Raw genomic sequence first — 72,089 nt, forward strand, 5'->3', positions numbered from 1 at the left:
CAACTGCATAGGCGCAGGAGTATCCAACTCATTTCATTTACATTTAAGTCATTTAGCAGACGCTCTTATCCAGAGCGACTTACAAATTGGTGCATTCACCTTAAGATATCCAGTGGAACAACCACTTTACAATAGTGCATCTAAATCTTTTGGGGGGGGGGGGGGGGGGGGTTAGAAGGATTACTTTATCCTATCCCAGGTATTCCTTAAAGAGGTGGAGTTTCAGGTGTCTCCGGAAGGTGGTGATTGACTCCGCTGTCCTGGCGTCGTGAGGGAGCTTGTTCCACCATTGGGGTGCCAGAGCAGTGAACAGTTTTGACTGGGCTGAGCGGGAACTGTGCTTCCTCAGAGGTAGGGAGGCGAGCAGGCCAGAGGTGGATGAACGCAGTGCCCTTGTTTGGGTGTAGGGCCTGATCAGAGCCTGAAGGTACGGAGGTGCCGTTCCCCTCACAGCTCCGTAGGCAAGCACCATGGACTTGTAGCGGATGCGAGCTTCAACTGGAAGCCAGTGGAGAGAGCGGAGGAGCGGGGTGGCGTGAGAGAACTTGGGAAGGTTGAACACCAGACGGGCTGCGGCGTTCTGGATGAGTTGTAGGGGTTTAATGGCACAGGCAGGGAGCCCAGCCAACAGCGAGTTGCAGTAATCCAGACGGGAGATGACAAGTGCCTGGACTAGGACCTGCGCCGCTTCCTGTGTGAGGCAGGGTCGTACTCTGCGAATGTTGTAGAGCATGAACCTACAGGATCGGGTCACCGCCTTGATGTTAGTGGAGAACGACAGGGTGTTGTCCAGGGTCACGCCAAGGTTCTTAGCACTCTGGGAGGAGGACACAAGGGAGTTGTCAACCGTGATGGTGAGATCATGGAACGGGCAGTCCTTCCCCGGGAGGAGGAGCAGCTCCGTCTTGCCGAGGTTCAGCTTGAGGTGGTGAGCCGTCATCCACACTGATATGTCTGCCAGACATGCAGAGATGCGATTCGCCACCTGGTTACCAGAAGGGGGAAAGGAGAAGATTAATTGTGTGTCGTCTGCGTAGCAATGATAGGAGAGACCATGTGAGAATATGACCGAGCCAAGTGACTTGGTGTATAGTGAGAATAGGAGAGGGCCTAGAACAGAGCCCTGGGGGACACCAGTGGTGAGAGCATGTGGTGCAGAGACAGATTCTCGCCACGCCACCTGGTAGGAGCGACCTGTCAGGTAGGACGCAATCCAAGCGTGGGCCGTGCCGGAGATGCCCAGCTCGGAGAGGGTGGAGAGGAGGATCTGATGGTTCACGGTATCAAAGGCAGCAGATAGGTCTAGAAGGATGAGAGCAGAGGAGAGAGAGCCTCCGTGACACAGAGAAGAGCAGTCTCAGTTGAATGCCCAGTTTTGAAACCTGACTGATTAGGATCAAGAAGGTCATTCTGAGAGAGATAGCAGGAGAGCTGGCCAAGGACGGCACGTTCAAGAGTTTTGGAGAGAAAAGAAAGAAGGGATACTGGTCTGTAGTTGTTGATATCGGAGGGATCGAGTGTAGTTTTTTTCAGAAGGGGTGCAACTCTCGCTCTCTTGAAGACGGAAGGGACGTAGCCAGCGGTCAAGGATGAGTTGATGAGCGAGGTGAGGTAGGGGAGAAGGTCTCCGGAAATGGTCTGGAGAAGAGAGGAGGGGATAGGGTCAAGTGGGCAGGTTGTTGGGTGGCCGGCCGTCACGAGACGCGAGATTTCATCTGGAGAGAGAGGGGAGAAAGAGGTCAAAGCACAGGGTAGGGCAGTGTGAGCAGGACCAGCGGTGTCGTTTGGCTTAGCAAACGAGGATCGGATGTCATCAGCCTTCTTTTCAAAATGGTTGACGAAGTCATCCGCAGAGAGAGAGGAGGGGGGGAGGGGGAGGAGGATTCAGGAGGGAGGAGAAGGTAGCAAAGAGCTTCCTAGGGTTAGAGGCAGATGCTTGGAATTTAGAGTGGTAGAAAGTGGCTTTAGCAGCAGAGACAGAAGAGGAAAATGTAGAGAGGAGGGCGTGAAAGGATGCCAGGTCCGCAGGGAGGCGAGTTTTCCTCCATTTCCGCTCGGCTGCCCGGAGCCCTGTTCTGCGTCGTAGACTCTTGAGAGAGCTCGGGTGACTTCGACTCCTCTCGTAAAAGCTGCCTTCAGAAACTTCCGGATTCCATAGGAGGTGAAAGCGGCATATCGGGTGCACGAGTGTGCCCAAGACCAAACCTCCTCTCACTCTTGCGTTCCCTTAGGTGTCCATCGATTTTAATGGTTAAGGAGATAAGAGTCGAGGTCCACCGGCAGTTCCCGAGCAGCTAGCTCATCCTTTACCTCCTCACATAATCCGTGCAGAAAAGTATCGAAAAGAGACTCCGGATTCCAGGCACTCTCGGCAGCCAACGTGCGAAAGTCCACCGCATAGTCTGTCACACTACGGAGTTTTGACATAAGTCAAGCAGTTTGCTGGCCGCCTTTCTCCCAGATACCTGAGACTCAAAAACTTTTCTCACCTCTGCCATGAAGTCCTCCAAATGACCGCAAATGGTAGATTGTTGTTCCCAAACTGTCGTAGCCCAGGAGAGCGCCCTTCCCGACATTAGCGTAATTATATACGCTATCTTCGATCGGTCTGAAGAAAATGAAGATGGCTGTAGCTGAAAAATAAGCGAGCACTGAGAAAGAAAACCCCGGCAGGTGCCAGGATTCCCCGAATATCTCTCTGGAGGAGGTAAGCGGGGTTCACGGGGAGTCGGGATAGGCTGTACAAACTCACCACAGATGGGGAAAAAATTACTGGTTGATTTGAGGTTTTTCAGAGATGGCAGACAGTCTCTGAGCTAACTCCCTGATTTGATCCATAATAGCCTTCAACCCATGGTCGTGGCATTCCGTCAAGGAATTGAGCCCTTCCAAAAGGCCCTGTAGCAACTCCTGATGTCTCCCAATGGTGGCTCCCTGCAGGGAGACAGCTTGGTGGAGCTGGTCCAAGTCTGCTGGGTCTGTCATGGCCAGTTCGTATTCTCAAGGCACAAGGCGAGACCCAAATGCAGACACAGGAGGCAGATGGTTGGAGTCTTACAATGTTTATAATCCAAAGGGGTAGGCAAGAGAATGGTCGTGGACAGGCAAAAAGGTCAAAACCAGATCAGAGTCCAGGAGGTACAGAGTGGCAGACAGGCTCGTAGTCAAGGCAGGCAGAATGGTCAGGCAGGTGGGTACAAAGTCCAGAAACAGGCAAGGGTCAAAACCGGGAGGATTAGAAAAAGGAGAATGCAAAAAGCAGGAGAAGGGGAAAAACGTTGGTTGACTTGGAAACATACAAGATGAACTGGCACAGAGAGATACCCCCTGTGATACTGTCACGCTCTGATCTGTTTCACCTGTCCTTGTGATTGTCTCCACCCCCCAGGTGTCTCTTATTTACCCCAGTGTATTTATCCCTGTGTTTCCTGTGGCAGATCCTGAGTAGAAAGCCGTACCCTCTGCCCAATGTGGTAGCGGGGTGCTGGGGTCCGGCGATGGGCCGCTTGTCGAAGAAACCATCCAGATGGGATAGGACAGTCTGCAGTGTGATGGTGATTGTGTCGTCTGTGGACCTGTTGGGGAGGTATGCAAACTGAAGTGGGTCTAGGGTGGCTGGTAAGGAGGAGGTGATATGATCCTTGACTAGTCTCTGAAAGCACTTCATGATAACAGAAGTGAGTGCTACGGGGGGATAGTCATTTAGTTAGTTATCTTTGCCTTCTTGGGTACAGGAACAATGTTAGCCATCTTGAAGCATGTGGGGACAACAGACTGGGATAGGGAGCGATTGAATATGTCTGTAAACACACCAGCCATCTGGTCTGCACATGCTTTGAGGACACGGCAGAGATGCCGTCTGGGCCAGCAGCCCTGCGAGGGTTAACTGTCCCACACTATGTTTGGAATATTTATTTCTTGAACAGAATAGAATCGGTCGACTTTTGTACTATGGGGGATAGTAGATTGACATAGGCTTGTGCTTTTGCTGTTCGTTAGGCCCACTCATCTTGTTGGCTGACGAAAAGTAAATGTGGACAGTTCTTCCAATATCTTCAATATGCACCTCAGCATTGGATAGGGACGATTGCAATTGCGTCCCTGATGTGTCTGTCTTCACTTGTAGCCTGTGTGAAAGACCCAATCACCTGGTGTAGAGCCATGTGAGTGAGATTGCACAGCACTCAGAGAGAAGGGCAACAACGACCCCTGGCCGCAAAAGGCATGGATTGTTTTAGGGTGCATTACGGCCACAAAGGGGATGCCGGCGTGAAATTCAAGGCATTACATTTTGAATGAGAGACTAATGAAGTGTGTACAGCCTGCGCAAAAAACAAAGCAGAGTTCATGCCTTCAAGCGACTTTTTTCAAATCATCGTTAGTTGCATCATGCAGCCTTAGAATGTACTACAAATCAAAACATATAGCCCAATGTTTGTAGAACAACTAAAGTAACTCTAAATTAAGTGTATAGGAGTACATATTTCTTTGTTAACTGCTCAACACAGAATAGCTGCATGTGCACACTCCCTCAAATCGTTTGGAGAAAATATTTATATTTTATTCGTCTTTGTTCAATTGTATTCTTCATATTATAAAATAATTCCACAGAATTCTAAGCAAATCTTGTCTGCTAAAGGAACTAGTGTAGCCCACAGCCATTTAGCATAGCCACATCAGAACCTAACATAAGGACAACTCAGAGTATGCTGTTCTGTTCTTCTGAAATAGACTACATTTTCTTCATATCATGTTTCTTTAGACCTGTTTAAAATAAATAATGGATTTATTGTTATGGTGTAGGCTACATTACATGGATAGCCTACAAGCCACTGTGTGGATGCCAGGAGAAGCTAAATGTGTTTATGTTAATTACCGGTCAATTACTGTGAGACCGACAGTTATTTGCCTGACAATCACCGGCTGACAAAATTTCGTGACCGCTACAGCCCTAGTCATGGGTCAACCTCAAAGGTCAGAGGTTATGGGTCAGAGGGGTTCTAGGTGAAGTAGTTCATGTCCTGGAGCCGAAGGCAGGGTTGTACTTGGAGCCCTTGGAGTAGCCCAGGTCCTTCATCAGCATGGGGTGTTCCAGAGGTGCAGGGGAACAGATGGCAGTTCCTCAGACTGGGCTTCACGTTACCATATGCCTTGTAGAGCTCTACTAACTTGGGAGCCCTGGCCAGGTACACTACACACTAAGCCAGGATAACCTGAGGGAGCGAGAGAAGGAGCGAGGGAAGAAAAGAATGGAGTAGAGAGGGGAGTAGAGAGAGAATTAACTTTATTAGTGTTGTGATATGGCACAATATTAAAAGGTATACCTGATACCAGGGTAGGAAAATAAAGAGTTCCTCAGGTAAAATCTAACCTCTCTCTTTATTGTATCCACAACATAATTAAGAGTTGATATCTAACAGAGGCAGATGTAAGGACAACTCTTGGTTTCCCTTGGTGACATGTTCTGACTGCTCTCGCACCTCACACTCTGGCATCCTGATGAAGTGGCAGGCCTGGGAGAGCTACAGCCTGAGGAAGGGCAGAGCGATCTGCCATACCTGAACTAAAGGGACAAGACGTCCAGTCAGAACATTCCATAACCTGGTCTAGACCTCTTTGAGTAGTATAGTTGAATCCTGACAGGCACAGAACAACTGTCTGTATGAGCTGGAGACACACACATAAAAACTTAGACGAGGTGCAGACCAAAGGAAAATAAGAAAGTAGGTTACTCTGACTCAGCACAGAATACAGCTGCCACAGGCCAAAGTAAGTGTTCCCTGGGATGCTCCCTGGGATGATGGTAAAGGATAACTACGGTAGTTCTTGACCAACTTGGCTTGTGTCGGCGAAAGTGAGACGTTCTCCATTTCCCCTTGCCTTTTTAAAAGCACATCCTCATCTTATACTTTTACATTAATGTGGTTGCTACCATGATTACGGATAATCCTGAATGATGAGTGAATAATGATGAGTGAGAAAGTTACAGACGCACAAATATCATACCCCCAAGACATGCTAACTTCTCACCATTACATTACATTACATTACATTAACATTAGCATTTTTTCAAAGTATTATATTTATGCCTCTGTAACTTTCTCACTCATCATTATTCACGATTCATTCAGTACTATCCGTAATCATGGCAGCATCCACATGAATGTAGAAGTGTTTAGAAACATATTCTATTCTTAATAAAAGTGACTCCAAAATGACACAATACATTATTTACCATTTATTTCTATTGGGCACAAAATAATCTGAAACAACCAAAACAAACAGCAAATGCATCCAACAAATTTGTAGTCACAAGCTTGATGTAGTCATTGCGTGCTACGAATGAAAATGGGACCAAATACTTAACTTTTGACTACTTTAATACACATGTAAGTTAATTTGTCCCAATACTTTTGGTCTCGTAAAATGGTGGGAATATGTACAAAAAGTGCAGTAATTTCTACATGGTTCACCCAATATGGATAAAAATACCCTCAAATTAAAGCTAACAGTCTGCACTTTAACAACATCGTCATTGTATCATTTCAAATCCAAAGTGCTGGAGTACAGAGCCAAAACGAAAACAAAAAATGTCCCTGTCCCAATACTTTTGGAGCTCATTGTATATACACTTACGTCAAGGGGTCTTACAATTCAAAATCAAATAGCAAAATGATTCTATGGAGATTTCATTCTATATCTTTGGACAGATCATTGTCAATGTGGCATGTCATCACCATTTGTTTGTGACACTAAACCCCCTAGGCCAATTCCCGACGGCATCACACCCATATCCATTTCATTAGTCAAGCTGAGGGGAAATTTCATCACCCCTGGTAAAGCCCTATAGAGAAGCAGGGTACAGTAAATCTCTGCCCTGCCCCTGACTGACCAACAGCTGAATCTCATGAAAGGGCCAGTGGAAGGGATGTTAATGTCTTTTAGTCTTATGTTTCTCCCTGGCCTAGTGGACCTTGGTTCAAATAGTATTAATTTTCTTTGAAAGCAGCGCATTATTTGAGTTTTCCTGGTGCAATGGAGCCGATGGAATAGTTCTACAAATACAAACTCTCCAGACAGTCAAAGTATCTGAAAGAAAACAATTACTGTTTGAACCCAGGTTTGTTCCCTATGTGATCTATGTGAGGGGTGTGTGTGTTGCACAAGCTGTCCTTAATGTTTTCCATCATCCCCCTTCAATCCACACCCATACTTCATCCATCTGAAATACAGAGATAGCCTGTACTCATTGTGACATGAGGCCTAAATTGTCCAGAGCTTCACTGGCGGCTTTCCAAGGCAAAGAGCGATAAACAGAGGTTACTGGCTAACTGTAGAGGGCTTAGAAACAAATGCAGGTTGGTGTTTATTGGGATGAATCTTGTCCTGGAGGCAGAGCGATTTCTAGTAGATCTGCCAGCGGCAAAGTCAAAATTTGAGTAATATCGGGAAAAATTTCTGAAAACAAAAATTCACTTTTTAGTCTTAATTTAAGGTTAGGGTTAGGCATAAGGTTAGCATTGCGGTTAAGGTTTAAAATCAGATTGTATGACTTTGTTGCTATGTCAGCTAATGACTACCCTGCAGAGCTGCCTTCAGTACATGAGTCATCCCAATAAATGCCAAACTGTGAAACAAATCCAGACAAAAGCTTGGTTGACCAAAGTCGCTTGTTTTTAGTTTCATATTTAAAAAAATATTTTAATTAAAATATCCTTCACACTAACAACACTTAATGAAGCAGTGTCCGATTGTGTTCACATAAGAGAATAGTGATCTACGTAGGTCTACAAGCAATGACATGAATGAATTTCAGCCATGTTTTGGTCATGACAAAACATGAAATACACTACATTTACCATTAAGGCTATAGCTGGTAAAAACATCCATCCTGCATTGTCTTGAAAGTTTTGAGATAAAAGTCATGCTGCTGCAGAGCTGGGTCTAGGTTATATATGTGTTCCTGTTGCAAAGCTAAGATATTTAAATACTTTCTGGGGCGCCTTCCGAGGAAAGTCTAGCTCTTTTAACTCCATAGGCTAACTTAAGATCTGGATTATTTTGAGGACCTCAGTCAGTACCTCAGCACCCCAGCCTAGTGAACCCACCGTTGTGGTGACCTTCTAGCCTAGACTTTGATCTGTTTTTCCTGCCTTATCAAAATGTTATGGTGTGACAATGACCATATAAGTTGGCAAGACAACACAAAACAGGTCTGGAACCAGGCTAGCAGGTTTGGGGTCTATTTCAATTCCAGTTTCAATTCCAGTTAGTTCAGAAAGTACCATTCTTCCACTAGAAATTCCATAATTTGGTGTTTTGCTGATTCTGGTGGAAAACGCTGTCTCAGTTGCCGCTCCAGAATCTCCCATAAGTGTTCAATTGGGTTGAGATCTGGTGACTGAGACACACGTACACACAGACACACACACACGCACACACACCCTTTAAACCCCCTATGTGCCTTTGAGACCTCTCTTTCAAAGCCACTGAGATCTCTTCTTATAGCCATGGGCGACAAAATGATAGGCAATTAGGCATTGTTATACTGTATATGAGCCTAAGCATGATGGGATGTTAATTGCTTAATTAACTCAGGAACCACACCTGTGTGGAAGCACCTGCTTTCAAAATACTTTGTATCTCTCATTTACTCAAGTGTTTCCTTTATTTTGTCAGTTACCTGTACTTCCTGAATTCACTGGAATTTCAATGGAATTGACCCCTGCCCTGCAGGCAAGTGAGGGTCTATCCCCTGCTTCCAGTCGGCCCCATGCCGTGACAAAATCCCATTATGAGACGGCCGTCCTCTAATCTGGACCAACGCTGTCTCATTTGTCACTCAGGGTGTCCCTCTCTCCCCTCTGTCCAAGATGGATGACTCCAACGCCTTCCCAACCCTCCATATCCAAGCCCAAATCATGAGGCATTAGTGTGTTGACACAGCTATTTTGGATAGGGCTTTGTCCTCCTGGAGGCATTTTGTAATATCCGCCATGGAGGATGATGGATGTCAGGGGCTCTGATAATAAACTCCCATGCCAGCTGGAAAACACTTGTCATGGTGCATGGCAGACAGGGACATCCCTCTGTCTCTGGTGGTGGGTTGGCAGCAGCAGCAGTCATCAGGATTCCCTCCAAAACTCAATGATCCTTTCTTGTTGTATGGCTTGTTTGTAGTGTTGGATTGACTTACTAGTGAAATCATGACAGGGTGTTATGCACTGAGAAATAAAATACTAGGAATATTGAGAACAGACACTGGGAATGGTCATCCGACCGCATATCCATCCTCAACTGAGGTTGACAGAAAAAGTAAAGCTGAGAACCAGAGCTTAAAAGGATCAAGTCCCCTCACGTTCTCTTTTCAGACACTAATGCATATAATATAAGTGTAATGGCAGGTACCATATACTATAGTCTAGGACCACTAGCGATAGGGGGAAAAATCAATACAGTTACATATCACAATATTATTTTGGCTGATATTGTATCAATACTTTGACTCCAAGTATCAATTTGTAAAAAATTATTTTATATAGGGTACCAGTCAAAGGTTTGGACACAGCTATTCATTCAAGGGTTTTTCTTTATTTTCGCAATTTTCTACATTGTAGAATAATAGTGAAGACATCAAAATTATGAAATAACACATATGGAATCATGTAGTAACCAAAAAAGTGTTAAACAAATCAAAATATATGTTATATTTGAGATTATTCAAAGTCGCCACCCTTTGCCTTGATGACATCTTTGCACATTGCAAAATGTTTTCAGCACTTTTATTCCGTGACTGATCAAAACAAATTTTCTCTTACGCTCTCGTCTCTCTGCAGCAGACATATAGTGAGCAATATGTTTGGAACATCAAATCGCAATAAAATCGCAGTATCGAAACGCAGTACATACTGTATAGAATTGTGAGAATCGCAATACATATCACATCGGCACCTAAGTATCATAATAATTTTGTCTTGTGAGATCCCTTGCCCTAATGACCACGCCAACGAATCGACTCATTTCCTAAGTGTCTGACTAAGATATTCTGGTTATTCATTGATTCCAGGAAGATGACAGTGACAACAATCAGCCCCTGCTTCTAAAGCACCAATGAAGGGCAGTTGGCACCATAGCGCCTAACAGGCTGACACCACTTTGACATCACTGATACAGTCACTGTGTGAGGACTTTAACCTAATTAGCGCCAGCCGCTTGGCCTGATTCAGCTAATGCAGGGCATATTGAAAGAGTATACTGTACGTGCTAGAACGCACTGTGTTCCTTGGCTGGATCGGACTGCATCTCTTAGAATCAGAGCGAAGGGAAAGTTACTTCTATGGACACAACAGCACATTCACCATACCACCAGAGACCGTTGAAACACAACTATACTATTCACAGGTTTATTCTGCTATCCATTCCCATCGGCTGAGAGACAGACCGCTTGGGTCATTCTTTCTGGGCAGCTGCTGTGAAGCCAACCAGACAGGATGTCGCCACGTCATTTGACAACATCATGACAGCATCATTTGTCATCTAAATGTCTGTGTCATTCCAGTGAGGAGCAGTGCAGTGCAGTACAGTACAACCTAAAATGTCCATGTCCGCTGACTGCAGATGAATCAATGGAATATAATGTATTCTAATGTATTCTAATGTTATGCTTGAACCATTGAGGAGCATCAAGATCATCAGTGTGCTGGAATTTCAATTTAGTGTACAGTTGTTTTCCATGCACCCGGATAGTACAATAGCTATGCGACTAGTTCTACTTTTTTTCTATTGAATCATTGGACTCACCTGCTTTGCGTAGACATAGAGGATGTGGGACCTCTGAAGGCCCTCCTTCACATGCTCCTCCTAAGGCATGATGTCCCGAGGAGGGGCGCTGCCGGGTGCTGATTGGCCAGGACGGGCCGCACCCACCCGGGGCTGGACGGCTAACTGGAGCCTGTTGAGCCCCGCCCGGGCGTCGCTGTCACACAGGAGGGCTATGGTGTCCAGAGCTGCCTTCTCAATATAGACCCTTGGTTTACAAAACATGAAAACAGTAACACATTCAATTATAGTCCCCAAATCCAGAACAAATTCAAGAAAGCGTACAGTATTATATATAGCCATTATTGCATGGAACTCCCTTTCATCTCATATTGCTCAAATGAACAGCAGGCCTGGTTTAAAAAAACAGATAAAGCAACATCACAGCACAACGCCTCTCCCCTATTTGACCTAGATACAGTACCTTTACAGGGGCACTTAAGGATTTTGGCAATGAGGCCCTTTATCTACATCTCCATAGTCAGATGAACTCGTGGAACTGCTAGCATGCTAGGAGATACTTACTGTATTGACTTCCAGTCATTACTCTAATGGTAGTTACTATTGGCTCGTGAAACTACCTCTAATTTCCTTCATACTGGACACAGAGACATAGACATGTTATGCACATGTTCATCTGACTCTGGGGAAGTAGATAAAGAGAAAATGAGTTGGCAAAATCCCAAAGTATCCCTTTAAAGGCAAATTAGTCAACTATCCACATTTCAAAGCCATTTTAGGTATTCTATGTCATCCAAAGGTATTCTCCGCAATCTCAAATAAACCCGTCTCTAACACAAGTACACAACAGAGATTTGTTCCACTTGGCCACTTAAGGTGACAAATACAATTTCAACCCCCTTACCAACAACAACTTTATGGAGTCAGCAGGAGTCAGATTTCCACTTGACATCGATACAGGGGAGCATCTTTAATAGGCCTGGGTGATAATGTCATTGTAAAAGCTGGAGAGAAGTTAGCCTTGAACTGATTGTTCTTCTTGCCTGTGCGTCAGGTGAGATGACAGACATACAGGACAGTGTTGAGTCGACGGTGACACCATGAGAATCAGCTCCAAGTGAGTCAGGACATGTCAACTTCTCTTGTCACCAATACCGACCCCTTTAATACTGACCCTCATGAACTCAGACGTAACCCACCATGCCAGGGACTTGCCATTTGAAAAACGCATCATTTTTGAAGAGAATGTCAGAGTATTTATTCACTTACCTCCAGGAATAAGAGCTCAGATAGCAACATCTATCCGTCTCTTTTGGCATCTATCAGAGTCTACTTGTGCAATCATCTTTCATGTTGATGTATGCAGTTCTTCTATTTAATTTATTATAATTTAAGGTATCAGTTTTCTGATTCTGATTTATGTGCCTAAATAAAACAATCCAGCTACACTGAGTGTACAAAGCATTAGGGACACCTGCGCTTTCCATGACCAGGTATACTGACCAGTTAAATCCAAGCTATGATCCCTTATTGATGTCACTTGTTAAATCCACTTCAATCCGTGTAGATTAACGGGAGGAGACAGGTTAAAGAAGGATTTTTAAGCCTGGAGACAATTGAGACATGGATGTTGTATGTGTGCCACTCAGAGGGTGATTGGGCAAGACAAAAGATTCAAGTGCCTTTGAATGGGGTATGGTAATAGGTGCCAGGTGCACTGATTTGAGTGTGTGTGGGTTTTTAACACTCAACGGTTTCCCATGTCTATCAAGAATGATCCACCACCTAAAAGACAACCGGCCAACTTGACACAACTGTGGGAAGCATTGGAGTCAACATTGGCAAGCATCCCTGTGGAACACCTTGTAGAGTCCACACCCTGACGAATTGAGGCTGTTCTGAGGGAAAAGGGGGTGCAACTCAATATCAGGAAGCCATTCCTAATGTTTTGTACACTCATTGTATATGAGGTTAGATAAATAATCTATACTGTTAACATTCAGTCCACTTGACATCTGAACTGCATTCCATTGCTCTGTGACCCTAACAGCTCATTACATGTCTTACCATCCTTTTAATTATATTAATGGCTTTTAGAAAAGGAGGGCCGATCAAATGAAAAGGGGTCAGGAGGGTAATAAGGGAAGGGAACGTACTGTACAAAAGGAACATGTACAAAGGGAACTCGTCTGGCTGTCCCAAATGATAGAGCCTTTTTAATTTGATAGGGATGAGAAATGGCAGCTAGGGCTGACACCACTTTTTGCTGATGCGGTGTGGAAAATGTCCCTTAGAACCTATCATTGTGAGATAAATTTGACAGAGCCTTATATCAGCCCTCCTAGAAAAATAATACATCTAAACAGGGTAAGATGTAACAATGAGATGCAACAACCAAAGAGCATTTCACTCCATGGCTTCTCACCCTTACTGCACCAGCACCACCATCTTTAAACACTAACATAACAACTAGCTCAATCCCCTCCACCACTCACTAACACCCATTTTGACCATGAATCTCCCTGCCATATATCTAGCAGACTGTTAAAACTGAGCCCTCATCCGCTGACAGCAGTTGACAGCTGTCTCACTTAAACAGGCTACGCTACACACACACACACACACACACACACACACACACACACACACACACACACACACACACACACACACACACACACACACACACACACACACACACACACACACACACACACACTCCTCCATCACTGTCAACAGAGAGAGAGAGAGAGAGAGAGAGAGAGAGAGAGAGAGAGAAAGAGAACACAACTGCCAGGGCTGTCTGCCCATAGACAGCCCATAAATGACCTAAAGGAAAACATTTTAAGGTGGGTACAGAGGAGAGAGAGGTCCTCACCCTCGACCAATCAGGTTTCAGGAATCTGAGACTTCTAGATGACGTGTCCCTGTGGAATCCGGCGCGCTCCGTGATAACAAGGGACGCATTCCCGGAGGAGACGGCATTATCTACTTACTCTGATCCGAGCTCGGCCGAGTCTAACTCGTCTTGATCCATGAGATCGCTGAGATCTTCTCCAGTACGCTGATCCCCAGCGCCTCCACAGACAGCTTGTCCAGAACCAGGACCCTGCACCTGCTCAGCAGAGCTGTGTTCACCTGGAACAAAGGGTTCTCCGTGGTCGCCCCCATCAGAGTCCCTGTCCCACACTCCATATGAGGGAGGAAGGTATCCTACATACAGACAGAAAACAAGAGACGGAGAGATTAAAAAAAAAAAAAAGAGAGAGACATGGGAGGAAAAGAAGTGCTGAGCATCCAAAAAGTGACTCAATATGAAGGGTAGGTCATAGTGCTTTAAATTACCTGCAAATGAAATACCATTGGCACTATCCCTCATTGTACATTGGTTTGTAATGTAGCTGTGTAAAAGCATTATAGGGTACATGGTTAAAGGACAAAGTTATCTCATGCATGCTATGATGTCTATGTTTTGCGTCTTAGCACCTCTTTAGCCTAGCAGGGTGTAGAGGGTCGGCCCTGCTCTAACTATCCGTTAATTGTTATCAGGATTTACACAGACAGGAATAAAGCGTAGTTCTGTGCCACAATGAAGAGCTATCATATTATCATATTATACTACACAAAATGTAGATATGAACAATAAATATCCTTATTATCAGTTGTTATCAGAGGGATACTGTGTTATTACTACTGTAGTTTGTTCAACTTTGTATGAATGTTGGATCAAATATGTTTTAGTCGATATGTACTGGTCAGTGGTAAAGATGTTGTTCTTTGTCCCAGATAACGTAACACTTAGTACAACACAAACCGTGATCCAAAAGAGCGAGTATTATTATTACAATGGTGTGTGGGCACTGTCACACAATGGTGTTGAGCTGTGAAAGGAGATAATGGCCATTAACGTTCACCATCAGTCTAAGGAGTTGTCTTGGTTAGTTGGGTGATATAATACCAGATTCCCATTCTAATAGTAGAATTATGAGAAAAATCTCTCTCTCAAATGGCATCATTGGATCAGATTGAGATTCTACACTCAAAACGAATGTATCTTTTCTGAGGTAGATGCAAAGTGTGTATGGGTGGGTATTGTTTCTGAGGGAACTCACCACGTGTTCTCTTTTACATTTATTATTGCAGGTATCATTTTTTTAAATCACACTTCATATTTCTTGAGTTCACTTGCAACATATGAGCCGCTTGTGTCTTCAGTTTAGGGGTGTCACATTTTTTTAGCATGATTATGGGATTTGTTGTTTATAGCTCTGCAGAGAGTGGGATTCTGGGCTAGATGCAATGTGGAACAGGTGAAGTAAATCAACTCTTATTTTTCCCATTATCCAAATGTATATCAACATCTCTTGTCAGGAGCAACATATTCTGTTGCAACTACATGCATTTCTGACTGTCTATATTTGATCTCTCTTCAGCTCAGACAAGAGGCCCAGCAGCCATGAGAGACAGGCACCAGAGGTCCCCCTGCAGAGGACAGAGAATGCCCACCATGGTTGGGTGTCTCCCCCAGCCAAGGTGGCCAAGCTGAAGGTGGGCCGCCAGTGCACTGACAGCCAGAACAACATAGCCAAGCTGGCGTTCTTCTACTACCCGGAGAGAGTGGAGACCATGCGCTGCTTCTGGGAGCTGAAGCACATCCAGCTGGAGGGAGGTTTTGAGGAGGTAGGCATAATATATATGGCAGATTTCATGTGTCCTTTTACTTTGCCACTCCCATGAAGTTACTGGTTGACTGGCACCATCTAGTGTTAAAGTCCCTTCCCTGCAGCATACTGCAATCTCCAGTCCAGAGATTTGTTAACCCCTCCTCGGGGGGAACCTTGGCCGTTTCACAATTCTGTTGTTGCCCTGAACTAGCTAACTTGTTTCACTTAATCAACAGCTTGATAACTGGTTGACAAATTGAATCAGGTGTGCCAGCTCTTGAATAGTTGAAATACATGGATGGGCTGGGGGTCCTCAAGGAGTCTACTGAGCTCTAGTCTACTGAGTTCCCCAAGAGTGGGCTGTAACTCGAACCCCCAGAACCATAAATCTATGGAATTAAAGAACAGAACCAAGATGTAGTCAGTGTTTCAGCCACAGGGTGGCATCTCTCTCAACTTTGAGAAAGAAGACATTATATTGACTCGACACCCTGCTCTGCTGCACTCTAATTTGGACTTGATAAGAAACCGTTATGCAGCGCCCCCCAGAGTAGGCCTTGTCAAAAATGTGGGGCTGTAGGAGGGAAAGTTGCTTACAAACTTTTAAAGAAAATAGGTGGCTACAATTTACACTTATTTTGTTATTTAATGAAATGTTTTTATTTTTTTTAAGGACCGTTTTTTCCAAGTACCGGGGTAACTGCGATTAAGCCTGGCTCGCCGTTCCAATTCATTCCAAATATTTTGGGGAAGACCCTTCCACACCGATCTCAACAAACCAATTATCCACCTCGCTTTGTGCACGGGGCCAATGTCATGCTGAAATAGGAAAGGGCCTTCTCCAAACTGTTGCCATAAAGTTGTAAGCACAGAATCATCTAGAATGTCATTGTATGCTATAGCATTAAGATTTCCCATCACTGGAACTAAGGGGCCTAGGCCGAACCATGAAAAACAGCCTCAGACCATCATTCCTCCTCCACACAGTTGGCACTATGAAGCTCCCGACTAGCAGTTCTTGTGCTGACGTTGCTTCCAGAGGTAGTTTGGGACACGGTAGTGTTGCAACCAAGGGACAGATGATTTTACCTACGTGCTTCAGCACTCGGCAGTCCCGTTCTGTGAGCTTGTGAGGCCTACCACTTTGCAGCTGAGCCATTGTTGCTCCTAGACGTTTCCACTTACAGTTGACCGGGGCAGCTCTAGCACTGCAGAACTTTGACGAACTGACTTGTTGAAAAGGTGGCATCCTGTGACGGTGCCACGTTGAAAGTCACTGAGCTCTTCAGTAAGGTCATTCTACTGCCAATGTTTGTCTATGGAGATTGCATTGCTGTGTGCTCGATTTTATACACCTGTCAGCAACAGGTGTGGCTGAAATAGCAGAATCCACTAATTTGAAGGCATGTCCACATACTTTTGTATATATGGTGTATATATTTTATATATAAAACATTTATAGATATAACTTAATTAGATTATATATAAAACGGTTTCAAAATATTAGACCAGCTTACCATAGAAACGTTTTGTTAAAGTGGTTTCTGTAATAATTACAGGGGGCTTGTTACCCCACGTCACCCTGTTCTGCATTCTATAAGTAGTCAAAGACCAGTGGTATGGTTCACAAGTCTACAGTACCAAAGTATTTTAGAGCAATACCTCTTTTTCATCAGAGACAGCCAACACTTAAGTTTGTACAGTTGTGTAGGGTAAGCTGCTATTCACCAGACCAGTGAACTCATTACTCTGCTTGGCAGAGCCTGTGGCGTTGCCAAGGGAATCCAGGGTCCTTTTCAGACATGCCACACATTTGCCACTGTTTTTTTGGTATCTCTGCTACCATGCTGCCTCCCAGAGTGTCAAGCTGGCATCGTTAGCCAGATTTTATTTTATTTATTTAGCCAGATGATGTGTTGCCAGCCACCAGGGACAGTATGTCCTTTCACAGCCAAAATGTTTCATTGTTGAGCAGTTCTGCTCTGCTGAAACATAACATTATAAAGAGGACCTTGAGGAACATTTTAAGTTCTGCTGACATACCGGTAGACACCACAGGAGAGAAATAATGCCTAATACATTAATTCTGCATTTAAATGCAGTGAATTTTGTGACGATATGCAATTTAGTGTACATTACAAATGCTCAGCCATTGATGTGTATTGAAAGATAATCTAATCTAATGATGTGGAAATACATGAATACAGTTCAGCTAAAGAGATTCCCTTGGTAATCGTCAATTGAAGTATAAAGGCCATGGTCCAATCAAAACAGTAGGGAGTAAGACACCACATTTGTGGCACGAATCCAATAGTACTGGCTATTTACACTCCGTTCCAAGTCTCCAACCTTCAGGCACCCCTATTGTCACAAATACCCTTTCTTGTACGTCATGTTCCCCCTCAGCTCTTGGTAGTTTTAAGAGTTACTATGACGTTTGGTGACATGTTGTTTTTATCCATGAATCATTAGGGCTGGGAATTGTCAGGGACCTAACGATACTTAGGTGCCGATACGATATGTATTGCGATTCCCACGATTCTGTATGTATTGCGATTCAATACTGTGATTTTATTGCGATTTAATGTTGTAAACATATTGCTCACCAAATGTCTGCTGCAGAGGGACAAGAGAGAGCCATGAGCCTATTTAAAAAGAAGATGGAGAACAAGCGGTGAAGGAAAAATACTAGAGGTTTGGTGCAGGTACAGCCAACTAGCGCAAAAATAATATTGCAATATTGTCAAAATGATACGATATATTGTCAAAAATAATATCCAATCACGATTAATCATTCCCTTGTGCTATTATCATCATCTCTACTATGACAACCAGTGATTTTACCCTTGCAAACCAAGGCGCTAAGTACGTATTCTGACGTACTTAGCACGGACCTCTCAGTAGGTCTGTCTCTTAGACACCCTTTGCTGGCACCTGTCACTCTTTTGTCTACAGGACAAACCCACCTGTCCTTTGAACCCCATGGAGCTGATGGGCTGAGGAGTGGGGGTTGACGGAGTTGACAAAGTTTGAGCGGTGGAGCAGAGGTAATTGTGCAGTAATGTTTGGGCGTTCCTAACCCTGGAAATTGGCACACTCTCTCTGCTAATCAGCATTCTGCTATCTGTCTTAACCTTCCTCTCTGAAGCCTCTGAATCCTCTCTCTGAGGTTCGAGAGGACCCTGTTTGATACTGAGATTAAAGACAGAGCAGAGAGTGGATAAAGCCATAGGTAACTTTTTCAAGGGCAGGGACAATTGGCTAGTGAGCAGTATGTGTCTGATGGCTTCGTAACTATGGCGCAGACTCTGAGGTTTACTCTGCTACAGGAGGAAGCCAACAGAATCCATTCCCCGCCAACATGCAGGTAGAAAATAAGTATTTTTGATGTCTTGTAAATAAGAGAAGTGTGGAGTCTGCTTAATGCCAATGAGTGTTGTGAAAATTCTACTTATTGCTATCTCCCAAAGCACGGGACAGCATGCAGCACCTGGTTCATGTGACCTTGGACTTTAGCAAGAAAGGCATGGCTTTGAAACGTAGCTTTTTTTGTTCAGTTTGTTCATTCAAGATGGCATGCTGTTACTGTAGCTTTAAAACAGTATAAACCCTACAATTCTGGCACAGTTGTGATGTTCCATTGGATACAAGTTTGAAGTAGAACATAGCCCACCGATACTTGTCAGCACCATGGTCAGATATGAGAAGGCCTTAGGCATTGGACCCTTTTCACTTAAAATGACCACGTGCTGTTTCACCAGTTTGTTTCCACTGAAGGACTTGCCAGCAATTATGTGATAGTTGTAGATTTTCACTTTCAACACGAACTTAAACTTGTTTTTTTAATGTCACTACAGGAATGTCCATCAGAGCTGTTGCCAGAGAATTGAATGTTCGCTTCTCTACCATAAGCCACCTCCAATGTCGTTTTAGAGAATTTGGTAGTACATCCATCCAGCCTCACAATCGTAACCACGCCAGCCCAGGACCTCCACATCTGGCTTCTTCACCTTTGAGATTGTCTGAGGGGGTGCTGAGGCATATTTCTGTCTGCAATAAAGCCCTTTTGTATGGAAAAAGTCATTCTGATTGGCTGGGCCTGGCTCCCCAGTGGGTCATGTATACAGATCATGTACAGGGCATTCGGAAAGTATTCAGGCCCCTTCACTTTTTCCACATTTTGTTACGTTACAGCCTTATTCTAAAATTGCTAAAAAAATAATAATGTGCATCAATCTACACACAATGCCCCATAATGACAAATCCCGAAACATTTTTTTTGTATTTTTTGCTAATTTATAATTAAAAAACACTGAAATATTAAATTTACATAAGTCTTCAGACCTTTACTCAGTACTTTGTTGAAGCACCTTTGGCAGCGATTACAGCCTCGAGTATTCTTAGGTATGACGCTACAAGCTTGGCACACCTGTATTTGGGGAGTTTCTTCCATTCTTCTCTGCAGAGCCTCTCAAACTCTGTCAGGTTGGATGGGGAGTGTCGCTTGCACAGCTATTTTCAGGTCTCTCCAGAGATGTTCTATCGGGTTCAAGTTCGGGCTCTGGCTGGGCCACTCAAAGACATTGAGATTTGTCCCGAAGCCACTCCTGCGTTGTCTTGGCTGTGTGCTTAGGGTCATTGTCCTGTTGGAAGGTGAACCTTCGCCCCAGTCTGAGGTCCTGAGCGCTCTGGAACAGGTTTTCATCAAGGATCTCTCTGTACTCTGTTCATCTTTCCCTCAATCCAGGCCAGGCTCCCAGTCCCTGCCGCTGAAAAACATTTCTCACAGCATAATGCTGCCACCACCATGCTTCACCGTAGGGATGGTATTGGCCAGTTTATAAGCGGTGCCTGGTTTCCTCCAGACATGACGCTTGGCATTCAGGCCAAAGAGTTCAATCTTGGTTTCATCAGACCATAGAATCTTGTTTTTCATGGTCTGAGAGTACTTTAGGTTCCTTTTGGAAAACTCCAAGCGGGCTGTCATGTGCCTTTTACTGAGGACTGGCTTTCCATCTGGCCACTCTACCATAATGGTCTGATTGGTGGAGTGCTGTAGAGATAGTTGTCCTTCTGGAAGGTTCTCCCTTCTCCACAGAGAAACTCTGGAGCTCTGTCAGAGTGACCATCGGGTTCTTGGTCACCTCCCTGACCAAGGCCCTTCTTCCCCAATTGCTCAGTTTGGCCGGGAGGCTAGCTATACGAAGAGTCTTGCTGGTTCCAAACTTCTTCCATTTAAGAATGATGGAGGCCGCTGTGTTCTTGGGGACCTTCAATGCTGCAGACATTTTTTGGTACCCTTCCCCAGATCTGTGTCTCGACACAATCATGTCTTGGAGCTCTACAGACAATTCCTGCGACCTCATGGCTTGGTTTTTGCTCTGACATGCACTGTGGGACCTTATATAGACAGGTGTGTGCCTTTCCAAATCATGTCCAATCAATTTAATTTATCACAGGTGGAATCCCCCAAAAAGTAACACAATGTGGCAAAAGTGAAGTGGTCTGACAACTTTCTGAATGCACTGAACAAAAATATAAACTCAACATGCAACAATTTCAACGATTTTACTGAGTTACAGTTCAAATAAGGAAATCAGTCAATTTAAATAAATTCAATAGGCCCTAATCTATGTATTTCACATGACTGGCTATGCCCTTGCCCAATCATGTGAAATCCATAGATTAGGGCCTATTGAATTTATTTAAATTGACTGATTTCCTTATATGAACTGTATCTCAGTAAAATCATTGAAGTCTACATTTTTGTTCAGTATACAGGATCTGTGGTGTCCCCGCTATGTAACAGTGCAACTGAACTAAATATGCCCCTCAACTGGCCTCATTTGTACACTGTAGGTGGGGAATATATGGTGTGATGTCTTTAACGTTATGGACATAACCATTAAGGTAAATGGGTGATTTGGAAGAGCAAAAGACCATGCGAAAGAGAGAAGACTACAGTTATTTCTGTCTCTCCCTCTTTCTTTCTGTCTCTCTCTGAGAGGCATCTAGAGCAGTACAAATCAGTGAGAAACAGTACAGTTTAATAGCGTCTGTTAGAACCTGGCATCACGTTTTGATATGACAGATATTTACTATGGGGTGGCTAGACAAGCCAACTGAGGCTGGCATGTTTTTGAACAGTAGAGTCATTATTGACGTCAATTGAAATTGCAGGACACTGTGTGACAGTACAGAGATGCCTGCTGAAATTGTTCTCTTATACCCACCAGGTACCCATATTTGTACAGCCACCCCTTCTGTTGATTGATGTAATGAGACATCTCCATTTTGTCACAATAGTAAACACAAGGTCACAAATCAGCAGTGGGTTTGGACCACTCGGGTGATGGGTCAGGTAGAGGGGGACTTGGAGACATAAGCAGTTCGTTACTCATTAGCTCTTTATAAGTTTCCTCAGTGTGTTTCCTCAAAAAATAAGTGGTTTCAGTTCTTCTCCCTTTAGAGTATGTTAGTTTGAGGAGGAAAAGGCATGTTGGTCACCATGTGGACATGTAGTCAGAGTGGCGCCTGTCGAATGGGGGTTGCATGCAGTGGCGTGTCCAGATCACTTTGAATGGGGTGGCCAAGGTGGGGCACAGACCCAGTTTAAGGGGGCCATAACATTTTGAACCTCAATATAATTATGATAGTTTAATGCATTAAATGCTTCAGCTTAGGTTTGGTACAGTTCCCTGTTCAAATAAATCATAATTCAATTCCAAAAGTCTTGTTACAGTGTTTGCGTTCAAGGTCAGGATTTGACTGTATATAAGCGTATTAGCATACAGAAGTAAATTCAATTGAGAATGCCATCCAGAGTGCAAATTACACAATAACATTCGGTAGGGTCTTAATTTTTTTAGTGGGACCTCCTATGTATGCACACGCTTGTCATACTCTTTTTGGCCAGACAGCATTAGATACATGGGCTTCACCTACTAAGACAGAGAGGTGCTGTTTCGCTTGCTTGGATGCTTTCTCTGGTGAGATTGATGAGTCTTGCTGTTGGTGCACGTCTTGTTCAAAATTCTCAATATATCGAGAGACGACCTATCAGATCTCAGAATTTCTGGGGTAGGGGCACTGGGGTGGCCAATCAGATTTCAGAGGGTGTTGTGGCCACCCCCTGGACATGGCCCTGGTAGCGTGGGTAGCCTGTGAAGCCTTGGAGATCACCCAGTTTGATTCAGTTGGGGAGAAAGGACGCTGTGCTCCGAGGGGAACTACGGGTAGAGCGTGTGGCTTATTATAGCATCAGGTGTTGTGATACAGTGCAGACAAAGGGTACTGCACTGTCCATCAATAGATAAGGAATTTTATGGCAGCAGGGAACTGGTTTCCTTTTGAATCCCCCTATCATAATCACAGTACTCTGCTGCCAGACAGTTGCCATCCAGCCACCAAGAATAACTCCCCAGGGAATGTAATTGTATTTAGTTTCACAGTAGACATCCTTGTCTCCTCTTCACGTACAGTACCGTTTTCATTGTCCTGAAATGGCCAGGGTAGACAATATATTTTATTGTAATCAACCCAAGTCAATATCAATTTTCCCTGATGTTGTCCTGATCACATCTCTGATACCACAGGTAACCATCACAGCTCTACTGGCTGTATTATCTCCTGGAACATGATGTGCTTTAGCTAAATGTCACATTCAATTCAATTACTGAGCTCAACACATGGAATGGGGATTACAGTATGTGTGGTAGTGTTGAAGAGTAATGTGAGTCGATGATCCCAGCAGTGAATGATTTTGAAGCTGCCTCACTGTATAATATTGAGGATGTTGGCTAATACAGAAATCATGGCTTCCATAGTCTGAGGCAAGCATTAACGTGTGGAAAAGAACACCCTTTTCACAAGTTGGATAGTTTTCATTGCAAAGATGGGGATATCTTGATAAAACAGAGGTATGGGATCTGTACAGTACTATACACTGTAGACAGGCCTTTGGCACACTTTGAGCAGCGCACTGAACAAATAGCTCAGTGGGTTATTAGGTTCAATGAACTGCTGACTACGGTTGAGTCATTGTTAATCTTGGCTTTGGTTTAGATGTTGAGCAATGATGTGTTCCATCAGTAAAGTTCCAAAGACAAGATGATCTATCACCTTCTCCGGTTCCCCTCTCTGTCGTGGCATCTGGTACGATCTGCAGCACTATTAATACATGTGGCTTAGCTTTCCATGTGTAACTCAGGACATCCAGTCGACTTGCTAGTTACACGAGATTGCAACACAGTACATGTACAGTACGCAACACTATGGCGTCCTCCATGGAAGATGCCCTTACATTTCAGACTAATTGGCCATTAGGTAAGTGTTATAATACACAGTAAGGATGTGTTATACTGAAAAAAAATACAAACACAACATGCAGCAATTTCAACGATTTTATTAAGTTACAGTTCGTATAAGGAAATCAGTCAATTGAAATAAATACATTAGGCCCTAATCTATGGATTTCACATGACTGGGCAGGGGTGCAGCCACGGGTGGGCCTGGGAGGGCATAGGCCCAGCCACTTGGGAGCCAGGTCCACCTACTAGGGAGCCAGGCCAAATCAATCAGAATTTGTTTTTTCCCACAAAAGGGCTTTATTACAGACATAAATACTCCACAGTTTCATCAGCTGTCTGGGTGGCTGGTCTCACAACGATCCGGCAGGTGAAGAAGCCGGATGTGGAGGTCCTGGGCTGGCATGGTTACACATGGTCTGCGGTTGTGAGGCCAGTTGGATTACTGCAAAAATTCTCTAAAATGACATTGGAGGCAGCTCGGGGTCCCGAGTGACGCAGCGGTATAAGGCACTTCATCTCAGTGCTATTGGCATTGCTACAGACACCCTGGTTTGAATCCAGGCTGTATCACAACCGACCGTGATTAGGAGTCCCATAGGGTGGCGCACAATTGGCCCAGCGTTGTCCGGGTTTGGCTGGTGTAGGCCGTCATTGTAAATAAGAATTTGTTCTTAACTGACTTACTTAGTTAAATAAAGGTAAAAACAAACATTAAAATATTGTCTGTCAACAGTTCTGGTGGACATTCCTGCAGTCAGCATGCCAATTGCTCGCTGCCTCAACTTGAGACATCTGTGTCATTGTGTTGTGTGACAAAACTGCACATTTTATGAGTGGCCTATTATTGTCCCCAGCACAAGGTGCGCCTGTGTAATGATCATGCCGTTTGATCAGCTTGTTGATATACCACACCTGTCAGGTGGATGAATTGTGTTGGCGAAGGAGAAATGCTCACTAGCAGGGGTATAAACATATTTGTGCACAGAATTCGAGAGTAATAAGCTTTTTATGGAAAATTTCAGGGATCTTTTATTCCAGCTCATGAAACATGGGACCAACACTTTACATGTTGCGTTTATATTTTTGTTCAGTATTGATACAATTTAATGGACATTTACCGCACTGGTAAAGTCTCACTGTCATTGTATGACTTTTTTGGGGGGATCATGCCACTGAACAGTATTTCATTCAGTAGTGAGGATTGCTCTTTTTGATACATCAGCTGATCATACAAACAATTAAACAAACTTACGAAAAATAAATAAAGAAACTTTGATCTATCAATATCTTGACCATCCTCAACTTCTAGTCCATCACATGTGAGGACTGTCCTGACTAATCAGAACCATTTTGATGGCCTCGGGACCATAAAGTAATGGTCCTCCCTTGAGCTTGACTTAGAGCGGGACCTGTCAAGTGTTGAGAAATACAGAATGTGATCAAGCACAGTAAACTAATGTATTGAAGGTACCTTCCTTATAAAATCCCAAATAAAAAGCAAGACAGCAAGATAAATCAATAAATTAAAGTGAATCTTCATTTTAGCCTGCTACTTCTCTGGAATGTACTTGAGGAAATGGTACCTACATAATAATTATCTAATGAATAACGCAAACTCTTATTACCCAATCAGAAAACCTTTTCATTAACTAATATGCGGAAGCATACTAGTGCACACACATTTCTTTAATTACATTTATTTTAACTGTAAATTCAGTTCAACTTAGTACTCATCTTGTCTCACAAACACTGGCCTAGTGTTCCATCCCACAAAGTTCAGTAAAGAAAACCAGTGAATATGGGGGTGATGGGGGGGCTTCTAAGCTGTTAACAGGTGTTAAGTTTCTCAGCTGCCACTTTAGTTTTTACCCCTTACTTTCCAAGAGACCGCCAGGACTGGTAAAGAGTTGGCAGGCTAGGTGGTGTGACAGGGGGACAGGGCTAGGGGACAGTAGAGGGATAGGTGTCCAACCTCAGGCCCCCCCCCCCAGCAGGCAGCACACGACCCTGGAGCATCCCAGAACAGCGTGTTCTGGGTGAGAGAGGCAGAGGTCCATTTATAACAGCGTAGTTTGTCTCCTTGACAAACAAACGCCACTCTAAAACCACACAGTATACTCCCCCGGCAGAGACTGTTTAACCTGTTCAGAATAAGACACGGTTAAAGTTAACGCAGACATTAGCATTATAAAGATGTGTGTGTGAGTATGCATGCAAGTGTGCTGTCACTCTTGCAATAGTAGTGTCATGGCAAATGTGCTACAGTACTTGCTAATACTCACTAATAAGGGGTGTAATGTGATTTAGCAACAGCAGGTGAAAGTCATTTCCTTTCTGCATTTCAAAATAGCCTATCTTTTGAGGAACTTGGGATGTAAACAAGTAAAAGATTGTTGAGGTGAATGACAGGGTCTTATTATTCTGTGATTAGGTGTTCCAAACCTGCAGGGTCAGTCAGGACACACACACGTTCAAACATGCACGCATGTGCGCACACGCTTGCGCGCACACACATGCATGCACACACACACTTACGCACACTTACGCACACGTGCACACACACAGTCTTGTACAGTTAACCTTGTGGGGACACACAATTCAGTCCCATTAAAAATCCTATTTTCCCCAGCCTTAACCCTAACCTTAACCCTAATCCTAACCATAGCTCCTAACCCTAACACTAACCCTTGCTCCTAATCCTTAACATAATTCTAACCCTAATTCTAACCTGAACCCTAAATCCCCTAGAAATAGCATTTGACCTCGTGGGGACAAACAAAATTTCCTCAGTTGGTAAAATTGTTGTTTGTTTACTATTCTTGTGGGGACTTCTCATCCCCACAAGAATAGTTAAACACATCCACACACATCCACACATCCACACACACACACACACACACACACACACACACACACACACACACACACACACACACACACACACACACACACACACACACACACACACACACACACAAAATAACATTTTGATTGTGCTATTCCTTTGCTGCCTGCAACCCTCCGGTGTGTGTGTATGTGTGTGTGGCTGAAGTTGTAAAAGCTCCACACACACATACTGTAGCTCCTCTACTTGGCAGATATTGAGAGGGTGGGTAGGGAGGGACTTGAGTTTGGGCTCTCTGACAGCCACTGCTCCAGTTTCACTTTAAAGTGTTGGTGATATAAACTCGACCTCTGGTTTATGTAATCAGCCCCACTACTGAAGCATGTTTATTCCTCCCGGTCTCATCCACAGTTTAATCGTCTTACAGTTCCCCCTAGCCGGCCCACACCAATGTAGTGTAATATGAACCACTATTATATGCATTGGCTTTCGAGGTAGATGTGAACATTTTACCCCATATCTGTGGAAGCTTTCACAGTTGTGCTCAGAGTTTTGTGGTCTGCTACTTAGAGCTGCAGTTAATAGCATGCTCCAAGGCCTGTATTGGAGGACAGAAATATTCAGGTAAATAGATATCTGCTGAAGTATTCTTTAGAGTACTATATTTGCATGCGTAAGGTAACCCTCTGCACCTCTGAAAGTGACACAAGCTAAGCCTACGTTGTCGAATGACCTACGTTGTCTAAATTGCCATTCTGTCACCTGTTGGTACCCAAGGACAGGTCCCCCCCCCCCCCCGTTCCCTCTCCCAGTTTGTAGTCTGTGGGCCCCTGTCTTTGTCAACGACATGTTTCACAGAGGCCTGGGAGGGCAGGTTAATCTGTCTCCTTATCTTATCTGCTAATCTGTCTCCTTAGCCGTATCATCCTTGAATCTATGACGGAATTGGACGGGGGAGTTGGCACACACATCAATGACACCATGTGTTCTCTTAGTTCAGTTCAAGTTGTATGGTTAAATAACTATATTATCATCTATCAATCTGTGAATTACAATATAATAAGTATAGCGATAGATTCCATTTTTTTATATAAACCTATGCATGATGATAATTTATGACAGTTGTGTATGCCAACATGCATATTCTGTATGCAGTAGAGTACAACATTTATCCAATATGTTTTTGTCTCCAAAGTGGCTGTGGAAAACCCTAGATCTCACTGTGAATTACCCCATTCCCTTGTTCAGGGGCAATAAGCAGTGTTTGTATTGATGATGCATATGTCTCTTATTACACTTTCCATTGATGCAAAGCACATAGAGTACGAGTCAAAAGTTTGGACACACTTACTCATTCAAGAGTTTTTCTTTATTTTCACTATTTTCGACATTGTATAATAATAGTGAAGACATCAAAACTATGAAATAACACATATGGAATCATGTAGTAACCAAAAAAGTGTTAAACAAATCCAAACTTATTTTGTATTTGAGATTCTTCAAAGCCATCCTTTGCCTTGATGACAGCTTTGCACACTCTTGGCATTCTCTCAACCAGCTTCATGAGGAATTTGTTTTGAAGGAGTCTTGAAGGAGTTCCCACATATGCTAAGAACTTGTTGGCTGCTTTTCCTTCACTTTGCGGTTCATCCCAAACTCATCCCAAACCATCTCAATTGGGTTGAGGTTGAGTGATTGTGGAGGCCAGACCATCTGATGCAGCACTCCATCACTCTCCTTCTTCATCAAATAGCCCTTACACAGCCTGGAGGTGTGTTTTGGGTTATTGTCCTGTTGATAAATAAATGGCAGTCCCACTAAGCGCAAACCAGACAGTTAAGTGCACCTTGAATTCTAAATTAATCATCGACAGTGTCACCAGCAAAGCACCCCCACACCATCACACCTCCTCCTCCATGCTTCACGGTGGGAACCACATATGCTGAGATCATCCGTTCACCTACTCTGTGTCTCACAAAGACAGCAGTTGGAACCAAAGATCTCAAATTTGGACTCATCAGACCAAAGGACAGATTTCCACTGGTCTAATGTCCATTGCTTGTATTTCTTGGCCCAACCAAGTCTCTTCTTCTTATTGGTGTCCTTTAGTAGTGGTTTCTTTGCAGAAATTCGACCATAAAGGCCTGATTCACGCAGTCTTCTCTGAACAGTTGATGTTGAGATGTGTCTGTTACTTGAACTCTGTGAAGCATTTATTTGGTCTGCAATTTCTGAGGCCGGTAACTCTAATGAACTTATCCTCTGCTGCAGAGTTAACTCTGGGTCTTTCTGTGGTGGACCTCATGAGAGCCAGTTTCATCATAGCGCTTAATGGTTATTGCAACTGCACTTGAAGAAACTTTCAAAGTTCTTAAAATAGTCCAGATTGACTGACCTTCATGTCTTAAAGTAATGATGGACTCTCGTTTCTCTTTGCTTATTTGAGCTGTTGTTGCCATAATATGGACTTGGTCTTTTACCAAATAGGGCTATCTTCTGTATATTACCCCTACCTTGTCACAACACACCTGATTGGCTGAAACACATTATTAAGAAGGAAAGAAATTTCACAAATTAACTTTTAACAAGGCACACCTGTTAATTGAAATTCATTCCAGGTGACTACCTCATGAAGCTGGTTGAGAAAATGCCAAGAGTGTGCAAAGCTGTCATCGAGGCAAAGGGTGGCTACATTGAAGAATCTGAAATATAACATATATTTTGATTTGTTTAACACTTTTTTGGTTACTACATGATTCCATTTGTATTATTTCATAGTTTTGATGTCTTTACTAGAAAATAGTAAAAATAAAGAAAAACCTTTGAATGAGTAGGTGTACAAGGTTTTGACTGGTACTGTATGTCCCAGATGGACCACTGCATCAAGCATATGTTGATAGGCTTATTGGGTACACTGTTGAGGGGTCCAATTACCAGGCCCTAAGTAAAACAAATTGTAACTGACTTAACTGTCTATGAGTAGGCTAAGACCTGACTGGATGTTCTTGTGAGAGAGAGACACAGTATTAATCATGGCTGTCACCCCCTCTCCAATTTCAGCACAGAGGCTAAAGATCTTAAGTGCTTTCTCAGCCAGGGGACTACAGGCTACAACCTGAACCTGCCTTGATTTTCTCTTGCTCCCTTACTGGGTGGGTGCTCGTTACAGCTGTTTTGCAGCCAGCGAAGAGATTTCCATAGCAACGTACATGACTGTCTTAAATACTGAAAATCAGGGCTCACATGCAAGTATTTTCCAGATGTTATTGCAACCATTATTTTTTAGGCTCTCATAAACACTTCTAAGATGTGAATTGCTCCACCTGTCATTAATAAGGATCTTTTTAAAATGTTAATTTTTTTTGCAAACACAGCTGTTCTTTGTGAAGTGGATCTTTTGACAATTGTTTGATATTTTGAGTTGACCTAAAAATGTCCCCTACCGGTTATAAATAAAACTCGTCAGTGTCCCCCCTCCTTTCCCCTCCCCATCTGTGACACCTGTTCAGCCTAATCATTGTGAAACCACCAAGTCAGACTGAAAAGTCTACTAATTTACATGCAAATAAATTAAAAGAAACCCAAAGCGTTTAGCATCATCCCAGACAACTTTCCACTTTGCCTCAGAGAGAGGGACTGTGTACACTGGCCATTTTGAAACTTGGTAGGCGGGCCAGCGACGGGTGACGGACCCCTGCCAGTCACAGCCACCCACAGCCCTCCGCCCCCATTGCTGGTCCCCTGCTGACGTTGGCTGTTCTGTTTACATTTAGGGAGATCAGCTTATTCCATTCTTAATACCACCTCCCGTAGGGAGAAGTGCAGAGGTGTCAAACTGTGGGTGAGCGACATGGGGGCATAGGGACAATCTCACAGATTCCAGTGACCGTTACTAGCTGTATCTTTCTGTTTTACTCTTCATGGATTTGAATTTTGTTCACTTGTTTATTTTTCATCGAGAAATTGGCATTTCATTCCCATTTCCGTCATTAGATCAGCTTGTCTGTACACTTGAAGATGAGCACAGAGGGATAAGGCTGGCTACATTTTCCAAAAAAGTTTCCCCGTCTGTCTCACGGACATTGGTCATCAACCTTTCTGTGACCCTTTTTCTGTTTCGATTGGGCATCCTAACATTATTCTATCATGAGTTCCAAGATAGTGAACTATAACTCAACCTCAAGAAAGCCAAGCACGATGGATAACGTAACCGATTGCAATGGTGCCAGCTTGGACCTCATTCAGAATCGCATTGAGTCTCTGAACAGTAAGATGGACAAACTCATCAACATCCAGGAGAAGGTCCTCAAACGGCTGGATGGAATGTGCCAGGACATTGACAGTATAGAGAGGGACATGGAAACACTGAAGGTGGATAAGGAAGAGATCCATATCCCTGCCAGAGCCCGAACTCTACCACCGGCCCTGGCTCAAACCCAGGTCACGGGCATGGGGGGCGAAGTGAGAGAGATGTGTCAGGAGATGAGCTCCTTCATGACAGTGCTGGACCAGCGCTCGGAGAAGCAGGCTGAGAAGCTGGACGGAATGGAAAAGCTGGTCCTCAGCATCCATCAGGTCATCAGATTCATTGGGGAGACGATGAAGAGCCCCCGGGTTATGGAGATGATGTTTATGGGTCCGGCAGCACGCAAGGCCTCCAAGTCAAAAGACCTCAAGATGGCTATTAAGAGGCAATCGTCCGGAGAAAAGAGCAAGAGCTCAGTTACTAAGAAGACCAACAAGGTGAGACTGGGAGTTCTAACTGCGCTAACCAAAGAGGTGTGTTTTTGCAGGTCTATGTAGACTATATAAAGGTTGCTTTATTAAGGTACTTTATGCACTCAACGGAGCCCTGGATACGTTAATGTGAACTGCATTCATATTTCTATAATGGATTGATGATGTGGATGTGACGGCAACTTAGGTTAGATGAATTGCTGGGTTCACTGTTCCCTCATGACCTGCAAGTTACATGTCCTTAAAAAGATTTGCACAGTTGTATATAGGTTCGGAGATAGACATGGCGTTCCATGTTGTCATGTTTGGTTTATGATTTGATTTAGTTTTATGACTTGCCACTGCAGAGGAAAATGATCAGAGCAGCAAAGCTGACTAGTCAAGTGTTCTGTTTCCTAAGGAAGGATTGTGGCTTTGCTCATGCTACTTTTCCTCATGAAGTTCTGGAAGATGTGTCAAACCAATATGACTTATATAGCGATCTCCACTGGTTTTATAGTGCCATGCATACTAGGCCATACTGTATGGAAGGCGCCAAAGCCTATACACAGTGGTAAAATTGATGGGGAACTTTCCACCACTAGGCTTGTTACAGTGACCGTATTACCACCACACCGGCGGTCACGAGTTGTGATGGCAGTTTAATTCCATGTGACCATTTAGTCATGGTAATTAGGCTTCTCCAAGCTCTGATTCAGGGCAACCCCCCCATGTACATTATTTACCTCCCGCCATAGTAACAGTGTCAAACAGCCATTGATCTAAATGTCTGTACTTTACACTGTATGATACATTTCACAGAGGTTGGCTCTTCTTCAGATTTGAGTGGCTCAAAATAGGAAGAAGAGGATGGACCTGTATAGGGGAGAGTGTTTTTAATAGTGGAGTGGTTCTATATGGTTCTATTCTGTGTTTTTTGAAACTGCACTATCGGTTAGGGGCTCGTAAGTAAGCATTTCTCTGTAAGGTCTACACCTGTTGTATTCTGCGCATGTGACTAATACAATTTGATTTCATTTGAGTTGCTATATGCTGTAGGTGCTGTTTTCAGATTCATATTATTGCTTGGGGATGGAGTGCTGGACCGGTAGAATGTATTTGCCTTTTTACAAGAAGCAGGCATGTGGCTTAAATAGGGTTCAAACTGGTTAAGGAATCATTGGCAACAGGTAGTGACAGGGGTGAGAGATAGCCTAGTGGTTAGAGCATTGAGAGTTCGCTGGTTCAAATACCTGAGATGACAAGGTGAAAATATGTTGATTTACCCTTGAACAAAGCACTTAACCCTCATTTGCTCCATTGATGCTGTACTACTATGGCTGAACCTAGCTGGTGTATGTGACAATAAATATATTTGTTAATCTTAGGGAAGTTAGTATAAGCATTTGGTTGACTAGATTTGGTACTGGACTGAATAGATAACAGAAAGAGAGGAATTTGAATCATACTGTCTACAGCACTGGGTTACACAATGTGTGGCACCCAATTCCTCTGGGCTTCAGGGGCAGTCACTTCCTTCCAACTTCAACAAGCACTTGAAGTTGTTGATACAATGTGAACAGCAGTAACACGCGGAGGGTGGTCTTAGGCACAGACACTGAAAGTCAATGGGTAGAGTGTTTGGCATTAAAGCCTTACGCGGGAGTTATAGGTACCCCATCACTCTCCATCACTGGCATTAGGGTGGAAGCCAGGCAGGTATCTGTTTTCATGCCCAGGGTCTATTAACTGCAGGATCCATTTTATTTTAAAAAACAAATTCAAGAATAGACCAACTTATTTAGATGGTGAATGAGATATAGTGTAGTGTAAGAGTTTTCACATTTCATGGTGTAGAGTAGTGTAAAGTAGATGAACTAGGAAATAAGGGAAGGGGTACTGTAAATAGGTACTGGTATCGGATCATTTTAATGTAGTCAGACCCTTATTTGGTTAGATAAGGGTCATTCCATTTCAACACAGTTCTAGCACAAAACAGACAAATGTGATACAGACATGACGTTTTCAGCTTGATTTGAGGTTAGAATTCAAACAGCAACTGTAAGGTCATATAAGTCCTAACCTAACGTAGCAGGTGTAAAGAAACGTCTGAGCGGGGTCCCTACATCTGGTTTTCAGAGGACAAGGAAGCTAGGTTGAATATACTGTATCCCTGAAAACCAGATGTTTACGGTTTATAACTCCATACGTTAGGGCAGCATCCAAACTTCTGTGATTAGCTATTGGCTACTGTATGACGCAGATCGCCAGGAATTCTCATTGTCATCAGAGCTTTCGTCAGGTTCTACCTTCAGCCTCTGGCCAGCTCCCATCAACTCCAAGGTATGAGATGTCTGTCCACCAGAGACATCTGTCACTTTAGCCCCCCCCCCCCTCCCGGCACACACACACACACACACACACACACACACACACACACACACACACACACACACACACACACACACACACACACACACACACACACACACACACACACACACACACACACACACACTGTACCCAACCCCCCTATCCTTAGATTTGTCCTTCAGGAAGAAACACTGCTGTCACTGTGGAAACCCTATCCTCAAAATATCTTATCTGCCTTACTACTGAGCAGTGCTTACCTCACAACCAACAACTAAGAGGCCCCCAAGGGTCATGCCTTGAGACATTTTTTAAGACGTTGACCTGCTCATAAAAGGACTGGAGCGTTTTCTGTGGTACTAGTGAGCCCCGCCTTACCGAAGTCTGTTTGAGAAGACTTGTTTGGTTGGTTGCGAGAAATGTTTCCGCTCAGGGTCGGCATTGCATGCTATTACTCACTATGACAGGTGATATGCTATAAATTCACAGCCTAGTACATATGTAACACCCTATCCATTCATCTGCTGTGGGCAATCAACAGAATGCTTTGACTGAAACAAAGTATGTCTTTATATTAATGCATATTAATGCAGGATCAGGGTGCTACCCTGAATAAAACAACTGATAAGGCTAGGTTATATGTTTGACGGTCACTTTAATGTAATTCTTCCTTACTCATTCATGTATTGTTTCCATTTTTCTTGTTCAGTTGTAACTTACCCCCTCACCACCCCTCACCTTTCCTCCTTACCCTTCCTAACTGTGTCTTTATCCATCTCATGTTGCATGGCATTCACCATGTCCAACTAACATTGCCATGCTGTCTGTCTTCTTAACAGAAAACGACTTCTACTAAAGCCACTAAAGGTACTCAAGGGATGATAAACCCTGCATGTGAACGCAAACCCAGCACCCCGGAGACCACTCACAGTCACAAGAAAACAAAGCTCCACGGACCAAAGAATTTCCTTGCAAACAGCAAACCCACCAGAAACTTTGTATGTGTTAAATTGCTCAAAGAAAACCTGTTTTCATGACGTTTCTGAGCAGTAAATATTGTAATTGCATTCTGGTAGTGGTTTAAGGGAAATATACATACCTGACCTCCTTTTAAAGAATGTTGACATGCAGACCAAATGCAGAGCGTGATGATCTTATATCACGTTCTTCCCTTCCTTTAGCCAAAAGATCACAAGAAGAAGGATGGGAAGGAGAAGTCGGGTCTGAGCCCGAAGGGTCTGAAAGCACAGAAAAAGAAGAAGCCCCCAGACACAGCAGGTGCTCACATCACAGCACATTCAAATGTGTCAAAAATACATCACAGCCATACACCACTCACACACACAGTGACCTTTATTAGTCAAAACAACCTCAATCACACACAGCAGCACTCACAACATGTAACATGTGAGATGAAAACAACACCTGTTCTGAAAGCTTCGAGAGCGGGAGAGGAAAAATCGATACTTTCTTTTTAGCCAAAGGAAAAGGGAACTGGCTAGTCACAACACTCTTCCTGTCAGACGTAAACAACAGTATTGTACTAACAAGTATATCATTACACTGAAACATCAAAGAGCTCAAAAGTTCAGACTGAAACATCAGACAACCACTTGCCGTCCTCTTAGGAGGGTACTAGGATTGTGTTAACATTCTGAGGGATTGTGCAATTGTCTGATTAAAGTTACTAAAGTGACGTTCATGCAGGTGGTTGAATTCATTTTAACTGTATCCCTTATGATGTTCTGTTTGTTCTTCTGCAGATACCATCTCCCTTAGGAAGCAGGTGTTGCTACTAGAGGAGGTTCAGAAGCTCAACAGGGAGAATGCAGAGAGATCATCATCATCATCATCAGGTCACCAGCAGCAGCAGCACCTCACCCCTGATGGCTTCCTAGACCTGGAGGCTGGAGCTGGAGGGACCTCAGAGGATTCCCTCAGCCCAAACCTGCTGGACTTTATCCTCGAGGGCCCCAAGGCCCCTGTGACTGAAGATGAGTCATTGTCTGAGGAGGAGGCTGCAGGAGATGGACTAAAAGTGGAAGAGAGGAAGGAGGAGGAGGTTGTAAAAAAGGAGGAGAAGGAAGACCACCTTAATGAATCGAAGGAAGAGGAGAAAGAAGAGGAGCTGTTGAAAACCACAGAGAAGCCTGAGGAGTATAGAAGACTAGAAGAAAAAGAGGGGGAGAAGGAGAAAGAGGGGGACACTACACTCTCTAAAGGCCCATCAGAAGCTGTTGATATGTCAGTAAAGGATATCCCTTCTCTCCCAACCTCCCCTGAAGCTCCAGGAGACACTAACTCCATTCCCGAGAGGTACAGTATCTCCTCTACCCTCACTCTCTTCCTATTTCTTTCATTCTATGTATTTCTATCTTTCTCTCTCTTTGTCCCCCTTTCACACTATCTTACTCTACCTTTCTCTCACCCTAATTCAATAGTGCTTTACGTGCTGATCCCTCTCTTCCACGTATACACACATGCGAAACAACATTCTAAAACATTTCTAAAACATGTCTGTCTGTTCCAGCTGTGAAGACCACAACAAAAGTGCTTCCTCTCTGTCTCTGGAGGCAGCAAAACAGGACCAGATGGAGGAGGGCAGCACCAGCAGTAAGCGTTGGGTGATGGAGGAAGACCTGGGAGTAGAGGACCACAAGAAGAGTCGGGTAGAGGAAGGAGAGGAGGAGGAGAGGGAGGGGGAGAGGAAGGAGGAGGATGAAGCAGAGAGACCAGAGGATAAGGATGAGGGATGGGGCGTCTTCAAGGCAGACGGGGTGGATATCCGTGTGGAGCTGAAGAAGAGGCTGGGGAAAGATCAGGCCACAGAAGTCAAGCAGTCTACAGGGGAAATGTTCTTCATTGGTGAGGACCAGCATCTTTATGGGGTACCGTGGCTTTAAGTCTGGCGGAAAGGTGGTAAGTGGGTGGAATCTTAATTTGAAATGTGCACACAATTCCATAAATCACACATTGATCTCAGTGGAAGACTGGAATTACGCAAACAAATCTTAGGATTCGGGCCTAATATGAAACCCAATAGATGGCTGATATGGTGGCAATTATCTCTTTCTGTAGAAAACATTCATAACCTTATTGGATTTGGATAGAAAAGCATGCTCTCTAGGAGTAGCAAAGTACGAGAGTACTGAAGTTTGCATAACCAACCTTGTATCTTCTGTCATGTTTACCACAGCGTGTGAGTAAGCACAGGGTGATAACTTGATTATGACAATCATGAGGTACCATTACAAGAGCACATGTTAACTGATTAACAATACAGCTTATATTTCCCCTCCATGCTACTGTTTGCCAGGGCTCACTTGATATCAATCTCAATGTGACTTCCCTGGTTAAATGAAGGATAAATAAATAAGAATATATTTTTATGTATTTCATACCTCCCTTAAGACAAAAGTCCTCCTCCACCAGCTCCATTCAACCACCGGATAGTGTCGGCCAAACCCAACCAGATCAACAACTTCTACACCATCAACAGAGTTGAGGTTCTAGGAGGGTAAGTGTTCCAATCCTGTTGCGATACATGAGGACTTGAACCAGGAGGTAAAAATGACTTTTCAACTGTTCATCTTCAAATTCAAGAATAATTGTATCCATGTGAAATAACACATGGGCTGCAGGTAGCCTAAGGTTTAGAGAGGTGAGCCAGCAACCGGAGGGTTACTAGTATCAAATCCTAGATGCCATTGTGTCCGTGAGCATTGTACTTAACCCCCCACAACAACAGCTCCCCGGGCGCCTAGTGTGGTAGCTGCTCAAACCTCTCCAAAAACCTATATGTATGTTCTGTATTTCTTTCAGACGGGTTGGGTTAAAAGCAGAAGTACATTTAATTAGTACCTTGTGTGCAATTGACAAATACAGTGATCTTATCTCTTATTTATTCCTGCAATGTTTCAACTAGTAATGTAAAATAGTGCCTGCTTAGGCTTATTGCTCCTCAGGGAGCACAGGCTATCAACGACTACTCTCCATCGCACTCTGTCCTGCATCATACTGAGTTATTACAAATTAGTCAATTCTCCAGTGGGTCTTTTGGCACTGAACCCACGGGAAAAAACACATCTAACCTAGATCAAAGACCGAGAGAGAGGAAGAGAGAGGTCCTCAACAAGTTGAGTTGTGTAACTCTCCTCTCTTCTCCTCTCCCCTGGTTCGTAACTTCAAAGTTATTATTACTCGAAGCCTTCAGGGTATGTGAAACCATACCTCCTCAGCCAGCTGGCAGCTAATCGCCAATCCCTAATCCAAATCCTCAAAGAGAGGCCTCTTACTCTCATTTATTGAAATAAAGGAGAAATCAATACAAAATACAATACCTTCACAAAATGATAATACTTTCCCGTATTGGAAGATATCTGATTTTGTAATTGAGGACATACTGATAAAATAGTTCTGATAGTTCAAGTTCTGACCGTGAGATCCCACTCAATTCAGGGGATGTATTATCTTGATGTGTAACATTCTAGGATTTGTGACTTACAGGTGATAGTTTTGGCAAGTCTTTCTGACCCCTGTCGAGGGAGTATGGTTGCGTTGAAACGTTCCCATTATAAATCATAAAACGACACAGACAGGTGTAACTCAGAAACTTTGAACTGAAGACACCTTACTTATCTTTGCTCTCTCTTAGGGGTCGTTTTGGCCAGGTGCACAAATGCATGGAAAACTCCTCAGGTCTCACCCTAGCTTCCAAAATCATCAAAGCCCGGAGTCAGAAAGAAAAGGTACAAAGTCAACTTTTTTTTACATGATTTCCATGCATGTGAAAACCTCTACACATCCTTGTAGCTTCCTTGAAAACTGCTTTTTGAATGCGGACCTACTTTGTTTTCTATTCAAAATGTGGAAGTAGACATCGGAACATAATGCTCTAAGGCCATTTCAGTCTACGTGGATGGGGGATATATTTCTTCAGATGTTCTTAATTTGACCCAGAAAAGAGAAGCCGTACATTGCCTGCTAGCTGTGAGTGAACATCTGACACTTCTTATTGTGTGGTTGGTGTGTGTTTGGCATGCAGGAGGTGGTCAAGAATGAGATCACGGTCATGAACCAGTTGGACCATGCCAACCTGATCCAGCTCTACGCCGCCTACGAGTCCAGGAATGATATCATCCTGGTGCTGGAATAGTACGTTCCCTCCACAGAATGAAATGGAACATTATCAGCATTATATTGAATCTCTATGGTTTACTACCTTGCTGTATGTTCCTTCTCATAATGTTTTCTCAACCCACATCTTTAAAGGACCAGTGCAGTCAAAAATGTGAATTGTCTGTGTTTTATATACATTTCTACACTATGAGGTTTGAATAATACCGTGAAATTGTGAAAATGATAATGTCCTTTTAGTGTAAGAGCTGTTTGAAAAGGCCGCCTGAAATTTCAGCCTGTTTTTGTGGGATGGAGTTTTGGACTGCCTGGTGACATCACCAGGTGGTAAATTTGATTGATAGATATTATTTGACAGTTGGTCAGTTGGTTATTTGACAATTTCCGTTAACATCCACCATTTTGTCTCTACCTGATAAATAGGATCTAACCTAGTCAATGGCCCTGCTGTTAAAACCAAAAGCATGATACTATGATCAACCTTGTCAAATGCCATCTGCAGATCCAGCATTACCGTTCCACAGAAATGTCCTGATAAAGTCAGTTGAAAACAATAGGCTTGTCAGTGGAGTGGGACTTTCATAAACCAGACTTTAATTTGTATAAAATATTATTATTGATAGTATATTCATCTGTTAATAAATTACTTTTCCCAGCACTTTAGACACCACACTCAAAATAGATACAGGTCTATAGTTCCCATGTGTGTTTTGCTGCCCTTCTTGTGGATAGGATCACTCTATTACGTTTCCTGTGCGTGGAAACTCTTCCCTGCTCAATAGAGATGTTGATTAAATGGGTGACAAAGTGGGCAATAAATTCAGCACCATATCTTAAAAACCTGTCAGGGATATTGTCGAGGCCTGTAGCTTTAGAGCAGTTTAGTTCAAACAGTCTCTTGACAACTCAAGCCTGAGACACTGCTGTAAAGGAAAATGCATCAGCTCGTACAATCATTTTGGAGTAACGGCCTGGGTCCTGACCCTCCCCATACACTCCAGTACAACCAGATATCCTCTAAATGAAATCTGAGGCAACTGTTGTGAAAAAGTTATTGAGATTTTTTGCTGACACTTCCTTGTCCACCGTAATTTGTCCTTTGACCTCAAGACCCAAGCTTTTGCAATTTGTTTCTGTTTATCACTATATGCCAACTGTTTTAGGGAATGCCACAACTTCCTAGGATTATTCCTTTTCTCACAAATGTTGCATTTAAAATATGATTTTTTGGCATCTTCAATCATCTGACTATCTTTGTTCCTTAGGGTTCTGTGTCTAGGGAAAGCATCATCCTCTTTGCTTCTGTCATATTCTCAAAATGTGGTATTCCTTGATTTAATGGCCTCAATGATTTCTTGATTCCTCCAGGGTTCAGTTCTTTGTTGAATTCTTACAGTTTTCCATGGAGCCACTTTATCCACAATGCTTAAGAAACAGTTGAAACAGTCCCATGCTTTATCCATTCTAGACATATAAGTACCGGGTCCCAATTGACTTTACTCAAGTGATCAATAAATGCATCTTTGTTAAAATGTTTCAGAGATCTAACAATTATTGTATTGTGAAAGTTAAACAGTTAGTTTTCATTTTTTTCCTCACCACTCCGAGAAAGTCGTAGCAAAATTCTTGCTTGAGAAATTGCTCTTTGCCAAGAAGCAATTTTTTTATTTTTTATTACAACAATCACAGTAAGTTTACCCAGTTTGATAGTGACCCTGTAATGTACATTCATTGTACCCTTAGTTATAGGTACATCATTGTACCCTTCAGTGTTGGCTCGCTCGCCAATAAACAGCTCTTTTTGATTGCATCTTTTTGGTGAATGTCGGGAACCGAATTGAATCTGTGAAAGAGACGTTTATTTGGTTCCCTGATTTGCGTACTGCGACTACTGCTTTTTGAGCTCAAACAACGAATATCTGCAGATAATTTACAAGATAATTATCTGTAGATAGTGAATCTTCACTGCAGAAACCAAAAATAGTGGGGAGAGTCCGTCATTCTGGTCCACACCAGAAGTGCGTAAAAAATTTATAAAAGCGCATTTAACAATCTAACGGAATGGTAGACTACTTTTTGGGCTTTACATAAGAGATTTTTAAAAAAGTGCATGGTTGTAGGTAGATTTTTAAGCATTTTGAACGAAGAGCCGTTTGGGAGACAAATCAGCTTCTCTTTTATGTGAACGGAGCATAATGAACCGGCTCATGGAAAGACTCAGAATGCCCATCACATTAACCCTTTCAGTTTATACCTTAAAAGAGACATAAGATACACATTTTTATTTTTAGAGTACCACCACAGCGACAAAGCTGTTAGTTTCTTTTAAGTGGAAAACAATGTACCTCTTCTCTATACCAAGTCCCTCATGTGTACACGCCTCTCCGCCATCCCACTTCTGACACCAGTGTATCAAATTCGAAGGGTAGCCCCGACCGGGACTGGGTCAAGCCAACATATTAACCATTTTTCCAAGAGGTCCGTACCTCTTGACAAGGTCACTCAGTGTTGTGTTCAGGTTGCTATAATATCGATTACAGCTCTTTATGGTGACATGATCTTATGTAAGCCTTAATAAAGACTTCAGAACATGCAGCGGACATGCTCAAACTTTAACTAATATAACCATAGACCATAACCATAGGTACAACACTTCCACTCACAGGTGGGCAAAAATAACTAACTGAAAGCCATGCCTCCAGTAAGCTATGCCTCCAGTGATTGTACCTTTTTATATAAAAAATATTGGATACAAAAATGTACCATTAAACTAGATTATCTGCACATGTATCCTAAAAGGTACTGATCAGCACCATGTGAGATCATATGTGTACCTCTGAAGGTACATCCGTATTTTGATATTTTTGTACCCCAGAGAATAATACTGTACCCTAACCATACCCTTTTTTCTGAGAGTGTACAATGGGTTTTTGTGTGTGCGATCGCAGTGTGGATGGTGGGGAGCTCTTTGACCGGATCATTGACGAGAACTACACTCTGATGGAGCTGGACACGGTCATGTTCATCAGGGAGATCTGTGAGGGCCTGCAGCACATGCACAAGATGTACATCCTCCATCTGGACCTCAAGGTAAACAACCACACTGTATTTGACAGGGGCAGTGATGTTATTGAGAGCATGGCAATACACAGATTGTGCACAACAGATAACCACATGTCTACCTGTGTCTGATATTTTTTCACCTTGAAGCATTTCCTTTCTTGTTGTCTTTCAGCCAGAGAATATTCTATGTGTGAGCAGAGTCACAAATAAAATCAAGATCATTGACTTTGGACTTGCCAGAAAGTAGGTTTCAAATTCACATTTATCTTTGTTTCATTCATATAATTTTTAGATGATATGATGTATCACTGCATGCAGTATTACAATATTGTATTTGTATTGATAGATTCCTATTCAAAATGAACATGTATTCCTCCCAGATACAAGCCCAGAGAGAAGTTGCGAGTGAATTTCGGCACCCCAGAGTTCCTGGCCCCAGAAGTTGTCAACTATGACTATGTGTCATTCAACACCGACATGTGGAGTCTGGGAGTCATTACATATATGCTGTAAGCACACACACACACACAGACACACACAGACAGACACACATACAGACACACACACACACACACACACACACACACACACACACACACACACACACACACACACACACACACACACACACACACACACACACACACACACACACACACACACACACTGAAGGCTCTTCCTCTCCTTCTACAGTCTCAGCGGTCTGTGTCCTTTCCTGGGTGACAATAACCCTGAGACGCTGAACAACATCCTTGCCTGCCAGTGGAACTTTGACGAGGAAGAATTTACAGACATCTCAGAGGAAGCCAAAGACTTCATCTCTAAACTACTCATTGTCAATAAAAGGTATCATACATCCAGGGGTGAAAGTACATTTAATTTCTTCCCGGTACGGGACCTCCTATATGTGCATGCGCATGCACCCAAAACATTTATGGGCCTAGAGTGGCTCTGGACGTTCTGCTGCACCGAGACCAAAAATTTCCACAACCCCTCCTATCCCTGCATTAACTAGAATACTGTACAGCAGGGGTTGGCAATAGGTTTGGCCTTGGGCTAATTTTCTTCTCAGCTAATAGCCGGTAGAACAGAACATAATAGCAGGCCAATTCATAGGCCTATGCTACAAATTAAACAAAATGTTTAACACATCTGGTTAGTAGCTATATAATCAGTTCAATGTCAATAACGTATCCTAATATTTTCACTCTGATTAGACTCATAAAATCATCAATGTCTCTATTAAATTCGTTTTTATATTTATTTGTGCGTTGATTAGGGAAAAACAGCTTGCAATCAAGAGAAAAAGTCTCAAGAAAGGTGGATAATAAATAGAAGTTTCAGGTAAGAATGGACAGAGAAATAGGCATTCTTATCATATTTCTCCATTGTCAAACCAGAGTGTCTTGTTGGCAACAAAATGGTTGATTTTTGCAAATAGTTAAATATTAGACATCCGTATGAATCTAAGAATGGCACTTGCAAAAGTCACCTTTCCACCCAGACAGAGACTCAACCGAGGCAGTAAATCTCAAGCTTCAACTGCTGGCTACTCATCCTTTGCAAACTTCTTCAGGATCGGTGTCCCTTCCACGGGACGGTTGAGCTAACGTAGGCTAATGCGATTAGCATGAGGTTGTAAGTAACAAGAACATTTCCCAGGACATAGACATATCTGATATTGGCAGAAAGCTTAAATTATTGTTAATCAAACTTCACTGTCCAATTTACAGTAACTATTACAGTGAAATAATACCATGCTATTGTTTGAGGAGAGTGTACAATTTTGAACATGAAAAATTATTAATAAACAAATTAGGCACATTTGGGCAGTCTTGAAACATTGTTTTTAACAGAAATACAATGGTTCATTGGATCAGTCTAAAACATTGCACATACACTGCTGCCATCTAGTGGACAAAATCTAAATTGCACCTGGGCTGGAATAATACATTTTGGCCTTTCTCTTGCATTTCAAAGATGATGGTACAAAAAAATACAAAAGAACGGTTGGTTTTTCCTTTGTATTATCTTTTACCAGATCTATTGTGTTATATTCTCCTACATTCCTTTCACATTTCCACAAACTTAAAAGTGTTTCCTTTCAAATGGTACCAAGAATATGCATATCCTTGCTTCAGGGCCTGAGCTACAGGCAGTTAGATTTGGGTATGTCATTTTAGGCGAAAAATAAAAAAAAGTGGAGGATCCTTTTAACCCAACAACAGAAGCGCTTCCCTAAAGCTGCTAGGGTTTAAACATCTCTTTTCCGACAGTGAAAGGCTCAAATAATAGGGACAGAATAGCAGAGTAAATGTTTTGTCTCCTCGAATATTGAATGCCACAGCTCAGCTTCAGAATGTCATCACTGTCACGTCTTTTGTGGGCATTTTAAAGCTTCTTTTTAGAATAACGCATCATGGAGTTGTTATAGAATGCTTTATATTATCTGGATACTTTTTATTTATTTATTTCAAAATATAAAGCTAACAATAGGTATCCTTTTTGCCCTTTTTGTTAACAAAGGGTATGGCATACAGTGCCTTGCAAAAGTATTTACACCCCTTGGCGTTTTTCCTATTTTGTTCCATTAAAACCTGTCATTTAAATTGATTTTTATTTGGATTTCATGTAATGGACATACACAAAATAGTCAAAATTGGTGAAGTGAAATGAAAAAAATTACTTGTTTCAAAAATGTAAAAAACATTTAAACCCGAAAAGTGGTATGTGCATATGTATTCACCAACTTTGCTATGAAGCCCCTAAATAAGATCTGGTGCAACCAATTACCTTCAGAAGTCACATAATTAGTTAGATTGCACACAGGGGGACTTTATTTTTCACATGATCTGTTATGTGATCTCAGAACATATACACATGTTCTGAAAGGCCCCAGAGTCTGCAACACCACTAAGCAAGGGGCCCACCAAGCAAGCGGCACCATGAAGACCAAGGAGCTCTCCAAACAGGTCAGGGACAAAGTTGTGGAGAAGTACAGATCAGGGTTGGGTTATAAAAAAGTATCCAAAACTTCCCACAGCATCCCACAGAGCACCATTAAAACCATTTAAAAATTGAAAGAATATGGCACCACAACAAACCTGCCAAGAGAGGGCCGCCCACCAAAACTCACGGACCAGGCAAGGAGGGCATTAATCAGAGAGGCAACAAAGAGACCAAAGATAACCCTGAAGGAGCTGCAAAGCTCCACAGCGGAGATTGGAGTATCTGTCCATAGGACCTGTCACAACTGTCGGAAGGAGCAGACCAAAGCGCAGCATGTTGAGTGCTCATCTTTTTTTATTTACGTATAAAGTGAACACTTAAACAAAATAACAAAACGACAATCGACAGTTCCTTAAGGTGACATAGACTATACGAAAAACAACCACCCACAAACCCAAAGGAAAAAACATGCTGCCTAAGTATGGCTTCCAATCAGAGACAACGAAAGACACCTGCCTCTGATTGGAAACCATACTCGGCCACACATAGAAAATGAAAACTAGAACAAATCCCCATGAAACAAACCAACCCCAAAACACACCAAAACAACACCCCCTGCCACGCCCTGACCATACTTCAATGACAAATGACCCCTTTTACTGGTCAGGACGTGACAGTACCCCCCCCCCCCCCCGAAGATGCAGACCCCGACTGCACCTCAAAACAAAAAAACAACCCCAACCCTAAAGGGAGGGAAGGGAGGGTGGCCACCGTCAACGACGGTTCCTGTGCTACACCCCCCCTTCGCCAATCCTATCACTACGGAGGTGGCTCTGGCTCTGGGCGTAGCTCCCGTTCTGAAGACTCTGGGCTGCAGACCACCGCTGAAGGCACTTGGCTGCAGACCACCGCTGAAGGCTCTTGGCTGCAGACCACCGCTGAAGGCTCTTGGCTGCAGACCACCGCTGAAGGCTCTTGGCTGCAGACCACCGCTGAAGGCTCTGGGTTGCAGACCACCGCTGAAGGCTCCGGGTTGCAGACCACCGCTGGAGGCTCCGGACTGGGAGGCGTCGCTGGAGGCCCCGGGCTGAGAGGCATCGCTGGAAGCCCCGGGTTGAGAGGCGTCGCTGGAGGCCCCGGGCTGAGAGGCGTCGCTGGAGGCCACGGGCTGAGAGGCGTCGCTGGAGGCTCCGGGTTGAGGAGCGTCGCTGGAGGCTCCGGGCTGAGGAGCGTCGCTGGAGGCTCCGGGCTGAAGAGCGTCGCTGGAGGCTCCGGGCTGAGGAGCGTCGCTGGAGGCTCCGGGCTGAGGAGCGTCGCTGGAGGCTCCTGACTGAGGAGCGTCGCTGGAGGCTCCGGGCTGAGGAGCGTTGCTGGAGGCTCCTGACTGAGGAGCGTCGCTGGAGGCTCCGGGCTGAGGAGCCTCGCTGGAGGCTCCTGACTGGGGAGCGTCGCTGGAGACCTCCAGCGTGGAGCTGGTACTGGTCTCCCCGGATTGGGGAGACTTACAGGAGACTGGGTGCGCAGAGCAGGCACGGGGCACACTGGGCCGTGGAGGCACACCGGAGGTCTGGAGCTCAGGGCTGGCACACCCCGTCCTGGCTGAAAGGTCACTGTAGCCCGGCCCGGGCGGAGCGCTGGCACAGGGCAAACTGGGCTGTGCTGGAGAGTGAGGGCTGCCGTGTGTAGAGCAGGCGCAGGGTAAGCTGGACCGAGGAGACGCACTGGCGGCCAGATGCGCTGAGCAGGCACACTCCTTCCTGACTGAGTGCCAACTCTAGCACGGCAACGCTGCGGAGCCCATACCGACCGCACCGGACTGTGCGTGCGGATGGGCGAGAGTGCGCATCACCCCGTAATGCATCGCTCGCCCCTCTGCCTGCCTGCTCAGTCGTGCCCTCTCCGCCAGTACCTCCTTCCGGAATCTCGCGTCAAGCTCCGTGCTTGACTCCATGACCGGCACCGGTTTGCTCCACGGCTCTCTCCTGTACGCCCAGGAAGTTAGGTCAGGGCTCCCCCCTGACCTAGCCAAACTACCCGTATGTCCCCCCCAAAACATTTTTGGGGGCTGCCTCTCAGCCTCCTCCTGATGTTCCAGCCGTTCCTCCCAGTAACGCCGCTCCGCCTTCGCTGCCTCTATCTCCTCCGGCGGGCGGCGATACTCTCCAGGTTGCCTTTGATTGGAAACCATACTCGGCCACACATAGAAAATGAACATAGAAAATGAAAACTAGAACAAATCCCCATGAAACAAACCAACCCCAAAACACACCAAAACAACACCCCCTGCCACGCCCTGACCATACTACAATGACAAATGACCCCTTTTACTGGTCAGGATGTGACACGACCAGCTTAAGCCGTACACTCCAGAGCTGGGCTTTACGGAAGAGTGGCCAAAAAAAGCCATTGCTTAAAGAAAAAAACAAGCAAACAATAAGGCATGTGGGAGACTTCCCAAACATATGGAAGAAGGTACTCTGGTCAGATGAGACTAAAATTGAGCTTTTTGGCCATCATGGAAAACGCTATGTCTGGCGCAAACCCAACACCTCTCATCACCCGAGAACACCATCACCACAGTGAAGCATGGTGGTGGCAGCATCATGCTGTGGGGATGTTTTTCATCGGCAGGGACTGGAAAACTGGTTAGAATTGAAGGAATGATGGATGCGCTAAATGCAGGGAAATTCTTGAGGGAAACCTGTTTCAGTCTTTCAGAGATTTGAGACTGGGACGGAGGTTCACCTTCCAGCAGGACAATGGCCCTAAGCATACTGCTAAAGCAACACTTCAGTGGTTTAAGGGGAAACATTTAAATGTCCTGGAATGGCCTAGTCAAAGCCCAGACCTCAATCCAATTGAGAATCTGTGGTATGACTTAAAGATTGCTGTACACCAGGGGAACCCATCCAATTTGAAGGAGCTGGAGCAGTTATGCCTTGAAGAATGGGCAAAAATCCCAGTGGCTAGATGTGCCAAGCTTATAGAGACATACCCCAAGAGACTTGCAGCTGTAATTGCTGCAAAAGGTGGCTCTACAAAGTATTGACTTTGGGGGGATGAATAGTTATGCACGCTCAAGTTTTCATTTTTTTTGTCTTATTTCTTGTTTGTTTCACGATGAAAAATATTTTGTATCTTCAAAGTGGTAGGCGTGTTGTGTAAATCTAATGATATCCCCCCCCCCAAAAAAAATCCATTATAATTCCAGGTTGTAAGGCAACAAAACAGGAAAAATGCCAATTATTTGCTGTCCACCTCTGTTTGAATATTTCTTTGACTTCCTCATTAACGAGTTTATGATTTAAAAAGTGTCTGTCTCATGACATTGTTATACATTTGGTCTCCAGTCTATGAGCTACAAAACAACATAGGCTACTACTCTTTCCACCGTAGGCTACATCACTTATGTTAAATTAATCTGATGGAGCGTTGGTGGAGCACCGCAGCGCTGCGTCTTTCCAACAGCACCCTGGAGAGGCACGCTGGGCATGGACAAAGTGGACACTGATTATCATGGGGCGGCATCAGCGCTCACCTAAATAGCCCTCATGCCACTGGGTGAAAGTTATCATTGTTTTTAGACAGAATAATGTGAGGTGTTATGTGTTGTTGGAGGTGCGTCTTGGTCAGTTTAGCTCGGAAAAGGCCTCCCTCGTCAAACTGCCAATCTAGGAGGCTGCCTAATCCTACCTAATGGGCGGGCCGGCCGTGTGGACCTAATCATAGAATAACATTTAGAATCCCTATAAATTCTATAGCATCTCTGTGGTCCTAATTATAATGATTTTTCATTTAACTTTGAAAAACGTATTACCTTGTATTGTGGCATAAACCCAACCAGTCATGATGTTTTCATCTGCTCGTCAAACAATCACTTCAAAAGGCTTACAGTATTTATTTTGCCAGGACGCCGTACCGGGCCACCTTACTTTCTGCCCTGCATACATCCGCCTTATTCCAGAATATATTGCTTAACATATAAAGTATATTTTGCAATATACTAAAATATATCTCTAAGGGGAATGTCTGCCAAGAGACAGAGCTTTACATCTGTTTCTACATTTATCTCTGTTTGTGTATGTGTGTTATTGTGCAGTTGGAGGATAGGTGCCTCTGAAGCATTGAGGCATCCTTGGCTCTCTGACCCAGTCCTCCATCACCGACTTCATGAAAAGGTACAGGACACCTACTCACTCCTTATAGAGAACAATAGTATTGCCCTTTTATTTCTGCACGGTCTCTATGCACACTTACAGGGCCCTACACACTCACTCCATCTTCTGCTCACTCATACATAATATGCACATACATTTATACTGACTCTACACACACGCACACCCACTCACATACAGTGCATTCGGAAAGTGTTCAGAACCCTTGACACATTTTGTTAGGTTACAGCCTTATTCTAAAATTGCTAACATTATTTTCCCACCTCATCAATCTATAAAACAATACCCTATAATGACAAAGAAAAAGCGGGTTTTTAGATATTTTTGCTAATTTATTACAAATAAAAAATGAAAATATGATATTTACGTAAGTATTCAGACACTTTACTCACTACCTTGTTGAAGCACCTTTGGCAGAGATTACAGCCTCGAGTATTCTTGAGTATGACACTACAAGCTTGGCACACCTGTATTTATGGGGCGGCAGGCAGCCTAGTGGTTAGAGCGTTGGACTAGTCACCGAAAGGTTGCAAGTTTGAATCCCTGAGCTGACAAGGTAAAAATCTGTCATTCTGCCCCTGAACAAGGCAGTTAACCCACTGTTCCTAGGCCGTCATTGAAAATAAGAATTTGTTTTTAACTGACTTGCCTAGTTAAATAAAGGTAAAAAAAATAAACATTTGGGGAGTTTCTCCCATTCTTCTCTGTAGATCCACTCAAGCTCTGTCAGGTTGGATGGGGAGTGTTGCTGCACAGCTATTTTCAAGTCTCTCCAGAGATGTTCGATCGGGTTCAAGTACGGGCTCTGGCTGGGCCACTCAAGGACATTCAGAGACCTCTCCCAAAGCCACTCCTGCGTTGTCCTGGCTGTGTGCTTAGGGTTGTTGTCCTGTTGGAAGGGTAACCTTCGCCCCAGTCTGAGGTCCTGAGTGCTCTGGAGCAGATTTTCATCAAGGATCTCTCCATTCATCTTTCCCTCGATCCTGATCAATCTCCCAGTCCCTGCTGCTGAAAAACACCCCACAGAATGATGCTGCCACCACAATGCTTTACTGTAGGGATGGTGCCAGGTTTCCTCCAGACTTGGCGTTTGGCATTCAGGCCAAAGAGTTGAATCTTGATTTCATCTGACCAGAGAATTCTGTTTCTCATGGTCTGAGAGTCTTCAGGTGCCTTTTGGCAAACTCCAAGGGGGCTGTCATGTGCCTTTTACTGAGGACTGGCTTCTGTCTTGCCACTCTACCATAAAGGCCTGATTGGTGGAGTGCTGCAGAGATGGTTGTCCATCTGGAAAGTTCTCCCATCTCCACAGAGGAACTCTAGAGCTCTGTCAGTGACCATCGGGTTCTAGGCTCCCTGACCAAGGCCCTTCTCCCCCTTCTTGGGGACCTTCAATGCTGCAGACATTCTTTGGTACCCTTCCCCAGATCTGTACCTCGACACAATCCTGTCTCGGAGCGCTACGGACAATTCCTAAGACCTCATGGCTTGGTTTTTGCTCTGACATGCACTGTCAACTGTGGGACCTTATATAGACGGGTGTGTGCCTTTCCAAATCATGTCCAATCAATTGAATATACCACAGGTGGACTCTAATCAAGTTGTAGAAACATCTCAATGATGATCAATGGAAACAGGATGCACCAGAGCTCAATTTGAGACTCATAGCAAAGGGTCTGAATACTTATGTAAATAAGTCATTTCAGGTTTTTAAATATATTTGCAACAGTTTCTAAAAACCTGTTTTCACTTTGTAATTATGGGGCATTGTATGTAGATTGCTGAGATGTTTTATTTCTTTAGTCCATTTTAGAAGAAGGCTGTAACGTAACAAAATGTGGACCAAGTCAAGGGGTCTGAATACTTTCCGAAGGCACTGTACAAGCTGATTCTACTCTGTTTATCTTATATCCTGTTGCCTAGTCCTTACCCCTATAGATATCTACCTCCATCACTCCAGTATCCCTGCACATTGTAAATATGGTATTGGAACTGTCCCTGTATATCAGGGCTCGGCAACCTTTTTTGTTTGGAGTGCCAATTTACTATTTATCTTACCATTTCTAGCGATCTGCGTGCCAGTAATGACTTTCATATGTGCATTACAACTAATTGTGTCTACTGAATATCTATCAAAGTAAGAATTCCATAGCTCGCTAAACAGAGGCGCTTTCCGTTAGCACCGCAGGCTTGATTTTGGAACACAGATTCTCTTGGTGAATGATATAGTGACATTTAACCACGGGGTGGCCAATCTTATCTTCAGTCAGCTTTCCGAATCCTTTGTTTCCCCACCATAGCGGGGTGTAATAGTGATTATGTTTTTGATATCGACACCTCTCTCCTCAAAATGATCTGTGAAGGCTTTTGCTACGTCTTCCACCTTTAGTAGTACCATGCATGGTTTATAGACAAAGCAGCTCCTCGCGTACCTGCTCTGAGTCACAGTGTCTTGCAACAATTGCCAGACGTGGAACGTCATTCACATCCACACTCTCATCAAAGAGCCACACAGGTGCATCTTTTGACGCTACAGTTTGCTGCTCCTATACATTTTCAACCATCTCGGTAACGTGCCTTTCAACGGTTCTGGCAGACACAGGCATGTATTTTATCTTAGAGATGACTGTGTCTTTTGATTCCTTCAGCCTTGTCCTCCTCATCCTTCAAGTTTTTTCTCACGTCTCGTTCCAAAACGATGCCGCACACTTGATGTCCGACAAACAACAGCTTAACAACAAAGAGAGCAAATAGACCGGTGCATCAGTAAAACAAATCATTATTCATTTGTCCAAGGGGCAATAAATGAGTGGACATTGTGTTCTTCATATTTCTTATTTCTCGTGTGTTTATTTTTTTCTAGAATTGCGTTGTTATTGATTATTGCATTGTTGGGTTTTTGAGTTTGCAAGAAAGGCATTTCACCGTAACTTGTGCATGTGACATTAAAACTTGAAACAGCTTGCTGCCATAGAGAATATCACTATATCATGAAGTGGTGTAGTTCTATTTTTAAAACAGCCACTGATTGGTTTGCTGAGGTTAGGAAGTGTTTTTGTTTCTTATTGTTACCGATTATTGACTTAACTTTGTGTTTTGCCTCTGTGTTTTATAGAAGAACATGTGTAACAGCTCACGGCGATCTTCATGCGTACCCATTACAGAAAGTTGAGGTAAGTCTCTAAACCTTCCTCATCACAAATTGTATCTACTTCCTACTGCATATTTTTCTACATTTGTGTAAACACCCTACACAGTTTAATGGAATATTTTCCCCCAAAATGCACATGCTACGTCTCAAATCAGGATTCAGCTCTCAATCTCAACAATAAAGTAATGTCCTCCTAGAAACCACCAGGGGGAAGCATTTTCTCAATATTTGTGCATAAAGGCAGTAAGAAATTCAGATTAGAGGGATATAGTCCAAAAATGTTGACATTGCTGAAACTTAACTGTTTCCCATCCCATTATGTTTTGAGCAGCATGATGACTAGACGGCGCCAGCTGTGGCCACCTGGACCAAGCCTGCTGTGCACCTGCATATTTACCAGCACTTACCTGTCTGTACACCTGTAGAACTACAGCTGTAGAATTACTGGAGCTTACCTGCCTGTATACCTGTAGAACGACAACATGCAGAACAACAACCTGTAGAACTACACCTGTAGAATTACTGGAGCTTACCTGTCTGTAGTACACCTGTAGAACTACCGTAGCTGGACGATACATGTTACCTGAACAACTGTTAGCTCACTAGATATGCTGTTTTGTTGGTTTTAGTACACATGTCCAAGGATAGGTCAAAAATTAGACAAAATGAAGGAATTGGTTTTAGTGGAAACATTAGCTCACAGTTATACTGTACTTTTTGAATGTGTTGTCATGTACTGTAAAAGTGCTATTTCAGTGTGATGCCAAAGCTTAGAAGACTGGAGGGTGTAGTGAAAGATAGTATGCTAGGTACAGTATGTATTTCATCTGCAATGCAAGGTTAGTAGGACATAACACCAAACTCTAACCTAGTATCTTGTAAATACTTTGGGGTTTTGACTTTGTCAGACAAACTAGATTCCAGATAAAAAATGTTTACTTTTAGCCAAAGTTCGTTTGTTTCCCTGTCGTACTGTTTTGCTGTTCTCTTCCCTCATATGTGAATCCATTTGGATTTGCTGTATTTCCATATCAGTTATCCACAATGCATCTCAATGTTTATGCTGCGATGCTGCTCTCCATTTCATTTCATTTTCTGTTCAGAGTTCCATGTTGAGTACTGTACCACACTTTTCCTCTGACTGTGTGTGTATTTATCAAACCGAAGGATTTTTAAGTTTAAGTTGACTGATAGATAGACAAATGTCATGTGTTTGTTGTTTGTTTTGTGCTCTCTTGATATTGGGTGTAAATAGATAAAATATGTAGATGTTTGCTTAAATCCTTTAATGCAGACCTGGAATACTTAGTAATGAGTCTGGCAAAGCATTGTTATCCTGTTTTCATTTTCTTCAAATCATTCAATCCATTATAGAATTATAGAATATCAATTGCTGTTGATATTCTATATTGTATTTTGGAAAAATATGTACTTTCACTAAAGAAAAGGGAAATTGTTGCGCAGGAATATTTGTTACAAGATGATTGGCCTCCCAGATTTAGGGGCTACATCTAAGGGTTAAGTTTCAGAGATGACTCATTTTGATTTCACACAAACAGAACAAAAAAGGCCTAAATTCAAGCAAGGAAATTAATACATTAAGTCTAAAATAATCTGACAATGTTCGGGACATTTATCCATGTTCTAGTATATTTGTAAATCTACAGTATGAAAAGGGTTGAATGGATCTTGTCTGGTCAGTTTTCATAAGCTCTAGGATGTGCACTTTATATTGTTATTTGTTTAAATCAGATTAATTTATCAAAACTAATCCTAGCAGAAAATACCATGTTAGAAATTGTGTTTTTGTGCCTGTAGTCATACCCTGCATTATTTCATTATATTTTGTTCATGTGTGTGTGTGTATATATATATATAACAGTTTTACTTTATATTCAAATAATTGAAGTCTTATCAGTATTTTCTTTGGGAAAAAAATATTTTGCCTTTGTTACTTTTTATTTAATGAAAGCATGCTTTTTTCTTTCATGTGCTCAGTAAAACCAATTATAGTACATACATGACACATTATACATAATTATTTCAATGTGTAGGGTTGTGCATAAATGTTTGCATTGCTGCTATTGTTATTTGTTCAAACTTTTTCTCAATGGTTGTTCACATGTCATCATACTGTAATTAAAAATAAAACTACTTTATTACCTTCCATGAAGGTTGGCTATTGGAAATTATCCTAGCTATTAGAATTAAATATGGCTAGTATTTCATATTTGACTCTTTTTATAATTTCCTCTATGGTGTATATCTATCTTAGATTTACAGTTGTATAAACAGTAAAACTGCTGTCTTTTTAAGTCCGTTGAACATTGATTGTCATTGTTTTTGAAGGATAGAGTACAATAAAAAACACAATGATAATCTGATCTCAGCAATGGAGTGAAACACATTTTGAATTCAATGTGTCTTTTGAAGTTTTGGAGCATTAAAACTGAAATAAATATTACAGAGAAAGAAAAAACACCATTATTATCATTTAAGTTTTGTATTTTTGTATTTAACCTTTATTTAACTAGGCAAGTCAGTTAAGGACAAATTCTTATTTACAATGACGGCCTACATTATCACAAGTGTCTTTTCATTGAAATTCTCTTTAAAACGTATTCAAATTGTGTTGTATTTCCAACATTAAGTAAGAACAAATATTTAGTTCTGAGTTTCTGTCAATCACAGTGTTGGTGTTTTGTTGGGTTCCTGACTGTAGCTCCTGTAGCTTCGAGGCTCAACCAATCCCAATGGGTTTCAAATTCTATTGACAACATGTGTCCAGCAGAGGGCAGTAAAACTTGGAAAGAAATCCGTAGCCTACTCAGGATTTCAATGTAGATATACATTGAGTGCACAAAACATTAGGAACACCTGCTGTTTCCATGACAAATTGCCCAGGTGAATCCAGGTGAAAGCTATGATCCCTTGTTGATGTCACTTTTTAAATCCACTTAAATCAGTGTAGATAAAGTGGACGAGACAGGGTAAAGAAGGATTTTTAAGCCTCGAGACAAGTGAGACTTGGAATGTGAATGTGTGCTGTTTCAGCGGGTAAAGACAAAAGATTTAGGTGTGTTTTATACGGGGTATGGTAGTAGGTGCCAGACACACCGGTTTGAGTGTGTCAAGAACTGGACGCTCAGTGTAGGTCTACTCAGTCATGCTCATCAGGCTCTCCTTTAAATAAAAGCAATGTTCAAAAGTTGCAGCAGGTGGGTCGTTCAACCAATTTGGTGTCTTTTGAGCAGTGTAATTTAGTCAACCTAATTTAAAAAAAAATCCTAAAAAACATATTTTCCCATCTCATTTGGTGAAATAAAAAAAGACTATAGTAAGTACCTAATAAGTGCCAAATAAAGTAACAGGATTGACGATTTGTTCTTAAATCATCCATAAATTCCCTTGTTACAGGGAGAATGGACGATTGTTGTAAGCAACAGCGAGTGGCAATTGAATGCAAATTAAATTCAAACATTGCTAGCCTGTCTATCTATGTGTAACAGGGTTGATGTCTTATGCTAGACCCACACAGTTTTCACCACCACAAAACATTTAACATTTAAGTCATTTAGCAGACGCTCTTATCCAGAGCGACTTACAAATTGGTGCATTCACCTATAATATCCAGTAGAACAAACACTTTACAATAGTGCATCTAAATCCTTTAAAGGGGGGGGGGGGGGTTAGAAGGATTACTTTATCCTATCCCAGGTATTCCTTAAAGAGGTGGGGTTTCAGGTGTCTCCGGAAGGTGGTGATTGACTCCGCTGTCCTGGCATCGTGAGGGAGATTGTTCCACATCAGAAAATGGCCCAAAAGAGTAGAGCCAGCTTACCTGGTTTTATTCTATGATTTGACTATTAATGTTCTATGTTTCTTTAGAATAATAAAGGAATAGTTCCACCATATTAAAATGAGAGTTCAGTTCACGTATAGGGTTAAACTTAAAATGATGTACAGGCGTAAATGATTCACGAATCACATTACATAATGAATCATCTTCAGAAATAATTCACAAATCACATTACATAATGAATCATCTTCAGAAATGATTCACGAATCACATTACATAACGAATCATCTTCAGAAATGATTCACGAATCACATTACATAACGAATCATCTTCAGAAATGATTCACTAATCACATTAAATAACGAATCATCTTCAGAAATGATTCACTAATCACATTAAATAACTAATCATCTTCAGAAATGGCTGCAACATAACTAGGGCTTTGATGGTGAAACTTGGATACATTTTGGGATTAAGTGGGTTAAAATCTTCCTAGAAGTGACACAGGGTTGACGGAAGGATTTAATGAATTCTCCATGTGGTCTATATTAAAGGATACTTCAATTAATATAACAGGCTTTTAAAAATGCAATATCGGTGCACAATTTCTACTTAAAATATCAAAGGCACTCTTTCATGGAACGACCCAGGCACATTTAAGACCAGGTCTGATGGTACAGTATATCTCCTTGGTTTAATGGGTTGTCAATAGCCATTTGCTGCAAGTGTTCATGGTATGGGAGTAGTTGCTGTAACATTTGTCAATCTGCCTCTTCATTACCAAGTTTTCAAATTGAGTTTGTCATTTTTTTCAGAAGGTGGTTACAGGTACAGGTAGAACATTCCAAATCATTTTAATTCAGATATATTCATACATTCAGTTATAATATTTGTATTTCATATTTCCTACTTTCCTGTACCTGCGGGCTGCCACCTGAAAGAAGAATTAAAAAAACAATCAGAGAAATGCATACAAAGACAAAGAACAGCATCAACAGAAATCTTCTGTATGCAAGGAAAAAAAAAATAAAATCCCCCTCTCCAACCCATTCAGTCCCCATCCACCCCCCCCCCCGCATCCTCCCTCCTGACCCGAAAACCATGTTTCCCACCCCTTCCCACCACGCCTAGCTCCCCTCCTCCCGTATCTTCATCTTCGTCTGCCCTACCCCCCACATCCCGACCCGAAGAAAGCATGCCTCCCATCCCACCAGGCAACCGAGGTTGCTTATCAGACCCCCTCCCACCCATCCATACTCTGAGTTTCCCCTTATATTCCCCCTAATCGACCCCCCCCCCCCCCCCCACACACACACACACACACAATGACCAGAGTCTCATTAAATATACAGTATATAATTGGTTTGTATGTTGGGGCTTTAGTTGACATAGTTTTTTTACAGAGTCAAGTATATTTGTCAAGGCCTCAATTGTTCCTTGACTAGCACCATTCATTCTCGTTGTCGATAATTCTACTGTTATTACTTCTAATAGTAACTGTATCCACTGGTTAAATGGGAGAGAGTGAGGTGGTTGCCATCTTAGAGCCCCAAAATGTTTTGCAGCAGTGCTGCCTGCCAGCAGTAATCTTCTCTGATTAAATGAGAGATTCAACGGGCTATTATCATTAAGTAACATAACGTCTGGGGAGCATTGAATATTTACACTCATGCTCTTTGAAATTAATTTTGTAACTTTGTCCCAAAAAGCATTTAACTGCAGGGCACTCCCACATCATATGAAGGAAGGTGCCTACCTGGTTTAGGGGACACAATGAGCATTTGGAAGTTGGGGCCAATTGGAAGTCTGAACAAATTTACATTTACATTTTTGGTTTGGATCACGGGATCATTCCTGAGTTCTGATTATATGACTAGGATTGCTATTGGGTAAAGCTTAATAATAAATTTCATGAATAAGCATTTTAAATATGAATAGGTATTTAATTATTTGAAAACATGTTTAAGAAAGTTATTGTAAAGTATATGTTGTTTTGATGCCATTTAGTTGACTTGTCTTAGGCTTGCAAGCGATAGCTACACACAGAGAATGCCACCACAGCCTGGTCTCATAGACTAGACTTAACATAATACATGTAAATACGGGACACTCTAATCAGTATGATATGTTACATTTGTTACGGTTACATAAGGCAGATGGTTACTTAAAGCAAAAAACGAAAGTAGGATGGGTGGGTGTATAACGAGAACATCTAGCAACCCAAAGGATGCGAGTTCGAATCTCACCACGGACAACTTTAGAATTGAGTTAATTAGCAAGTTTTCTACTTAAAATATCAAAGGCACTCTTCTACTTGCTACTTTGCAACTACTTAGCATGTTAGCTAACCCTTCCCCTGACCCTAATCTTAAACCCTTTAACCTAACTCCTAAACTTAACCCTAACCTTAACCCCTAACTCCTAGCCTAGTTAACGTTAGCTAGCTAATTTGTAACATATAATATGAATTGTAATTCGTAACATATCATATGAAATGGGTGATGGACATCCACAAATGAATACCTACTGTAGAATACGAAATGCAATATATCATACTAGATGGAGTGACTCTGAATTACGTACAGAATAATACGAAATGCTCTGAGACCAGGTTGGCCACCATGGTCAAACCATGTCCTCCTGAACTCTCGACCTAACCTTAGGCCTAGTAATGCTTTGGCCAAGAAAATCAAGGGTCATGACCCTTTATAGATGAATGATATTGGATGGTGTGGATTAGCCTAACACCTTTGCCCCTATAATACCCTAGGGCAGACCCCAGTAAGTGAAGTCCATCTATGGTCTCTCACATTAGAAGCTTAGGCGAAAGCAATCCTTGAGTGAGATCTGTTTCGATTTAGGGTTGGAATGAAAACAGCCTTGTTGTTTGTGATGAGTTGAGTTTTCAGGCTTTTCAAGGTTGTATTTGAGGGGGTGAAAAAGTGTCAGAAGGACTAACGCACCCACAGACAGACAACATACACATCTCTATTACGTAAATGGATTTGATCAGTTAAAGATAACTATTGTTAGAATCCACTGATGTGAGCAAAATGTTCCTTGGCATGGCAGTTCAAACTCTTGTTAACCCTGCTGCCTCTGACGCAATCTTGTCTCAAGCTATTTCTGTTCTAACTTTTATTTACCTCAGCCAGGAGTCACCACACACACATGCACGCACGCACGCACACACACACGCCCCCCCCCCCCCTCGTGGAAATCAGATGAAAGCACAGAAGATTCCAGAAGCCTAATTAAAAGCAACTGAGGGAGCCAGTGTGTGGGATACAGTTTGTTCACCTGAAAAAATAAACAGAGGACTACAGTGTGTGGGGTGGGGTGCTGGTGCTGCTGGTGGATGGGGTTTAGCTGAGCTATGTTGGGAAAAAGTGGGAATCAGGGATTTTTAACAGGGGCCAGAGAAAGGGCTGAGAAACACAGAATGAACAGAAAGAGAGGGAAAGAGAAAGTGTTTGTGTCCCCTTTCTAATTTTCTCTACTTTTGCATATTTTTTGATACTGACTGTTATCATACCTTCAACCAAAACCTAATATTAGATAAAGGGAAACTTAGTGAACAAATAACACAACAATTACATACTTATTTCATTTATTTCATAAACAAATGTATGCAACACCCAATGGCCCTGTGTGGAAAAGTAATTGCGCCCTTTGACTCAATAACTGGTTGTGCCACCTTTAGCTGCAATGACTCCAACCAAACGCTTCCTGTAGTTGTTGATCGGTCTCTCATGTCGCTGTAGAGGAATTTTCGGCAACTCTTCCATGCAGAACTACTGCAACTCAGCGACATTTGTGGGTTTTCAAGCAAGAACTTCTCGTTTCAAGTCCTGCCACAACATCTTAATAGGGATTAGGTCTATACATTGACTAGGCCATTCCAAAATGTCAAATTTGTTGCTTTTTAGCCATTTTCATGCATCATTGTCTTGACCCAGCTGCGCTTCAGCTCCCAATTGAGATGTTGTGGAAGGACTTAAAATGAGCAGTTCATGCATGAAAACCCCCAAATGTCGCTGAGATAAAGCAGTTCTGCATGCAAGAGTGGGCCAAAATTCCTCCACAGCGACGTGAGAGACTGATCAACCGGACGCACTTGGTTGCAGTCATTACAGCTAAAGTTGGTACAACCAAGGGGGCAATTGGTTTTTCACACAGTGGAATTGGGTGTTGCATAACTTTGTTAATTAATTAAATAAAATGAGTATCAATTTGATATTTTTATTAATTTTGTCATTTGTCATTTGTAAACTTCCATTTATCTAATATTAGGTTTTGGTTGAAGATCTGATAACATTCAGTATCAGAAATATGCAAAAATAGAGAAAATCAGAAAGGGAAAATACTTTTTCACGGCACTGTATGTGCGTTTGGGTCTGTGTGAGTGTATGTGTGTGAAAGCACCTGGTAAGGAATTTGTGTTGTTAATTTCCACTTATTATGATGTTTTATTTCCAGTAAGCTCTAGCCTTTCAAATATGTATGGCAATGTTTTTAATGTCATGACACATACACAATTTGTCAGAAAGAGAAGAAAAAGGAAAACCAAGGGTGTGTGTGTGTGTGTGTGTGTGAGTGTGTGTGTGTGTGTGTGTGTGTGTGTGTGTGTGTGTGTGTGTGTGTGTGTATGTGTGTGTGTGCGTGCGCGCATGTGAGGTCAGAGGGTCAAAGGGGTTCTTTAGGGTATCTCAGATTTCCCGTCCTGATCGCTGCCATCTAATCTAATCCACACAACCACCTCCTTATCCCCCTGTCTAGTTCTGCTATCTCTCTCTCCATTTTCCCACCGTCAGGATTTCAATTGAGCTTATAACAACCATGCCTGTGTTGGGCTGGACTTGGCACTTACTGTAGCTCAATGTTATGCGTTATGCTCCTCGTCTCGGCCGGGCCATACCACACAAGGAGAGCTAATCGAAGGACAACAATCAACCCTCTCCGCTCCAACACTTAGCCTGCTAGCCCGGCCAGCTCTGATTGGCCCGTCGGACCTGATGATGTCATGAGAAAGATGATTGAATTAGGAGGGTGGCCCAGGAGAGAGAAACGTTAGTGACTGGTTAACTGGGGCTGTGCCCAATGGTTGTTATGAATTGATTAGTCTGGTCTGGTCTGTGTTTATTACTTCCTGTATGAGGCTTCCTTTGGTTGGCTGCTGTCTGGACAGTGGGAAAGATGCTGATAATGGCAACTCTAGTCATACTCCGGTAGCTAAGGAAGAAATGAAAAAGGTAGCGATTTTGTTATTGGTAATATAGTATTTACTGTTATCATCTGGATGTAGTCTGGATTCTAAGCCATCTTTTTCGGTGTATGAATATTAGTGCATTAATATTGTAGTGATGGGCACAGGATGCAGGGCTTGACCCCAACTGATTTAAACTACTCAGCGAGCCTTTATTGTCAACATAACAAGTTAAAGCAATGGCAAAGGTAGGCTCTATAAAGATGTCAGCATTCAGATGATGCCGTTGTTAAATGTAACACTATCCACTGAGGAGTTAAACGAATGTTCGATGCGCCAATACATCATTTGTATTTTATTGGCGGGCGCCTTGAGCTGAAATCGGTATCATGTATAGGCCTACTGTTCTGATACACAATGTCAAACTTAACAAATGAGGCATTTGTAATGACTGTGCATGGGAGTGCCATTTTTATGACCCTCAGCTTGCAACCATTGAAACAAGCGAAAAATAAGAGTCCCCCACCAAGAGCTCATGGTGCTCACTACTAATTAAGCTAATGTTTTTATTCTTAACATTTTCAACAGGTAGCCTAACATTTCAGACAGTAACAGTTAGTGTTAGAAAATGCTGAATAAAGAATACATTTAAAAAACAAAACATGTAATAACAAGTAGAAACAATGTTTAAACATTACCCATGACGCCACTCTCAAACCGGTAGTAACTCCGGCCATTTTAAACAGTTCATGATGAAAAATCTAAAAACGAAACCGCAGTGCATAAACCCGCGATTCCAACACGTTACTGCATTTTATAACAATATTCTATGGTAGAACAAGCTACTTACTATATGATAAACATGTACCAACGGTGAAACATTAGCAGGGACAGATGACCTTCTGGGTAACTGCTAGCAAGATCACTTCCTGGCTAACTGGACTTGCCAGCTACCTTCTGCTATAGCTACCTGCTAGCCAGCTAAACCCCAGTAGAGGCCATCTTCACCATTCTTCCAATGTGAATCTTCCTACCAAGACAGTGTGAGGCCCTCAGGTAAAGTTGGTCTTCCCAGTATATGACTGCTCTCTCTCCAGAACACGAGAACATTTACATAGTTTTCTCTTTCAAAGTATGAGAAAACTGTGATAAAGGCTTGGAAACAAGTAGGCCTACCTCCTGATTGAAATCAAAGACGTGATCAAAAGTATAATTCAACAAAATATCAGTACATCTCTTCTTTTCATCCTGGCTAGCTGAGAACTGAACATTATTGTTTCACCATCAGACACTGTGTATCACCAACAACAGACAAAAATCGTTCCATGACAGGGAGGGTTCAGAAAAGGTTGAGCCATTCTTACCTCACAAACCTATGTGATCTGGCTAATAGGTCTTATTCCTTTGAACATGCAATCATTTGGCTAAACAGGTGAAACTGATTTCTTTCCAGTTTTTTTCTTCTTCTTCTTCACGTTGTATTTGAGAGCCTGAGGGCTGGGAGCTAACTAAACAGAGAGTTTTGTGTGACAGGCTTGAGAAGCCCTAGATCCCTGGTCCAAGGCCCAGCTTGGGATGGTGAGAAATTCAATTTAAGACTGAGGAGAAAAAAGACCCACGCTCCCACACAGAAATGCCTCTCTCCTCCCCGCCACCCTCCCCTACCCCTGCGTCCCCTCCATCCACATCTCCAGGGGCGATGTGGAGGACCCAAACCAGAACCAGATGTACTTATTGGGCCTAAAGATAACAAATAGTGCCTGAGTTCCTGTCAGTTACAGACCACCGGAGCAAAGACACAAAAGGTGAAAAAAGTAGCTTTACTGACATGATGTCTGCCTCTTTCTCATTGTTTGTTAAATAACAAGTGTATTCCAGTGAATAAGTTAGTCTAAAAGTATTCACTGGAGCAGAGTGAGGGATGGGGAATAATACAAGTGGCTCATTTTGTCCAGGCCCCTGGTCTCCTGGTGGCTGTTCAACTGAACTGCTGCCGTGTAGCGGGTGTGTGTGTAGACTGGTTGCTGGTTGCAGAGACTGGAGGGGGTTTGTTACGTCAGGGCAGGGGATGGTGGTGGTGTGGGTGTAGGGCAGGCAATGGGAGCTGGTTGGAGGTGGAGGCGCTGGGAGACCCAGGTGCCATCTTGGCTCTGAGAAAGCACCCAAGGCCCTTGCGCGGTACGCTCCACAGTCTGTCAGCCGATATGCCTACCACCCACCCACATACATAGAGAGCAGAGAGAGGGAGTAGAGGGAGGGAAAAAGTGAAGAGAGAGAAAAAAAAGCGTGAGAGAGAAAAAGATGGAGTATAAGAGCGAAAGAGAGAGAGGACAAGTCTCAACCCCACATGGGATCCCCGCGGATCGGCTAACAAAGTGTCCTTTGATACAGGAGTTTCCTGTACGTAATAAAATATATTGGCTATCTTGCACTCTTCATAAGGGAGGAGAGACTGGGAGGCCAAGAGGGGGTTAGATGTTAAGGGGAAGATTCTCTGTTCTGTTCAAAGAATATCCCTGGAGGTAGCCCCCCTGGAGGTAGTCTCTCTCTCTCTCTCCCTCTCTCGCTCTCTCTCTCTCTCTCTCTCTTTTTTTCTCTCTCTCTCTCTGCTCTGTGGAGATCCGGTGAAAAGGAGAGCCTTGCGGTTCTCAGGGCCCTAGGGCAGGTGGTTCTGATTTGCGTGGTGTGAGGGGAGGGGGGGGGGGGGGGGGGGGACTGGAACAGACCGAACAGCGTTTATGCTCAGTTAATGGCAGTACACGTGTCATCAGATCCAGCGCTGGCAACGTCCAGCGCTTGGTGACTGATCTGTTTTTAACACCGCTGAGGTTCGCCACCAATGAGACGGAACTGTCTCATTAACCCTTTCAATCACAGCCTCATTTATCACCTTTTACCTGGATATCTCCCAGTGACAATGTCTGCTCTGTCCTAGCACCGTGTTCTCATGAAGATAGAATTTTTTGAGTCAGGACATTCTACTACACTACTCAGTCAATTGCGATTTTGCATGAGAGCAGAAGTAAAGAATTAGGCCAACCTTCGATCTTGCAATGATTGCTTTTGGTTATGTTTGTTTAACCATCATTAGCAATATGGATTTTTTTCAAAATCATGTGGTGAGTACATGTGCGTTACTTTTATGAGTGCGCAAGCCGCCTTTCAAGAACGGTTGAAACATGACTTATGAAAGGAAAACAAACGCCTCTTCCCACCCACACACAGATTGATTTGCAGTCGTAGGGGAAACACAGCGGCTTGCTGTGTCCAGTGTTTTCAGAGCGCTGATCAAATGACCAGGCCGAGGTTCCCTTTAATGATCTGGGAGGGTCCCTGCTGCTGGGTCACCCAGCGGTGTGTCTCCATATCATCTCCAGGCTGGGACCTACTGCTGGTCAGGGGCTCCCCACAATAGGGCCCTCTCCATCAGCCTTGTGTTTATCCATCAACCTGGCTCACCCCTGGGCCTGCACAGGGTCTCTGTTAAGCCAGCCAGCCCTGCTGTGAGGTCTCTGGGCAGCACCACTGCAGGGAGAGCTGGTTCAATCCATCAGGGCCTGTTATGTGGGCTGAGGTTCAGGTATGGGTCTGGTCTGTTCTGCTCTCTTATAGGCCTGGTTGCTTAATCAAAACTGCCCAGGCTGCAGGATGCTAGTGGAGGCCAGTCCTCACACTCAAGGCAGTGCAGAGGATTATGTGTGTGTGTTTGGTCAGCTCAGAACTTCTGAACCAGACATATAAAGTGGTCATCTCTCATCTCTCTGACCTCCTACCCACGCACATGTCCAATTATCCTGCCCACGAACATACCCCTCTGTTATGTTTAATAGCACACACAAACACACAAACACAGACACACACGCACACACACACAAACACACGCTGGTACATAGGCTGCATACATATAGTACATACACATCCATCTCTCTGCTATGTCCTCCCATCCCACCCACAGAGACTGTCCTCCCTCTCAGTGCTGAGTGATTGATGAGCTGAAGCCTGGACGGTCCCTCTGCTGCCGGGACTGTAAGTACGCAGGGGGAAAAAACTCCAGCTCCAGCCTGTTTTCTGTCTGTATGACTCCCAAAAACAGCTCCCCCTGCCAACACAAACACCATGTCCTGTAAGGCAACCAATGGCAGGCCCAAGCTGACCGACCGGCCCGGACGCTGCTATTGTGGTGTAAAAGGTTTCCCACAAAGAAAGTCAGACAGGAGAGGAGAGAAGGATTCTCCAAATAGCTAGGACGGACAGTCAGACGTACAGACGACACAAGTCGAGACATGGTCAGAGAGAGAAGCGGCTGAGGTGAAGTGGAGAGATGTGACATCAGGGATCACTGGTTTTAATTGGTTTTCACTCAGTCCAATTTGTCCCTTGTTGGTGCTGCGGCATTAAAATGCCCAGCGTGATATCTGACTGGAATGCAACCTTTTGCACCGCAGTCTGCAGCTTTTGTTACTAAAGCTCTGTACCCTGCAATTCTATTGGGTAGCCAAATAACTATTTTTTGGGACACACAAACACAGACGACACACACAGACGACACACACAGCAGACGACACACACAGACGACACACACACACACACACACACACACACACACACACACACACACACACACACACACACACACACACACACACACACACACACACACACACAGAAATAGTGGGTAGATAGGTTAGTGTGGGTCCTGGCTTGGGTGGGATCACTGATCTCTGGCTGTGCTCTCCTGTCAGAGGCAGAGCGGGTTCACGATTCATAGCTGGTCTTTTCTTGGATTGGCATTTCTGGTCAGACCAGGGTCCAAACTCCTTTTAGACAAGGAAAACAGGAAAAGAGCAACACAGTTCTGTGGTTCGTTCTTTTGACCATATCCACTTGACCACACAAAGGCAGCCTGTGTGAGAGAGACATTTATGTGTTGTGTGTGGCAGAACAGACATAAAGATGTACTGTTCTGTGTGTCTGTTCTGTGGCGTTGTCGATGATATTACTGTTATTGGTACTTACAGGTTGAGAGGTTTGATATTGTTGGGAAATGCTGTTTTTATTGCTACATGTTCTTACACATGAGCAGCTGTTGTAATCAAACTATCTACCTGCATTACCTTTTTTCCGTAACATAAATATCTGTTCTTTATTTTCTTTATTAGATGAAAATAAAATGAGGCCTATTTAGTGGAATCTGAATTGAGGGTCCTCTTAAACGGCTTATTTATAATGATGAAATACAGCTTGTTCAACATTAGTAAACTGTAAAGGATGAGACATTATTACTTATTTCCATTATGTATTACTTATTTCCATGATGTATTACTTATTTCCATTATGTATTACTTATTTCCATTATGTATTACTTATTGCCATTCCGCCATGTCAATATGACAAGTTCTTCATTATTGGTATGTCAAAGAAGTCGCATCACACATATGACAATACTTAATTGCATTTATCAAATACTTCTCAATAGGTTGGGATTGGGATTAAACAATGCATTACATTTTTACAATTTACATTTGATTAAGTGATTGAATAATCTGTTCTTACACCATGTATGATCCCTTTTTGTTTCAGTTTATACAAGTAGGCTACAGACGCAACATAAAAAGAGCGAACTATCATATTTATGTTTGCACATCAAATTTGAGTGTGTGCGTGTGTGTGGGCCAGGACGTCTACCACACGGCCCGTGGGAGAGGAGGAAGTAAGTGAAGCCGTAGTGCTGAGGTAGACGTGAGGAACAATAGCCCACACACATCCTGATCCTGTGGCTGTCACACTCACAGTCAGCCTGGAATACCCTACACAAACACTTCTGAGTCAGGACACACATTTCCCCCTTTTCCCACTGTTCCAGGTTTTGTTACTGGCTTGGCTTGTCTCTTTTGCTCAAATGCTTTTTTTTCCCTGAAAGTGTCTGATTTATTTTTTAGCAGCTTTTTAAAATGTCATGCCCCGCGCCCCAATTTGTCAGAGTCGGGGTGAGCATCCAGGCTGTGTAGAGGACAACCACAATAACAAGTAGAAGTATACTAGAAGCTTCCTGTCTAGAATCTCAGGATATCGGGGGAGCCTTGCATGGAATGTTGAATATTCTGACAATATCAACAATGGGAATACAGTCCACTTGTACAGGCAGACGGACCCCATTGGGACTCTTTGTGAGTCGGTTAATGCTTGCACTGTACTCACAGAAAGTATGTAAAACACAAGCAGGGTTTCTATGTTGGAAAACAGGCTCCATCCGCTTCTGACCTCCCCCCTCTATGTTCTCTCCACCTTGTGGCACTTGCCTCCCCCATCCCCCTCACCCCTCAGCAGACCCCTCTCTCTCCTCTCCCCAATCTGGCAGACCATCAGGCCCAAGTACTGGAGCACACATCAGCGCAGAAGGGGAAACTCTCCGCTGATTCTCTCTCTCTCTCTCTCTCTCTCTCTCGAACCCACTTTCCAGAAACTCAGCAAAAATTAGTGCAGAGTGGTTGCTTTCCGACCAGGGGCTAATGCACCCACACCTGTATCCCTCCTCAAAAACCCCCTCTCCCCCTTTCAACCTTCCATCCAGCATCCCTGTCTGCCTGGAAATCTGGCCCCTTTTCCTCAAACTAGCCACAAACACCTCATATCCAGGACAACTCATTCCAAAACAGAAAGCTAAACACCCCTCCTAGTCTAGCAGCACCATTCATTCGTCAGTTCCACAATGGCAGCAGAACTTCTGGTTGAGAATAGAATGTTCTGGCAATGAAGCGTTGTCCTCTACGTTTTCATGCTCCGTTTGCTTTGCCCAGGCCAGGGCTATTTGCTTTGATGAGTCATTGACAGACTGAACTATTTTCACTGCAGAAGACTAAAGCCTGAATTGCAGACTCAGAAGACTGAACTGGAGCTTTCTTAGAGGTTTGCTGCTGTCAGGAGTTCAACAATGTTAAGAAGCAGCAGGACCACCCATGACTGTGTCCATACGGGCAAAAATAGATGCGATGGCGCTAGCTGTGGTCCCATTTGTGGTAGCTCTCTGAGAAAACACTGAAATGCTGACAGACTGAGAAGAGAGCAGAGAACACGGAATGCCGCTACTCCTACCACGAGAGGGTGACAAAAGCTCTAGAAGAACAACTGCCGTGATATTAGAGGCCAACATGAGCTCTTGTTTTCCCTAGTGTCAAAAATAACATCTCCAATTACATTCATACCTAAAGAGGAAATTTAAGCAGGGAGGTATGAACACTTTCGCCAGCCAAGTAAAGAGCTGTAATAAAATGTAATGGCAGAGGCCGGGAATAAAAACGTCTCATATTGAAGGGTTGTGTGAGAGAGAGAACCACTAAATGTTTTTAAAGAAATGGCCATGTTAGATTGACAGGACAGTGGCAATCATTTCAATGTTGACTTTTGTCTTGGCTTTCAACAATTAATTCTAGAACTTGTATTGTGTCTCTGCCACGTTCTGAAGACAAAGACCCATAGTGAAACTGTACAGTTCACCCCACCACCACACGCTCTACTCACATACCAACCCCAATGTTTTTTTGACGTCAGGGACTGGTCTTAGTTTAATCATACATTTCCTCCTGCCCTGGTTCTCGCCCTGGTCCAAAGCGTAAAACATCCTCACCGCTAAGCGACCATCAGTGCCACTCCTCTGCCCACTCCAGCACCTCTCCCTACCGTTCCCATGGCGACGGCCGCTAAACCGGCCAATCCCACGCAGCCGTTAGGACCTTGGTGGTCTGGAGTGACTCTGAGGTGGCACGGCTACACAGAGTAAACAGGATGCTGGGGGATGGAGGGATGAGAGTGTGGAGTCAGCAGCCTGCCTGGTTGTAGAGTGGAAAGCCGGCAAAGCCCACAGATTCAGTGCTCGCACACAAAAAGGGCCACACTGAGACTGAGATTAGTGGGAAGGAGAGGAGGCTTTGGCCTGAGATGGGTGAGGGGGGAGGTCGTGTCAGTGCTGGCAAATGAACTCCTGAATAGTTACAGCACATTGCACTTATTCATGGTGTATATTTAGATTGAAGACTGTTCAAGGAATTTATCTCTAGCTAATTGTGATATGTAGCTCATAATAGTGATATATACCTGTCAAACCCAAGACTGAAATTATAAACTTTTTTTCTCATACTCTCCTTAATGATATAGATACTGTAAGTATTTTAAAGTATACTTTACTGTAAAGTGTTACCATTTTAGTAACTCTCTAATTTAGTTTAAAAGCAAATTTATTACACAGTGGTCTCCAGAGACAACTCAGACATACACAATAAAACAATAAAACAGTTATAAAATGAATAATACATTTTCATGACGTTTTAATGTCCTTCGAGAAACCATTTTCCCATCAGTGACTTTATCTCCAACATCCAAAGCAGTGTACTCACTCTGTGTTTTGATAGATTTTTTTACCAGTCATCTGGGTTTTCGAATTAACCTTCTCCCTACTGTGAGTACAGTACAGTCCAAAAAAAAAGCTTGGTTAAAAACCAAGCATTAGGTAAATAATGGACAGAACACATGCTGGGTTATTTTGACCCAGCCCGTTGGGTTGCGTGATTAAACCAATGTGTTAGGTTGTTGGGATTACCCAAAAATTGGTTAATTTAAGTTTGGTTTATTTTCAGGTGTGGCTTATTAGGGGCGTGGCTTTTAGATCATTCTTTTTTTTCACATGTTAAGATTGTATACTGCAATTTTACATTTTCCTTAAAATATTCTTGCAAATTACATATTCCTATATAATATTAACATTATTCATTACATATTGTAATGAAGTGGTAACTTTCCTAACATTGGGAATTGCACGGCCGCTTAAGGAGCACATACACTTTTATGAGGCTTACTTCTGTTAACCTCATAAAAGCTTAAAAACTGCCAGTGTTTAATCTTAACATGCTACTAACAATACAACAGAACAGATGATCAGGAAGGACATTTACTCTCACAGGTGGCCCCTACTAAGCCACGCCTCTAGTCTTCTGATCTGACCTGCTGAGTCATATCTTTTTAACCCAGCCAAACAACCTAGCATGTTTGTGTGTAATATCAAGCCTGGTAAACTAATGACTCACTTGTCTTTCAAGTTTAGCTAGAGGGAGAAATACACCACCACGGGGGCTGCCTGTCTGCCTCACTACCAATAGGCAGATAGAGCTATAAAGACAAACATAATGTAAGCTTTATCAGAGGACACTTAGAAAGAAAACATATCAAGTATATCTGAAATGTGTAAAGTAGAGTTATGCTGTTAAAAATTAGGAGAGAGCTCTTCGATTCACTGAAAGTGAATTAATTGATTAATGAATTACTTCAATATTACCTCAGTCAGTGTGAGTGAATCAGGAGAGAGTTACTGTAGTTATGAGAGTGATTCATAGAACATTTTAGAGGATGGATTGAGAAACGATCTGTTGGAGTTCATCTGAAATCGATCGTATTTCACCCGGACATGTGCTTCCCCTTTCCTGGATTACTAATGCGTGTAATAAAAGGCACACTGTTAGACTGGCTTCCTCTGAACCCTAAAGCCCCAGAAACAGCCTGTAACATGATGGGAATGCTTATGAATTTCATATTTCAGCCAATGGCAGAGAACCTTTGCAGGAAGTGTAGACAGGTACAGGGGCCAGGAGATCTGGGGATTACAGCGTGGCTACAGTATCTTTGGCTGATATGCTCTCAGACATGGCGGAGACAGGGATTCATATTCTTAGAAATACTTATATTATCACTAGTAATGTAATATAGTGTAGTATGTGTTCTATGGCATTATTGTCCAAAAGTTGTTCTAAAAGAGTATTTATTGAGATAAAATAACTAAATGGATTAAAAAGCATGTATTAATTAAATTGTTGGTAACACTTTACAGTAAGGTTACATGATTTATTTTATTAATGCGAACTACATTGAGTGTACAAAACATTAGGGACACCTGCATTTTCCATGACATAGACTGGCCAGGTGAACATTTCAATCCACCTCAATCAGTGTAGATGAAGGGGAGAAGACAGATTAAAGAAAAACTTTTAAGATTTCAGACAATTGAGACATGGATTGCTGTGTGCCATTCAGAGGGTGAATGGGCAAGACAAAAGACTGAAATGCCTTTGAACCGGGTATGGCAGTAGGTGCAACGCTGCTGGGGGTTTCATGCTCAACAGTTTCCCGAGTGTATCAATAATGGTCCACCACCCACTCCCGAGTGGCGCAGCGGTCTAAGGCACTGCATCTCAACACTACAGACCCTGGTTCGTTCTCGGGCTGTATCACAACCTGCCGTGATCGGGAGTCCTATAGGGCGGCACACAATTGGCCCAGTGTCGTCCGGGTTAGGGGAGGGTTTGGCTGAGGTAGGCCGTCATTGTAAATAAGAATTTGTTCTTGACTGTCTTGCCTAGTTAAATAAAGGTTAAATAAAAATAATAATAAATAAAGGACATCCAGCCAGTGATTGAAAACGGATCGTTGATGAAAGAGGACAAATGAGGCTGACATGAATTGGGCAGAATAACAGATGGGCTACAGTTAGTCAACTGACAATCCAGTACAGAATTGGTACCCAAAGACCCATAAAAGAATGCACAACTTGTCATACCTTGACATGAATGGGGTATGGCAGCTGATGACCGTATAGAGTTCCACTTCTTTCAGCAAACAACAAGAAACTGTGGTTGCAGTGGGCTAAGGAATGAAAACATGGGACATTGGAGAATTGGAATTACATGGTTTTATGAATCCTGGTTCCTGCTGTTTCATGCTGATGGGAGGACTAGGGTATGGAGAAAACCGCATGAGTACATGCATCCATCATGCCGTGTGTCAACATTGCAGGCTGGTGGTGGGGCTGTTGGGTGTGTTTTCATGGCACACATTGGGCCTCTTGATATATGTGCAGCAACATTTGAATGCCATGGGATATGTG

The 72,089-nt window shown here is 43.1% G+C and overlaps 1 protein-coding gene across 7 annotated transcripts; it reads left to right on the top strand.

Moving 5' to 3' along the window:
• The first annotated feature begins 13,724 nt into the window (after positions 1–13,724).
• LOC115169625 (myosin light chain kinase family member 4) lies at positions 13,725–54,385 on the top strand. Of its 7 annotated transcripts, XM_029725439.1 has the most exons (16): positions 13,725–14,100; positions 15,213–15,459; positions 34,523–34,681; positions 34,865–34,961; positions 35,447–35,999; positions 36,214–36,548; positions 37,095–37,200; positions 38,338–38,431; positions 38,728–38,837; positions 41,768–41,909; positions 42,055–42,125; positions 42,263–42,391; positions 42,576–42,728; positions 48,931–49,009; positions 52,122–52,179; positions 52,489–54,385. In XM_029725439.1, the coding sequence occupies exons 1-15, from the start codon at positions 14,051–14,053 to the stop codon at positions 52,176–52,178; spliced, it is 2,382 nt and encodes a 793-aa protein (XP_029581299.1). In that variant the 5' UTR covers positions 13,725–14,050; the 3' UTR covers position 52,179; positions 52,489–54,385. The 7 variants fall into 7 exon arrangements, with proteins under 7 accessions (XP_029581299.1, XP_029581302.1, XP_029581300.1 ...); XM_029725442.1 differs by lacking the exons at positions 13,725–14,100; positions 15,213–15,459; positions 34,523–34,681 and adding exons at positions 18,056–18,490; positions 18,773–18,810; XM_029725440.1 differs by lacking the exons at positions 13,725–14,100; positions 15,213–15,459 and adding an exon at positions 18,056–18,490.
• Positions 54,386–72,089: the final 17,704 nt, after the last annotated feature.

Source organism: Salmo trutta, chromosome 31 (genome assembly GCF_901001165.1).
Source record: "Salmo trutta chromosome 31, fSalTru1.1, whole genome shotgun sequence".
Classification (NCBI taxonomy): Eukaryota; Metazoa; Chordata; class Actinopteri; order Salmoniformes; family Salmonidae; genus Salmo; species Salmo trutta.

Bases quoted from the DNA above. Each gene is read 5' to 3' on its own strand.
- LOC115169625 (XM_029725435.1), top strand. From the start codon at position 30,744: ATGAGTTCCAAGATAGTGAACTATAACTCAACCTCAAGAAAGCCAAGC. The intron at 41,910-42,054 runs GTAAACAACCAC...GTTGTCTTTCAG, and splicing joins TCCTCCATCTGGACCTCAAG to CCAGAGAATATTCTATGTGT. The intron at 42,392-42,575 runs GTAAGCACACAC...CTCCTTCTACAG, and splicing joins GGAGTCATTACATATATGCT to TCTCAGCGGTCTGTGTCCTT.